At 36.7% G+C, this 72089-nt stretch overlaps 2 protein-coding genes, 1 non-coding gene and 1 pseudogene across 4 annotated transcripts in view; 3 read left to right on the top strand and 1 right to left on the bottom strand.

Moving 5' to 3' along the window:
* LOC107621024 (uricase-2 isozyme 2-like) overlaps positions 1-485 on the top strand; it is a 1334-nt gene extending 849 nt beyond the window's left edge. The window contains exons 2-3 of the mRNA XM_016323076.1: positions 35-127; positions 402-485. Coding sequence (XP_016178562.1) covers positions 35-127; positions 402-485 — 177 coding nt within the window. The remainder of the gene's footprint in view (positions 1-34; positions 128-401) is intronic.
* Positions 486-13531: 13046 nt separating this feature from the next.
* On the top strand, positions 13532-18401 carry LOC107624156 (iron-sulfur assembly protein IscA-like 1, mitochondrial). Of its 2 annotated transcripts, none has more exons than XM_016326624.2 (4): positions 13532-13978; positions 16093-16308; positions 17102-17219; positions 17962-18401. In XM_016326624.2, the coding sequence occupies exons 2-4, from the start codon at positions 16119-16121 to the stop codon at positions 18056-18058; spliced, it is 405 nt and encodes a 134-aa protein (XP_016182110.1). In that variant the 5' UTR covers positions 13532-13978; positions 16093-16118; the 3' UTR covers positions 18059-18401. The 2 variants fall into 2 exon arrangements, with proteins under 2 accessions (XP_016182110.1, XP_016182109.1); XM_016326623.2 differs by having other exon boundaries at positions 13624-13978; positions 17087-17219.
* A 7433-nt stretch (positions 18402-25834) lies between these two features.
* LOC107621025 (receptor-like kinase TMK3) lies at positions 25835-45282 on the bottom strand (annotated as a pseudogene).
* Positions 36776-36883, top strand: LOC148581394 (small nucleolar RNA R71). Its single transcript, XR_015899530.1, has one exon. It is a non-coding gene; the product is annotated as a small nucleolar RNA R71 (small nucleolar RNA).
* Positions 45283-72089: the final 26807 nt, after the last annotated feature.

Here is a 72089-nt window from a genome sequence, read left to right as displayed (position 1 = left end):
CAATTTTGATATTTTTTTATGAAAATATTGCTAGGTAAATGCAAAAGCCAAGGAGTTCTTTGAACTACTTTCTGTTGAGAACTTTGCTATTGAGCTTGCCAAGCACTTTATATCATTCTATAGGCAGGTTGGTGAATGGTAAAATACAGTATAATATCATTATTCAAATAAATCTACATTTGTTTTCTTTTATCCTTTATAATCCTCTTGCACCATGCTCATTCTTTTAAAATTTTCTTACTAACAATTTTTCTTTGACCAAACTATTTATATCACATTAACCACTTCCTAGGTTTTTTAGTAATTTTATTTAATATTTAATTAAACCGGTTGAATCCCGGTTGAACTCCGGTCGAACCAGTGAACCATTGTACCAGTGACCTCATCGGTTTATTGACCAGTCCGATTCTCGCAACCTTGATACCCAGCTGCAAGATCCCAAATTTTCTTTGGCATGTGAGAATGGAACATTGATGAGCGGATAATTTATACCCTTTTAGCATTTTTACATAGTTTTTAGTATGTGTTAATTACTTTTTATTATATTTTTATTAGTTTTTATTCAAAAATCACATTTCTGGACTTTACTATGAGTTTGTGTGTTTTTCTGTGATTTCAAGTATTTTCTGGCTGAAATTGAGGGACCTGAGCAAAAATTTGATTCAGAGGCTGAAAAAGGACTACAGATGCTGTTGGATTCTGACCCTGCTGCACTCGAATTGGATTTTTTCTGGAGCTACAGAAGCCCAATTGGCGTGCTCTCAATTGCATTGGAAAGTAGACATCTTGGGCTTTCCAGCAATATATAATAGTCCATACTTTGCCTGAAATTTGATGGCCCAAAATGGCGTTCAAAGTCAGCCTAAAACATCTTGGCGTAAAACGCCCAAACTGGCACCAGAATTGGAGTTAAACGCCCAAACTGGCACCAAAGCTGGCGTTTAACTCCAGGAACAGCCTATGCACGAAAAAGCTTCAATACTCAGCCCAAGCACACACCAAGTGGGCCCCAGAAGTGGATTTATGCACTATCTGCACTTAGTTACTCATTTTCTGTAAACCTAGGTTACTAGTTTAGTATAAAAACTACTTTTAGAGATTTATTTTGGAACTTTTGAATCTTTTATCAGACTTTACCATCTTTAGATCATTGTTCACGTTTGGAGGCTGGCCTCACGGCCATGCCTAGACCTCTTCCACTTATGTATTTTCAACGGTGGAGTTTCTACACCCCATAGATTAAGGTGTGGAGCTCTGCTGTTCTTCATGAATTAATGCAATTACTACTTTTTTTATTCAATTCACGCCTACTTCTTCTCCAAGATATACTCTCGTACTTAATTTAGTTAAGTCAGAATGAAGGGGTGACCCGTGACAATCACCCAATCTTCGTTACTCGCTTAGCCAAGATCCGCGTGCCTGACAACCACAAGCAGTCTACATGATGTTCAACATAGTCATTAGAAGACAGCTGGAGTATATTCTCTTGAATATCTAATACGCAGACCGAGTCCGTGAGATTAGTATCTTCGTGGTATAGGCTAGAATTATTGGCAGCCATTCTTGGGATCCGGAAAGTCTAAACCTTATCTGTGGTATTCCGAGTAGGATCTGGGAAGGGATGACTGTAAAGAGCTTCAAACCTGCGAATGTTGGGCGCAAGTGACAGTGTGCAAAAGGATCAATGGATCCTATTCCGATGCTAGCGGGAACCGACAGATGATTAGCCATACGGTAGCTGTACCTGGTATTTTTCATCCGAGACGAGAAATCCGACAGTTGATTAGCCGTGTAGAAACCGTAGAGGACCATTTTCACTGAGAGGATCCTATAGCTTGCCATGGAAGGAAGTAACGCATGATTGGAAGAAGGCAATAGGAAAGCAGAGGTTCAGAAGCAACAAAGCATCTCCAAATACTTATCTGAAATTCCCACCAATGAATTACATAAGTACCTTTATCTTATTTTCTATTTTATTTATCTTTTAATTATCAAAACCTCATAATCAATTGAATCCGCCTGACTGAGATTTACAAGATGATCATAGCTTGCTTCAAGCCGACAATCTCCGTGGGATCGACCCTTACTCACGTAAGACGACCTAGTGCACTTGCTGGTTAGTTGTGCGAAGTTGTGAAAAGTGTGAATCACAATTTCCCACACCAAGTTTTTTGCGCCGTTGCCGGGGATCGTTCGAGTTTGGACAACTGACGGTTCATCTTGTTGCTTAGATTAGGCAATTTTATTTTATGTTTAAGCTTTTTAATTTTTATTTATTTTTGAAAAATAAATAAATAATATCAATAATAATGTTTAGTTTTCTAAAAATTCATTAGAATTTTTAACAACGAATTCCAGAGTTTCATAAGATATGTTGAAGCTTGGCTGGCTGTTTAGCCATGTCTAATCTTTTGGACTGAGGCTTCCACTTCTCATTGACATGCTTGTATGTTTTATGCTAAAGCTTGGCTGGCTATTTGGCCATGTCTAATCTTTTGGACTGAAGTTTTCACTCAAAGCTTGGCTGGCCATTTGGCCATGTCTAATTCTTTTGGACCGGGGCTTTAGACTAACATTGCATGATTCCTGGAATTCTTATTAAAAATTTTGTATCCCTTTATTTTCTTTTTCCAAAATAATTTTCGAAAAAATTTCAAAAAAAATTAATAAAATCATAAAAACCAAAAATTTTGTGTTTCTTGTTTGAGTCTTATGTCAAATTTTAAGTTTGGTGTCAATTGCATGTTTTAACTTTTCTTAAAATTTTCAAAAAATATATGCATTATGTTCTTCATGATCTTCAAGTTGTTCTTGATGATTTTCTTTGTTTGATCTTTACATTTTCTTGTTTGGTGTCTTTTCTTGTTTTTCATATGCATTTTCGAATTATTAGTCTCTAAAATTTAAAAGTTTTTAAGTTTGGTGTCTTGCATATTCTTCTTTTCTTAAAAATTTTCAAAAATATGTTCTTGGTGTTCATCTTGACATTCAAAGTGTTCTTGCATGCATTTTTGTTTTGATTCATAATTTTTATGTCATGTGTCATTTAGATGTTTTTCTCTCTCCTCATTAAAAATTCAAAAATAAAAAAAAATCTTTCCCTTATTTTACTCATAATTTTCGAAATTTTGAATTGATTTAGTCAAAAAGTTTTAAAATTTAGTTGTTTCTTGTTAGTCAATTCAAAATTTCAATTTAAAAACTTTATCTTTTCAAATCCTTTTCAAAAATCAAATCTTTTTCAATTTTCTTCTCAATATTTTCGAAAATTTCATAATTGATTTTCAAAATCTTTTTCTTATTTTTATATTTTTGAAATTAATGCTAACAATTAATGTTTAGATTCAAAAAAATTTTCAAGTTGTTACTTGCCTATTAAGAAATGATCAATCTTTAAATTTTAGAATCATATCTTTTAGTTTCTTGTTAGTCAAGTAATCAACTTTAATTTTTAAAATCAAATCTTTTTAATTTTCTTTTCAAATCCTTTTCTAACTTCTTATCTTTTCAAAATTGATTTTCAAATCTTTTTCAATTAACCACTTGATTTGTTTGTTTGATTTTAAAAAGTTTACTATTTCTTATCCTTTTCAAAACTACCTAACTACTTCTCTCTCTCTAATTTTCGAAAACTACTAACAACTTTTTCAAAATTCTTTTTAATTAACTAATTGTTTTAAATTCTAATCTTATTTTATTTTCCTTCTTAAATTTCGAATTCTAACTAATAATTAAAATAAAAACAAAAATATTTTTCTTCTCCCTCTTTTAAAATTCGAATTCTTCCCTCTCTCATCTCCTTCTATTTATTTTATTTATTTACTAACACTTCTCTTCTTCTTATAATTCGAACCCTCTCCTTCTCTCTGTGTTCGAATTCTTCTTATTCTCTCTCTACCTCATTCTTCTATTCTTCTACTCACATAAAGGAATCTCTATACTATGACATAGAGGATTCCTCTTCTTTTCTGTTCTCTTCTTTTTCATATGAGCAGGAGCAAGGATAAGAACATTCTTGTTAAAGCTGATCCGGAACCTGAAAGGACTCTGAAGAGGAAGCAAAGAGAAGCTAAAGCACAACACTCTAGAGAAGACCTAACAGAAATTTTCGAAAAAGAAGAAGACATGGCCGAAAATAACAACAATGGTGGAGATGCAAGGAAGGTACTTGGTGACTTTACTGCACCAACTTCTGACTTCTATGGAAGAAGCATCTCAATTCCTGCAATTGGAGCAAACAACTTTGAGCTTAAGCCTCAATTAGTTTCTCTAATGCAGCAGAATTGCAAGTTTCATGGACTTCCATTGGAAGATCCTCATCAGTTCTTAGCTGAATTCTTGCAAATCTGTGACACTGTTAAGACGAATGGGGTTAATCATGAGGTCTACAGACTTATGCTTTTCCCCTTTGCTATAAGAGACAGAGCTAGGATATGGTTGGACTCACAACCTAAAGAAAGCCTGAACTCTTGGGAAAAGTTGGTCAATGCATTCTTGGCCAAATTCTTTCCACCTCAAAAGTTGAGCAAGCTTAAAGTGGAAGTCCAAACCTTCAGACAGAAGGAAGGTGAATCCCTCTATGAAGCTTGGGAAAGATACAAGCAACTAATCAGAAGGTGTCCTTCTGACATGCTTTCATAATGGAGCATCTTATGTATATTCTATGATGGTCTGTCTGAATTATCCAAGATGTCATTAGACCACTCTGCTGGTGGATCCCTTCATCTGAAGAAGACGCCTGCAGAAGCCCAAGAACTCATTGAGATGGTTGCAAATAACCAGTTCATGTACACTTCTGAAAGAAATCCTGTAAATAATGGGATGACTCAAAAGAAAGGAGTTCTTGAGGTTGATACTCTGAATGCCATATTAGCTCAGAACAAAATATTGATTCAGCAAGTCAATATGATTTCTCAGAGTCTGACTGAAATGCAAGCTGCATCAGACAGTACTAAAGAAACCTCCCCTGAAGGAGAAGCTTATGACCTTGAGAATCCTGGAATGGAAGAGGTAAATTACATGGGAGAATCCTATGGAAACACCTATAATCCTTCATGGAGGAATCATTCAAATTTCTCATGGAAAGATCAATAGAAGACTAATCAAAGCTTCAATAATAATGGTGGAAGAAATAGGTTTGGCAATAGCAAGCCTTTTTCATCATCTTCTGAGCAATAGATAGAGAATTCTAAGCAGAGCCACTCTGACTTAGCAATCATAGTCTCTGATCTAACTAAGACCACTCAAAGTTTCATGACTGAAACAAGGTCCTCCATTAGAAATTTGGAGGCAAAAGTGGGTCAACTAAGTAAAAGAGTTACTGAAATCCCTCCTAGTACTCTCCCAAGCAATACAGAAGAGAATCCAAAAAGAGAGTGCAAGGCCATCAATTTACCCCACACGGCCGAACCTGGAGAGAGTCAAAAGGCAGTGATTTCACTAAGGAAGACCTCAATGGATGTCCACTGGCCACTAAGAAGTTCCCTATTGATAAACCAAAGGAATCTGAGGCTCATACAGAGACCATAGAGATTCCACTGAACTTACTGTTGCCATTCATGAGCTCTGATGAGTATTCTTCCTCTAAAGAGGATGAAGATATTATTGAAGAGCAAGTTGCTCAATATTTGGGAGCAATCATGAAGCTGAATGCCAAGTTGTTTGGTAATGAGACTTGGGAGGATGAACCTCCATTGCTCATCAATAAACTGAATACCTTGGTTCAACAGAAATTACCCCAGAAGAAACCGGATCCCGGAAATTCTTAATACCCTGTACCATAGGCACCATGACCTTTAAGAAGGCTCTGTGTGACCTTGGGTCAAGTATAAACCTCATGCCACTCTCTGTAATGGAGAAACTAGGGATCTTTGAGGTACAAACTGCAAGAATCTCACTAGAAATGGCAGACAATTCAAGGAAATAGGCTTATGGACTTGTAAAGGATGTTTTAGTGAAGGTTGAAGGCCTTTACATCCCTGCTGACTTTATAATCCTAGACACTGGGATGGATGAAGATGAATCCATCATCCTTGGAAGACCCTTCCTAGCCACAATAAGAGCTGTGATTGATGTGGACAGAGGAAAGTTAGTCCTTCAATTGAATGAGGACTACCTTGTGTTTAAGGCTCAACGATCTTCTTCTGTAACCATGGAGAGGAAGCATGAAAAGCTTCTCTCAATACGGAGTCAAACAGAGCCCCCACACTCAACTTCTAAGTTTGGTGTTGGGAGGCCACCATTAAGCTCTGAGTCTCTATGAAGCTCTCCAAGAGCTCACTGTCAAGCTATTGACATTAAAGAAGCGCTTGTTGGGAGGCAACCCAATGTTATTTAATTATATTTATTTTCCATTGTTATTCTATGTTTTCTTTAGGTTGATGATCATGTGAAGTCATAAAAATAACTGCAGAATTAAAGCAAAATGAAAAACAGCACACCCTTGAGGATAGGCTTACTGGCGTTTAAATGACAGTAAGGATAGCAGAATGGGCGTTTAACACCCAGCCTGGCAGCACTCTGGGCGTTAAATGCCAGAATGGGCAGCATTCTGGGTGTTTAATGCCAGAATGGGGTGTCTGGCGTCTGATTGGCGTTAAACGCCAGAAATGGGTAGCAGATTGGCGTTTAACGCCAGGAAAGGTAGCAGAGCTGGCGTTTAACGCCAGAATTGGCACACAGAGGGCGTTTGAATGCCAGAATGGTGCAGGGAGCAGAATTCCTTGACACCTCAGGATCTGTGGACCCCACAGGATCCTCACTATCCCACCTCTTCTTCTCTCCTCTTCACACCTTTTCATAACACTCTTCCCCAAATACCCTTGACCAATCCCATCAATAACTCTTTCCTAAATACCCTTCACCTATCAAATCCTACCTTCTTCCCCATATCCTCTTCACCACTCACATCCATCCATCATAAACCCCACCTACCTCACCATTCAAATTCAAACTATTTCCCTCCCAAACCCACCCCTTCATGACCGAATCCCCTCTCTCTCCTACCCTATAAATACCCCTCCTTACAACCTTCAATTTCACACTTCATACACATTTAACCCCCCTTGGCCGAAACCACTCCTCACCTCCATCTCCTCAATTTCTTCTTCTTATACTTCTTTCTTTCTTCTTTTGCTCAAGAACGAGCAAACCTTTTAAGTTTGGTGTGGAAAAATCTCTGCTTTTTTATTTTTCCATAACCACTAATGGCACCTAAGGCCAGAGAAACCTCTAGAAAGAGGAAAGGAAAGGCAATTGCTTTCACCTCCGAGTCATGGGAGATGGAGAGATTCATCTCAAAGGTCCATCAAGACCACTTCTATGAAGTTGTGGCCAAGAAAAAGGTGATCCCCGAGGTCCCCTTCAAGCTCAAAAAGAGTGAATATCCGGAGATTCGACATGAGATTCAAAGAAGAGGTTGGAAAACTCTCACCAACCCCATTCAACAAGTCGAAATCTTAATGGTTCAAGAGTTCTATGCCAATGCATGGATCACTAAGAACCATGATCAAAGTATGAACCCAAACCCAAAGAATTAGCTCACAATGGTTCAGGGGAATTACTTGGATTTCAGTCCAGAAAATGTGAGGTTGGCATTCAACTTGCTAATGATGCAAGGAGATCCTCACCCTTTCACTAGAAGGGTCAACTTTGATCAAAGGTTAGACCAAGTCATTAGGGACATTTGTGTGGAAGGAGCTCAATGGAAGAGAGATTCAAGAGGCAAGCCGGTTCAACTAAGAAGGCTTGACCTCAAACCCGTGACTAGGGGATGGTTGGAGTTCATCCAACGCTCTATCATTCCTACTAGCAACCGTTCTGAAGTTACAATAGACCGGACTATCATGATCCATATCATCATGAATGGAGAGGAAGTAGAAGTTCATGAGATCATATCTCTAGAACTCTACAAGGTGGCGGACAAGCCCTCTACTTTGGCAAGGTTAGCCTTCCCTCATCTCGTCTGTAACCTATACAATTCAGCTGGAATTGTCATAGAGGAAGACATCCTCATTGAAGGAGACAAGCCCATCACTAAAAAGAAGATGGAGCAAACAAGAGAGCCCACTCATGGACCTCAACAAGATCATAAGGAAGTTCCTCATCTAGAAATCCCTGAGATACCTCAAGGGATGCATTTTCCTTCACAAAATTATTGGGAGCAAATCAACACCTCCTTAGGAGAATTAAGTTCTAACATGGGACAACAAAGGATGGAGCACCAAGAGCATTCCATCATCCTCCATGAAATTAGAGAGGACTAAAGAACCATGAGGGAGGAGCAACAAAGGCAAGGAAGAGACATAGAGAAGCTCAAGCACTCAATAAGATCTTCAAGAGGAAGAACTAGCCGCCATCACTAAGGTGGACCTGTTTTTTAATTTCCTTGTTCTTATTCTTCTGTTTTTCGAAATTTATGATTTATGTTTTGTCTATGTTTTTGTCTTTATTACATGATCATTAGTATCTAGTGTCTATGTCTTAAAGCTATGAATGTCCTATGAATCCTTCACCTTTCTTAAATGAAAAATGTTTTAATTGCAAAAGAACAAGAAGTGCATGATTTCGAATTCTATCTTGAAATTAGTTTAATTATTTTGATGTGGTGGCAATACTTTTTGTTTTCTGAATGAATGCTTGAACAGTGCATATTTTTGAATTTGTTGTTTATGAATGTTAAAATTGTTGGCTCTTGAAAGAATAACGAAAAAAAGAGAAATGTTATTGATAATCTAAAAATCATAAAATTGATTCTTGAAGCAAGAAAAAGCAGTGAAAACAAAGCTTGCGAAAAAAAAAAGAAAAAATGGCAAAAAAAAAAGAAAGAAAAAAAGAAAGAAAAAGAAAAAGCAAGCAGAAAAATCCAATAGCCCTTTAAACCAAAAGGCAAGGGTAAAGAGGATCCAAGGCTTTGAGCATTAATGGATAGAAGGGCCCACATGAATAAAATCCTGGCCTAAGCGGCTAAACCAAGCTGTCCCTAACCATGTGCTTGTGGCGAGAAGGTGTCAAGTGAAAAGCTTGAGACTGAGCAGTTAAAGTCGTGGTCCAAAGTAAAAAAAGTGTGCTTAAGAGCTCTGGACACCTCTAATTGGGGACTTTAGCAAAGCTGAGTCACAATCTGAAAAGGTTCACCCAGTTATATGTCTGTGGCATTTATGTATCCGGTGGTAATACTGGAAAACAAAATGCTTAGGGTCACGGCCAAGACTCATAAAGTAGCTGTGTTCAAGAATCAACATACTAAACTAAGAGAATCAATAACACTATCTGAATTATGAGTTCCTATGGATGCCAATCATTCTGAACTTCAAAGGATAACGTGAGATGCCAAAACTGTTCAGAAGCAAAAAGGCTACTAGCCCACTCATCTAATTGGAACTAAGTTCATTGATAAGTTTGGAATTCATTGTATATTCTCTTCTTTTTATCCAATTTTGTTTTTAGTTGCTTGGGGACAAGCAACAATTTAAGTTTGGTGTTGTGATGAGCGGATAATTTATACCCTTTTTGGCATTATTTTTACATAGTTTTTAGTATGTTTTAATTACTTTTTATTATATTTTTATTAGTTTTTATTCAAAAATCACATTTCTGGACTTTACTATGAGTTTGTGTATTTTTCTGTGATTTCAGGTATTTTCTGGCTGAAATTGAGGGACTTGAGCAAAAATCTGATTCAGAGGCTGAAAAAGGACTGTAGATGCTGTTGTATTCTGAGCCTGCTGCACTCGAAATGGATTTTCTAGAGCTACAGAATCCCAATTGGCGCGCTCTCAATTGCGTTGAAAAGTAGACATCCTGGGATTTCCAGCAATATATAATAGTTCATACTTTACTCGAGATTTGATGGCCCAAACTGGCGTTCAAAATCAGCCTAAAACATCTTGGCGTAAAACGCCCAAACTGGCACCAGAATTGGAGTTAAATGCCCAAACTGGCACAAAAGCTGGCGTTTAACTCCAGGAACAGCCTATGCACGAAAAAGCTTCAATTCTCAGCCCAAGCACACACCAAGTGGGCCCCGGAAGTGGATTTCTGCACTATCTGCACTTAGTTACTCATTTTCTGTAAACCTAGGTTACTAGTTTAGTATAAAAACTACTTTTAGAGATTCATTTTGGAACTTTTGAATCTTTTATCAGACTATACCATCTTTAGATCATTGTTCACGTTTGGAGGCTGGCCTCACGGCCATGTCTAGACCTCTTCCACTTATGTATTTTCAACGGTGGAATTTCTACACCCCATAGATTAAGGTATGGAGCTCTGCTGTTCTTCATGAATTAATGCAATTACTACTGTTTTTTATTCAATTCACGCCTACTTCTTCTCCAAGATATACTTTCGTACTTAATTCAGTTAAGTCAGAATGAAGGGGTGACTCGTGACAATCACCCAATCTTCGTTACTCGCTTAGCCAAGATCTGCGTGTCTGACAACCACAAGCGGTCTACATGATGTTCAACGTAGTCATTGGACGACAGCTGGAGTATATTCTCTTGGATATCTAATACGCAGACCAAGTCCGTGAGATTAATATCTTCGTGGTATAGGTTAGAATTATTGGCAGCCATTCCTGGGATCCGGAAAGTCTAAACCTTGTCTGTGGTATTCTGAGTAGGATCTGGGAAGGGATGACTGTAAAGAGCTTCAAACCTGCGAATGTTGGACGCAAGTGACAGTGTGCAAAAGGATCAATGGATCCTATTCCGATGCTAGCAGGAACCGACAGATGATTAGCCATGCGGTAGCTGTACTTGGTATTTTTCATCCAAGACGAGAAATCCGACAGTTGATTAGCCGTGCAGAAACCGTAGAGGACCATTTTCACTGAGAGGATCCTACAGCTTGCCATGGAAGGAAGTAACGCATGATTGGAAGAAGGCAATAGGAAAGCAAGGGTTCAGAAGCAACAAAGCATCTCCAAACGCTTATCTGAAATTCCCACCAATGAATTACATAAGTACCTTTATCTTATTTTCTATTTTATTTATCTTTTAATTATCAAAACCTCATAATCAATTGAATCCGCCTGACTGAGCTGTTGAATGTTAACAAAGGAGAACAGATTTTCTTCAGAAGCCATGACTTTACTTATATCAATGGATCTTTGAGATGGTGTAGATCCAGATCTTTCTCTTTGAATTCATTGATCGGAGTCTTTGTTTCTATTGAATTGATGAGATTCGTGAAATAATCAAACTCTCATCAAGCTCTTTTGTATGAATCCAAGAGAGAAGACAAGAAGATAAAGGAAGGAAGAATGATTGAGGGAAGAAGAAAAAGAATCGCAGAAAATTGCAGAAAATCGCATTGATTTTTTAAGAAAAAGGATTTGATCTTCGTTCCTCTCTTGAAGCTCGATTCTAACCTAACTTTCTGTCCACGCTCACCGCACCATGTTGAATTTGGTGAGTTTTAGAGAGTTAGAGAATAAGAGCTTCATGAAGAACACTGTTGTGAAGAATCATGACCGAAGAAAAGGGCTTCTAGTCACTATACTTCATTTTCTAGTGAATCATCTTCTATAGATTTCATTTACATATTAAGTATAAATAGTACTTGGTTCCATTAATATGTGTTAGTGATGTTGATGCTAAGTCCATTACAACGGTATTTTTTTTTTGAAGATCCAAGACGAGCAGTGGTTTATTCATATTCCTTTCTTCTTTTTGTTGCATGAGTCGGGTGTGTTTGGCAAACCTATTGAAAAAGAAAAAAGTGTGTTTAACTCTGTTGAACGTTTTATCTTTATGTTTGGCAACTCTGAACACATAAGTGATTCCACATCTGAACGCACATTCACGTGAAGCTAAAATTTATTGTTTCTGCGTTCATATTTATGGTGACTGATTACCGTTAAAAAATTAGGTAAAAAATTTATTTCTTTTCTATCAATCCTACCTTTTATTTTCTTCTATAAAAAGGATACTAGTAACCATTACCTTCAAGGCTTCACAGTACTTCTTTCTAGTTCTTCGTAGTTCTTAGTTCTATTTTTTTTTTCATCAAAATCTGTTTCAATCACTAGTAAGGTGAATATTTTAATTTTTTTTATTATTTTTAGTGTTGTCTTTTATATTTTAATTTTTATGTTTTTTGTTCATTAGATATATGTTGTTGGTTTTATGAAATTTTTATTGTTTCTTATCTGTATGATTTTTTTTATTCTTTGATGTACTCTATTTCCGTTTTGTATAAAAATAAAATTATAAGTCACAATAGAATTATAAATAATAAAATTTATAATATAAAATAATACTAAATAAAAGAATACAGATAGTACTAAAAAAATTATAGAATATTTTTTTTGTTTTATATTATAAAATTTATAGTACTCTTTTTTTTAATATTTATTTTATTTATATGATAAATAATTTTTATATTATTTTTGTTAGTGTTCTGATTTTTTATGTATATTATTATTTTTTGCAATTCTTACTGTTTCTTTGTTCTTAGTAATTTTTTTTATATTTGACGATTTTTTATGTCTAATATTTTTGTTTTGGTTGAAATTTTTATTTTTTATTCAGTTCAATAAAATTTATAATTATAATACTCATATATTATGTTTTATTGTAATTTTTTTATAATATAAATTATAATCTCATTTAAAAAGACAAATTAAATAAAAAATTATTCATAGGTAATAAAATATATTTTTTAATTTTAGTATAAAATATATTTTGTTAACTTTTACATGTTACTTTAATTTAGTAAATAAATATTGATTTTCTTATAAAAATATCTAAATTAAGATGATAGGATAATATATAAAAAAAAGAGGAATGTTAGGAGCCAGCAACTTTTGTGATTTGTAGTCATCAAATAGCCATCAATGATGGTTTTAATGGTGTGAAATTTGTGTGAAATTTCATCTAATGGCTCATTTTTCTTTGCTGGTTACATGCTGGCCATAATTTAACAAAGTTGCTGTCCCCCTAGAGTTTTCATAAAAAAAAATAAAAATGTTATATATACACCAAAACCAGCCACCAATGTATTTGTGTATAAATATATGTGTAATTTAATTTATTTTTAATTTGTATTTATATTCATTCTAGCATGTATTTTATACTGGTGGCCGACTTTATTGGCTGATTTTAGTGTACATCGTAGTATAACTCTAAAAAAATATTTAAATTGATGTCTCTCTTAGTAATTTTTCATCTAAAAATGATTTTGAGTAGTATAATCCAAACAATATTTATTTTACTATAATTTATTTTGATATAAAGATTGTCAAATATAAATCACATTAACATAAACTTATTTTTTATCAAAATCAATTTTACAAAATCAATTTTATACAAAATTCTATTTGTAAATTATAATTCAAACACATACTTTGTTTTTTTATAGTTTATTTAAATTCACGTTAAGCTTTTTAAAATTTTAATATTTATTCAATGAATTCATTTTGAAATTGATATAAAAAAATTTCAAAAGTAATTTAACATTAATTTAAATCATCATATAAAAATTATATCATTATATAAATTGTTATACAAATGTATACTCAAAAATCGTTTATATGTTATACACGGTTCCACCAAGATAGTCTAAAAAAAAAAAAAAAAGACTAAAAGAGAGAAAAAAAAACGGGGTTCCTTCTCTCTCACAAAGAAACCCCTTCACAATAGCTAACGCCCCCTCTCTCTCTCTCTCATCGCCGCCAGCAGCAGCAGCCAGCGCCCGGCTTCGCCGTCGCCGAACTCTTCTCCTCAGCCAGCGTCCAGCCCCGCCGTCGCTATCCTCTTCTCCTGGATCCCTTCTCCTCGCGTCGCCAGGTCTGTTCGGAGCTGGGCGTCGCCACCTCTGTCCTCGTCGTCGGCCACCCTGAACTTGTGTCTCTGTCTTCGTCGTCGAGCCTCCCGCCTCTCTCTCGTGCGCGTCAACCTGTCTTCGAGCCTCTCTCTATCCGAGTTCACTTTCCTTCCTCCCTGGCCGTCACTTCCCTTCCTCCCTCGCCGCCGTAAGCAAAACTGCTTCAATTTATGTTTTCTTGTTTTGTTAATTTGACCGAGTTGCTGAAATCTGATTCTGAGTTGCTGATTTTTCTGCTTTTGTTCATTTTTATTTATTTTGTTAAATTTGGATGGATGATGGTTGATGGTGTTTTGTTAAATTTTTTTAAAATAATTTTGATATTCTGAGTTGCCGATTTTCTGAAATAATTGTGTTCTAATTGGGATTGTTGCTGATGTGATTCTGAATTTAGTTTGGATGCTGAATTTGGATTTTTTGCTTAGTTTTGCTGTTTTTGGATTCTCTGGCTTTGAATGATTTTGGATGCTGAGAAGTTTTTGGATTCTGACTTTTGTTGAATAATTGATTAGTATTGAGGATAAAAATGTAATAGAATAAGATTTTCTTCAAGAAAGAGTGAAAGAAGAGGAGTTAGACTCTTGAATGTTATTCTGTTTCAGGTCAATAGCTTCCATATATATATATATAGTACAAACCTTATGTTTGGAAGTGTGATTTAATTTTTAGTTCAAAATAATATGATCTGTGTATTGATTCTTAATAATTCTGTTTTCAATTCTAAGTCTATGAATTCATTTCTTTGTTTCTTATATCACAATTAATTTTCTCCTTTTCTCATCACCATTCTGTTCTGATTCTTTTGGAGTGTTTATTTTGATTCTCAAGCAATTGAGCTTGATTAGAGCTTAGAAATTAATTAAAAATCTTTTATTATGAATATTTAATAATAAAATATGAACTAGTTACTATGTGAAATAGTAAAATTTTGAATTTTAAATTGTTGTTCTGGGGATGTTCTTGATGATGTTGTGCTGTTTTTGACATTTTAGTAACTTGTTAATTGATAAATTGTACTTTTTGTGGTTTGTTCTTGATCTTATTATTGTTATTTTGATCTTAGTTTATATTGTTGATCTTAATTCATTGTTTTTATCATTGAGTTGCTGTTAACTAAATTTTGTTATTGACTAGATGATAGTATCAATTTGGTTAAATTGGGGATAATTGTGCAGAACAATGAATGGATGGAGGATGCAGATCTTGTTTTAGTTGGTGGTTGTTTTAATTAATAGGTTGCAGTTCTAGTTCTTATTTTGTCGTTGTATTGCTATATTAACTTGTTTTGTTAACTTGTTTTGTTATGTTCTTGATCTTTCTAACTTGTTACTTTGATAAATTGTTGTTCTGGGGCGGTTCTTGATCTTGTAAATTGCGATTGTTAGGTTGTTGTGCTGCTTTTGACATTTTAATAACTTGTTAATTTGATAAATTGTACTTGTTGTGGTTTGTTTTTTATCTTGATCTTATTATTTTGATCTTAGTTTATGTTGTTGATCTTAATTAATTGTTTTTTTCATTGGGTTGCTGTTAACAAAATTTTGTTATTGGCTAGATGATAGTATCGGTCAATTTAATTTGTTGTTCTCGTTATTGCATTTTGTTTGATCTTAGTTTATGTTTTTTTGGATTTTGATTATTGATGACAAACTATGATATTGGCATTTTATGTGTTGGTTGTTTCTTTTATTATTTGACTTTTGAGTTTGTATTTGGATGATATTATAATATTGTGGTTGGTGTAATACTTTTGATTTAGATGACATTCTAAAGTTTAAATTAGATTATAATTATGTTTTGGTGTGTTCATTTATGTTTTATTTATTATTTTATTATAAAACGGTTATTCCGATTGAACCGGTTGAACCTGTAAGCCAATGAGGCAGTGAATTAGTAGCTAGAGTGGTTCAATGACCGGTTCGGTTTTTAGAACCTTGGTAAGAGCCCGACTAACCTTATGAAAACTCAAAAAAAAAAAAATCTAAAATACGAGTTTAATTTGTTTTTGAAAAAAAAAAGATTTTTTTTATTTTATAACAGAAAAAATCCTTTAACAACTTCGTTGTCCTAAAACTAAAATAATAGTGATAAACGCTGCTTCATCCATCTCCATCCATCTCCAGAAACACAACAGAATTGCAATTTGATTCCAATTCATTAACAAATAAAAACGACGGAATCTGCTCCTGCAACGTACTAACCCTAACTCCCATCAAATTCAGAAATCAATCCTCATCTTCTTCTTCTTGCCTTTCTGAGCAGATCTAGTCACTTTCCGCGAACAGGCGATGGCATCGAAGGCGGTGGCCGTGGCAGCTGAGAAGGTTGGTAGGGCTGCGCGCCGTCAGGCCGTTACCTTAACGGACGCCGCCGCCTCCCGTGTACGGCAGCTTCTTGAGCAGCGCCAGAGGTCTTTCCTCAAGCTCGGTGTCAAGGCTCGCGGTTGTAACGGCTTATCCTACACCCTTAACTACGCAGGTTTTCCTCTTTGCCTTTTTTTTATACGATTATTTGTGTTATATACATATGATATAGGCATAGCATGATCATGTAGCTTCGGGTTAGGGTTACGGTTTTCTTATTTATATGGTTTATTTTGCCATGTAAACTTTTGTTTGTGAAAGAGAGGCGTATTTCAATTTATTTTGCATGTATCAATCCAATAATATCCTATTTGTTTATATGCCGGAATTTTCCTATTTCCTTGGGAAGCTTTTTCTTATTTGGTTGCATTAGTATCTTGTTGACGCCCAATGTCATGAAATTGCTCAATTTGTTTTCTTCCGAGCTAACACATTTTGGGGATTGAAATGGATTTATGATGAAAATGAATTAAGCTTGAAGTTCTTTGTTAAGGAATTAGGAACTAGCAGAAACAATGAAACAATTGATGACCATAAAGAGGTTAAGAAACAATAGATATCATTATTCCACTAGGTTGAGTTGCTATATGGATTAATCCACACCGTTGACCTCTATCAAAATATTGCTAACTTGTGTTATCACTTTTCCAATACATCATTGCATCATGTCATGTTAAAGATGCATAAATTACATTGGTATACTATGTTATGTTAAGGAGCTACTGCTTTAAGTAACTTCCATATGACTGCAAAAGCATGCATTTGAGGTACTAATGGTGCAACCATGTGTATTATGATCTTAAATCTGATGTCCCAAATATGAGAAACATTGAAAAATGTTTACTTTGGGGCTAGCTAGAGATGAGTGCATTTTGACTTTTTTACCTTAATAGTTTTTGGTTTGACAGATGAAAAAGGGAAGTTTGATGAGTTGGTTGAGGATAAAGGTGTCAAGATACTGATTGATCCAAAGGCCCTTATGCATGTTATCGGAACAAGGATGGATTTTGTAGATGACAAACTCAGGTAAATGTTTATATCTCTCTCCCCCTTCCCTCCTTTTTGTTTTTGTTTTTTTTTTCTTTTTTTTTTTTTGGCTTATTGTATTGTGGTAAAGAAATACTTTTCGTTTTCGGAGCAATATTATATATCGGGAAAATATGCAATTACAGAAACAAACATCTTAAGACCATTGTATCAAAACTGCACATTGGATTGTGAATTTTTGGCCATATTTAGACTTGATAAGTTATAGTGTTATACCTTGTGTTAGTTCCTTTTTATTGAAGAGTTCATCCTCTCACGTCTCACCAAGTTACTTTGTATACATTTCAATTCATACTGTGGTTGTCTAAACTTGGAAATAGTAGGTTCCTCGATGATATCTGATTTTTGAAGAGCAAAATTAAATTTAATATATTATTGTTGATGATCATGAATGTGACAATTAATTGTTTAGACTATTTGTGTCTGGCAAACTTCATGCTTTCACCTCAGAACAGTATATTTGGTAAATTTTGATCAACTTGTGAGTGACTATTTATTCCCTCTCGCACCAATGAATAAATTTGCTATCTACTTGCTTTTGTTATTTATCTGTATCAGTGGATATATATGTTCTGCTTGACTTTGTTACTTTTTGTGATTCCCCTTTTCCTCAACTTAACTTTGTGATGATAATGATAATTATAGTATTAATAATTGCTGTCTTCTTTCCTTGCTTGTTTATTAACGAATAATTATATTTTTTATTTTTATTTTTTTCCAGATCAGAGTTTATTTTTGTCAATCCAAACTCCAAAGGCCAGTGTGGTTGCGGTGAATCTTTCATGACATCAACAAGTAGTGGAGGAGGCAAGCCATGAAATGGTTGCAATTATTGTTTGATGATTTTAATCGATCAACATACCTGTACAATTAATGGATTTCAAAAATTTTGCGTGGGGAAATGAGGAAATGAAAGCTTTTGGTGCTCGAACTACTGGATAGTGAATTTTGAGATAGTTTCATTACACGGTTAGCTGAAGCTAATGGTAATAACTAATAAGTGCATAGGACAACAACTAATTTGTATTATCGCAACATTTATTCTGATGATTCTGATTTCCAATGTAAATTCTCTTTTGTATTATGAAATTTGTATATTTTGTACAACAATATCATCATCATTTAAATAAAAGTAAAATACACACCATTCTTATATCTTTATATCACTCCGTTTTTTCGCCGTTTGTATAACTACAAACGTAACATTTTCCTGTTTTTTAAAGTCAGACCTACATTACCCTCTCCTACAAAATAAAAATAAGCTACAATCAAACTCTTAACGTATTTTCTTGTAATCAAGATAATACATAAATTTTAGAGTTGAAACATTATTGTTGGGTTCCATAGTGATCTCTTCATCTTCTTTTTTAAAATTATCTGAGATTCTCCGCAGTTTTGTAAGCCCTAGTTTATTGTAGGCGTCTTCTTAGAGTCCTTTCAATTTCAGAATCAAAGTCAAGAATAGGTTCTTTGTCTCTGTTCCTACTCATAAATAAACAGAAAACAAGAAAAAGTGGAGATCTCTACATCAAAGTAAGGAGAATTCTCGGTGAGATAAACTGAGTAGAAAAATAAAATAAAATAAAAAAGGAAAGAATTTTTGAAGAATAAAAGAAAATTTAAACCAAAAATTCGAAAATTAAAAGAAGGAAAAAAAAGAAAATAAAATGAATAAAAGAAAGAAAAAATTACTAGTAAATTTTTGAAAATTAAAGGGGACAATTTAAACAAATTAAAGCAACAAAACGCTTGATCTAGGTAATCAAACAACGGGTAGTTGTCAATCAAGTCAATCCCCGGCAATGGTGCTAAAAATTTGGTGCGGATTTTTGAAAATCACAAACTAACTGACAAGTGCACCAGGTCGAACCAAGTAATACCTTAGGTGAGTGAGGGTCGATCCCACGAGGATTGATAGACCAAGCAACAATAGTTGAGTAATTTATTTAGTCAGACAAGCAAAAAGGAGTGTTTTTGAGTTCAAATTGCATTAAAAACTAATTCAGAAAATTTAAGAAAGAAAACAGTAAACGGATTGTAAGAATTATACGAGAAACAGTTAATGTTTTGGAGATATTTATTTTTCTGAATTAACAATTCTTGCCAACTACTTTAATCATGCAAGATTCAATTCATGACAAACTTTAATTGATTAAACCCTAATTTCTTAGTGATTTAATCTCCTCTAACTTAATCAAGTGTCTATTCCTTGATCACTTAATTTAGGTTAAAGGGTTAAGTCCAATTCTAATTTATTAGCCACACAAACTCTAAATACCCAAAGATAAGATGATTATATATCACGTATCACGTTAAGTTCGAGTAATTAAAAAATTACGAGGAATTACTTTCAAGTTGTTATTCAAGTGAGTTAACTTTTTCAAAATTCAACAAAAATTCAAATAGAAAAGAGTTATCTTTCAATATACTCTAATTACTAGGATGAAAAACGAAAGTAATAATTAAATTTAAATCAATACATTAATTAAAAGTAGAATTACAATAGTATTAATCCATCAAAATAAACAAAGCTCCTAACTTTAAAAAATTGTGTAAAGTGGGAATGAGGAAGAAAGAACAGCGCAGCTTGAAGGGATGAATCTTTTCTCTTTTTATATCCAACCTAATTGATTTGAAAATAAAATAAAATAATAAATCAAAAACCTAAAAGATTGTATTTTGTTTTAATAAAAATGAAAAGAAAATAAATAATAAAAAGAAACTAAAGCCTTCCTTGGACTCCAAAAACGTGCTACTGGCGCTAAACGCCAGGCTGACATTTAACACCGCTAACGTAGAGAATGTTCTGTGAGTTACTGTTTTTCTGGCGCTTTAGCGCCACTACCATGTGGTTTTGGACACTGTTTACGAGGTAGCTGGCGCCAAACGCCGAGTCGTGGCATTTAGCGCCAGCTTGATAGCAAGCTTGCACGAAGTATGAGGTGCCTGGCAACTCGACGTTTAACGCCAGCTTAGCACCCAACTTTCTCATTTTTCTTCTGTACAAACTCTGTCAAACTCACCCGAATCTTTTCTAAAATTAATAAAACCACAATTCGCATCAAAGTAGCCTCAAACACTAAAATCTCATAAAAACTTAATAAATCTATATCTAAAATATTAAGAAAATATAGAAAAGATGCTCACGCATCAGCATCCATGTAGATAGTTGCATACAATAATTGTCATAAACTTTTGGTCTTGTCTTTCTTAATGCTAGCAAGAGAAAATGCTATTGTTTAAGTGTGGAGAAGTTGATAAACCCATATTTTATGATGAATCTTGGATTGAAAGGAGTGAATTTGTTTTTATTAACTTATCCTGCATATATTCATTGAACTTGCATATTTTTGTGAATTTCTCCTAATTGTTCTTAATGCTGAGAAACATTTTTTTATGCTTTAAAATTGCTAAATTTAATTCCCTTCTATTCCATTCGATGCCTTGATGTGTTTGTTGAGTGATTTCAGAATTAGAAGACAAGAATGACTTAGAAGGATGGAGTAAAAACATGCAAAAGTAGAGGAATCATGAAGAATTGAAGATTTGGAGTTTTGGTCATTATGCGTACGCATGGGTCATGCATACCCATGTGTACGTATGACATGCAGCGCATGCCTCATTAATGAAAGTATGTGATTGCGATTTCTGAGTTAATTTTGGGCCAAATTCAGTTTCATTCTGAAGCATTGAGGGTTTAGATTCGGGGGGGGGGGGGGGGGAGGGGGGACACACTCATGCCATTCTATCATTCTACATAGTTTTTCATAATTTTCTAGTGAGAAAAATTCTAAGTTCTCTCTAAGTTTTTCTAGGATTCTTTTCAATTTTGTACTCAATTCTGAATTTCAACCTTGTGTGATTATAGTTTGTTTTAATTTTCTTGTTCTCTCACTTTAATTTTCCTTAAAATTACTCGAGTCACTTTGTTATTTCCTTAGTTTATGAACCTTGTGAATTTTGAATTCTTATTAATGAATTGATGTTTTTATGTTTTATATATATTTGATTGATTGCTATTAGTGCTACCTTATAGTGATTAGATATAGTTTTGGTTAATTTTAATAATTTCATGATGATTTATTTCATTGAATACCAAGTGTTTGATGAAATGTTTTATTTGATTATGGAGTAAAACTTTGATCTCTTGACTTGGGATTGAGTAATTAGGGATCCTTGAGTTATCAATGTCCAAAATTGATTGGTAATTTAAAGTTGTTAGTTGATTTATTTTTCATTAACGCTAATCTTTATCAAATTTAATTAATAAGTTGATTAGGATTTATGGATTGAGATTAATTATGCCTACTTGATTTTCTCTTGATGTTAGAAAATAATGAAGTAGAAATAGCTCTTAACAATTACCATATTTGTGGTTGATAACAAAAATAAAAAGTCTAAATTCTCAACCCTAACCATGACTTTTTTTTTTTTTTATACATTTGAATTACGCTCTTCATTTGTCTATTGTTTCAATCTTTCATAGCTTGATTTAGTTGACTATTAATATAGTTGTTATCTAATCATTACTCTCCATTCATGCTTGCTTAGTTATTTGTTTTTCGTGCTTATTAATTTTAGTTCTTTGCCATTTAATTGTTGTTGGCTCATTTAATTTCTAGTCCCTTTATTTTTATACGTGAAATCCCTCAAGTTCATAACTAACAATGTGAATTTGATTGCTAGTTTAAAGGAGAATGACTCAGGATTAACCCTCCTGGTTATTTGATTTGAGGAAAAACTATCATTTGTATCTATAAAATTTGCGAACGCTGATAAAAGTACCCATCAAATAAGAAAATTAACGTTGTATCCATGAAAGATGGGTTCCGTGTGATAATAGTACCCAAACCGTGAGTTTTCGTTGATTTTTTAATAAAATTCTCAAATTACCCCTTTTATCTTCTTTCCCAAATTCCAAATTTCACAACCCTCATCTTTCGTGTTCCTTTGCCACCGCCAGTCACTATTCCCTCAAGACCCAAACACTTGATGTCTTCCTCCAACCTTTATCTTCAACCTCTATCTCTCTTTATTCCAATTCTAATTTGTTCTCCAAATCTAAATCCAAATCAACTTTAAGATCATTACCCTTGTTGTTTCTTTCTTCTTCGGATGCAACAACAACACTAAGAAAGCACACCCTTTTCAAACTCTTCAACCTCTTCAACCTGAATATTGTTGTTCTTCTTATTCCAAAGCAATAAGTAAAAGAATTCAGCAAGGCCAGGGGAATGTAGGGTGAAGAAGGACTCACACTCCCAAGCCCACCTTCAACGACGACATCATCAGCAAGTGCTGCTCCTCAGGTGAGTTCCCAGCAAAGCTTCTCCTCTGCAACAAATGCGACCAAAGCTATCACATCTTCTATCTCTGACCTATCCTTCCTTCCGTTCCCAAAGGCTCTAGGTTCTGCGCCTCTTGTTCCCACAGTAACACCAAGAAACCAAAATGTATGTTTTTTGTTAATTTCAAATTTCTTTTTTTTTTTCTGCACCAAATCTACAAATCCATAATATTTGAACAATAACCTCAGATAATTGATAATTCACAGTTTTTAATCTTTTTAATTTTTTGGTGGCTAGCAACAACAGAGAAACACGAAGGGTGAGGGTGGTGAATGTTTGAAATTTGGGGAAGAAGATAAAAGAAGTAATTTGGGAATTTTATTAAAAAGTCAACAAAAAATTACGATTTGGGTATTATTGTCACACGAAACCCATCTTTCATGGATACAACGTTAGTTTTCTTGTTTGATGGGTACTTTTGTCAGCGTTTGCAAAATTCATGGGTATAAATGGTAATTTTTCCTTTGATTTGAAGTTGACAATCTTTTAAGTTTTGATTGTAAGTTGTTTACCAATTTAGACTATATTTACGACATAATTGAGTTTTTAAAACTTGTGAATTTCTGAACCGTTGACTAGTTTGCATCATTAGGGTATAGTTTTAAATTCAAGGGTATTTTAGTAATTTCAAAATTTTAGTCTCTAACTTAATCTCAAATCAAATAGGATACAAAGACATAATTTTAGTTCTGTATATTTTACACTAAATATAATACTAAAATTTATTTCAGTCTTTGTCTCTCAATTTCAATCTCTCTTTTAAATGCTATTTAGTGATGCAAATTGGCATCCTTTTAAAGTTGTAACAGATAAAGAAGGAAATGCTAAGATACAACGACTTTAAGAATTGCATGACTATTAAAGGAATATTTTTTTTCTATTTTAATCCCCGTGAATTAGGGGTGTTCATGGATCGGATCGTATCCGCAGATCCGCGGTAAATATCCGCATCCGATCCGAAAATTGCGGATACGATTCGATCCGCAAATTGATCAGATCGGATCTGATCCACACCCTTTGTGGATCGGATCGCGGATATCTGCTCTACATCCGCGTATCCGATCCGCGGATTCGCAGATCCGCACTATAATAATTAAAAAATAAATAAAATATATATGTTTAGTATTATATTTACTTGTTTGTATGTTTTAGTTAGTAATTATTATTCATATATTGTATTATTTTATTTTTGTTATTTAGAGAGAGTTTGATTAAAAATATTTTAGGAATAAATAAGTTTAAAACTATGAAAGAAATATTTTTATTGAATTCTTTTACATAGAAATATGATTAAAAATAGAAGGTTTAATTATGCGGATATATCCGATATCCGATCCGATCCGATCCGCAAATGTACGGATCGGATCGGATCGGATCTGGCACTAAAGAGTGCGGATATCATATCCGATGCGATCCGATGAAAATTGTGTGGATCGGATCAAATTTTCGGCCATATCCGATCCGATCCGATCCGCGGACACCCCTACCGTGAATTATTACTTTGTTCATTAATTTGGGGACATTACCTCATGCCTTGCTGTCTATACTATTGTTACTGTTTGAAGTATACCGTGGGTATTATTGCCTTTAAGATCTATTGGGGACTATTGGTATTAGGATGTTCACGGTGCGGTTTGGATCGGTTTTGAATAAAAAATATTTTTTTAAAAATAATCCGATCCGATTTGATCCAATTTTAAGCGGTTTGGATTGGATTAGATTTGCGGTTTTATAAATTAAAAAAATTAAATACATATAACAAGTCTCAACATCAAATTTTAAATAATTAACAATGACGTAACAAATCTCAACAATATCTTAAAAAGCCAATAATAACATAACAATAGAAATAAAATTATAAGTTAATTAAAATAAATAAATAAAATTTTGAATATAAAATATTTATTAAATAATAATATATGAATAATATAAAAATATATAAAAAATTGAACATATTATAAGTATAATTGTAAATATAATAATAAAATAATAATATTATAGCACATTGTATGGTTTGGATTGAATTGGATCGGTTATGAAAATTAGATCCGAAATTCGATCCGATCCAGTGATTTGCAAAAAATATAATCCAATCAAATTCGAATTAGTACGGTTTTAATCGGTTTTTTGTTTGAATTGGTTCTAATTGGTATGATAAGGTGCCAAGGTGCTATCTCTCTCTGTAGCACTTTATTGGCATATTTTTCATCCTACTCTTTCTTGTATGCAATGCAGCATTAGGAGTGCTAAAATAGGTTAATTTGCTGAGCAAATCCGCAAAACTTGTCAAAAACCCCCTGAACCCACACAAATGAACTTATAGACTTTGGCAGGGAGGGGCGGGATGTCCTAATGAACAATAATGAAAAAAAAAGTTATTTTAGACTTAGCGCCTCACTGCCTCAACCGTGGCACCTTCGCTTCATAGTTTCCATCCTACTCCTGCTGCCTTAGCCTTCATTTGTCCATCCTTTAGGATCTAGAAAGAAGCAATCAAGCGGTGTTCCCTATAGGTTCCAGATTAATCTCAGCTCTATCCACACATTTTTTTCTTTCCTCTTTTCCATATCTAATCTCTCCACTACGCCTCTCCCTTGCTCATCTTGCCTTCTCTTCAGTTCTCTCTCTCTCTCAGCCCCTGTTTAGCTTTCTCTAGGTCTCTTAGTTAACTCTTGTTGGTGCTGCCACCCTTCTCTAGTTTGCCATTGTCCTTTCTCGCTTCATCTTGAGTTTGCTTCCTCTTGTGATTCCCCTCCTTTGCCTCCACTCTGCTATTTTGCTTTTGCTTTTTCCATTGTTGCATTTCTAATTTTCTGTCTTTGTTGTGTTGTCTATTTAAAGGTGCAATGCTTAGGCACTTCTCCTCATTTCTTTTGCTAATTAGAATTTTAATCTTTATTATACGAGAAAAGGACAAATTAGTCACTGACCTTTTAACCCGCGGACATTTTCGTCCCTGACCATTGAAAAATACTTTTAAGTCCCTGACGTCCCTAAAAATTAGACGGATCAGTCCCTCCGTCTATAAGCCACTGTCAGACCCGACGGAAAAGGCTGACCTGGCTCCCCCTCTGCTTACCTGGCTTAACGGCGTTCCCACATGGCACGTTAGTGGGATGGAGCTTTTGAAAAAGGGACACATAAGTCTCTGTCACTCAAAATGACATCGTTTTGTGTGCTGCCCTAATCTTCAAATTCGTTTGGGTTGTTTGATTATGGTGGTGGCTGGTTGTTCGTTTATGATGATCACAGTGTGTTTGAGTTCTTCACTGCTATCTTCGTTCCATCTCTTAGCTCTCCCTTGTAAACGGTTCCAAACCCGCCTCGCCCTAGCTCATTTTCGGCTGCGAAATCCTTCGTCACCTCGCGTAGAACTTGTACTGATATCACAAGGTTTCGAGAATCACTCATGTGAGTGTTTTCTGTTTCACCACTCAGGTTACTCACATAACTTACAAATAGAGAAACAAGCAAAATAGCCACAAATGTAAAGATTTCAACACCAACAAGTAATACTACCAATTTTGATCTTTTCGAGCCATTTGATCTTTGAACCGGAGCAGGGGAAGGCGGCATATCCGAGGGTGTTGGTTTTGGTTTTGGTGGCAGAGAGAGCCGAGGCCGTGGTGATGCCGGATTTCGGGGTGAAAGTTGTGGACTACTAATAGGTGAGGGACTGTTTCCATGTTGATAAGCAAAAATAGGGTTGCCATCAATAACAACCTTCATACCATCATTGAACTTTGGCAATGGAGGCTCAAAATTGTTATAACTCAAATCCAACAATCTCAGTGATTTCAATTCAATAAAATTACTAGGGACTTTGCCACTTATATTATTTTGTGCAAGCATAATCCTAACAAGTGAATTCAATTTAGCAATTGAAGGACTCAATGTACCACTAATAAGATTTTTCCTAGGCAAATTGATAAGAGATACCTCAGAGTTCTGATTGCAGCTCAATCCAATCCAGTTCCCTCCACAAGGATCATTACCAGACCAATGAGAACTCAGAATTGAAGGGTAATTCAGATCATGGAGAAAATCAATGAGTGCATTAACTTGAGTTGCACATTGAATCCCAGGCTTACTCTGACAAAAGAAATTTGAACCATAAGATACTTGTGTAGCAGCCTTAAACTTTGGTATTGGCCCCATTAACATGTTATTGCTTAAATCAACTTGATCAAGGTCCATGTTTGCCATTGATTCCGGAATCAAACCAACAAGTTGGTTTCCATTGAGGTTGATCTCTCATGAGCGGATAATTTATACGCTTTTTGGCATTGTTTTTAGTATATTTTAGTTAGTTTTTATTATATTTTTATTAGTTTTTATTTAAAAATAAAATTTCTAGACTTTACTAGGAGTTTGCGTATTTTTCAGTGATTTCAGGTATTTTCTGGCTGAAATTGAGGGACCTAAGCAAAAATCTGATTCAGAGGCAGAAAAAGGACTGCAGATGCTGTTGGATTCTGACCTTCCTACACTCGAAGTGGATTTTCTGGAGCTACAGAAGCCCAATTGGCACGCTCTCAATTGTGTTGGAAAGTAGACATTCTGGGCTTTCCAACAATATGTAATAGTCCATACTTTTCTTGAGATTTGATGGCCCAAACAGGCATTCCAAGTCAGCTAAAGAATTCTGGCGTCAAAACGCCAGAACTGGCATAAAAGCTGGCATTTAACTCCAAGAAAAGTCTCTACACATGGAAGCTTCAATGCTCAGCCCAAGCACATACCAAGTGGGCCCGGAAGAAGATTTCTGCATTAATTACCTATTTCTGTAACCCTAGGCTACTAGTTTTCTATAAATAGGACCTTTTGCTATTGTATTTTGATCTTTTACTCATACTTTGATAGACCTTTTCACGTTTGGGGGCTGGCCTCACGGCCATCCCTAGACCTTGTTCTTATGTATTTTCAACGGTGGAGTTTCTACACACCATAGATTAAGGTGTGGAGCTCTGCTATTCTTCATGAATTAATGCAATTACTACTGTTTTCTATTCAATTCATGCCTATTTCTTGTTCTAAGATATTCATTCGTACCCAAGAACATGATGAATGTGATGATTATGTGACACTCATCACCATTCTCCCCTATGAACGCGTGCCTGACAACCACCTCCGTTCTACATGCAATCAAGCTTGAATGTTTATCTCTTAGCCTTCTGGTTCATGATGCATGGTTGCCTCGCCTGACAACCGAGTCCTCCATTCCATGAAATTAGAGTCTTCGTGGTATAGGCGAGAATCAATTGGCAGCATTCTTGAGATCCAAAAAGTCTATACATTGTCTGTGGTATTCCAAGTAGGATCTGGGATGGGATGACTGTGACGAGCTTCAAACTCGCGAGTGTGGGGCGTGTGATAGACTTAAAAGGATCAATGGATCCTATTCCGACATGATCGAGAACCAACAGCTGATTAGCCGATGTGGTGATAGCGCATCAGGACCATTTTCATTGAGAGGACGGGAGGTAGCCATTGACAATGGTGAAACCCAACATAAGCTTGCCATGGAAGGGAGTATGAATGATTGGAAGAAGGCAATGGGAAAGCAGAGGTTCAGGAGGAACAAAGCATCTTCATACGCTTATCTGAAATTCTCACCAATGAATTACATAAGTATCTCTATCTCTACCTTTATTTTATATTTTATCCATCTTTTAATTATCAATTCTCCATAACCATTTGAATCTACCTGACTGAGATTTACAAGATGACCATAGCTTGCTTCAAGCCGACAGTCTCCGTGGGATCGACCCTTACTCACGTAAGGTTTATTACTTGGACGACCCAGTGCACTTGTTGGTTAGTTGTGTGGAATTGTGACAAAGTGTGATTCATGTTTGAGAGCTCCAAGTCTTTGGTGCCATTGTTGATGATCACAATTTCGTGCACTAAGTTTTTGGCGCTGTTGTCGGAGATTGTTCGAGTTTGGACAACTGACGGTTCATCTTGTTGCTTAGATTAGGTAATTTTATTTTATGTTTAAGCTTTTTACTTTTTATTTTTGAAAAAATTTTCAAAATTACAAAAAAAATTTTCTATTCTATTCTTCAGAGTTTTTAAGAATGAATTCTAGAGTTTCATGATGATTTGTTGAAGTCTGGCTGGTTGTGAAGCCATGTCTAATCTTTTGGACCGAGGTTTCAACTTATCATCACAAGAGCTTGTTGATTTCTATCAATTTTGCTGTTGTGAGCAATGATCTGCTAAAGCTTGGCTGGCCATTGGCCATGTCCAGTGTTTTGGACCGGAGCTTTCTTTGAAAGCTTGGCTGGCTAGTAAGCCATATCTAATTCCTGGACCGGAGTCTTAGACTAGCATTGCAATGATTCCTGGAATTCTTATTAAAAATTTTGAATCCCTTTATTTTCTTTTCCACTCAATTTTCGAAAAATCACAAAAAAATTTATAAAACCATAAAAATAAAAAATATTCTATGTTTCTAATTTAAGTCTAGTGTCTAATTTTACGTTTGGTGTCAATTGCATGTCTTTATTCTTCTAATTTTCGAAAATTACATGCATTATGTTCGTCATAGATCTTCAAGATGTTCTTGATGATTTCCTTGCTCTGATCTTGAAATTCTCTTGTTCTGTGTGTTTAAGTGTTTCTCACAGGCATTTTTCAAATTGTTATAGTCCTTAGTATACAAACTTTTAAGTTTGATGCCTTGCATGCATTATGTATTTGAACTTAGTTTTCCATGTTTAATTGCATTTTGATTGTTCCTCATCATTAAAAAAATCCAAAATTTTTTCAAAATTATGTCTTTTCAAGTCAATAATACAGAGAATTGAAGATTCAGAACATGCAGCAGAGGAATTACACAGAAAAAGCTGGGCGTTCAAAACACCCAGTGAAGAAGGAAAACTGGCGTTTAAACGCCAGCCAGGGTACTTGGCTGGGCGTTAAACGCCCAAAAGGGTAGCATTTTGGGCGTTAAACGCCAGAATGGATACCATTCTGGGCGTTTAACGCCAGGATGACATAAGACGGAAGATTTTGTTTTTAATTCAAATTTTTTTCAAGTTTTCATAAGTTTTCAAAATCAAATCTTTTTCAAATCATATCTTTTCAATCATATCTTTTCAAAATAAATTTCTTTCCATTTTTTTACTATTTTCGAAAATACTTGCTAACAATTAATGATTTGATTAAAAAATTTCAAGTATGTTGCTTTCTTGTTAAGAAAGGTTTAATATCTGAATCATATCTTTTAAATTTCTTGTTAGCCAAGTCATTAATTTTAAAATCAAATCTTTTTAAATTGTTTTTCAATTATATCCTTTCAATCATATCTTTTTAAAACCATATCTTTTCAATCATATCTTCTTAATCACATCTTTTTCAAAATAATTTTCAATCATATCTTTTTGATTTCTAATTTCAAAAATCTTTTTCAAAAATCACTTAATTTCTTTCCCAACTTTAATTCTCGAAAATCATCAATCAAATTTTCAAAATTTCTTTTAATTATTTCAAAATCTTTTACTTTAATTTCGAAAATTCTTCCCCTCTTCTCACATCCTTCTATTTAAGGACTAACACTCCTCCACTATCAACAATTCGAACTCTATCCCTCTTGATAAGTTCGAATTCTTCTCTTTCTACCTTCTCCTTCTATTCTTCTTTTCCTTTGACACTTCAAGGAATCTCTATACTATAACATAGAGGATTCCATACTTTCTTGTTCTCTTCTATTTCATATGAGCAGGAGCAAGGACAAAAGTATTCTTGTTGAGGCTGATCCTGAACCTGAAAGGACCTTGAAGCGAAAGCTAAGAGAAGCTAAAGTACAACTCTCTATAGAGGACCTAACAGAGCTTTTCAAACAAGAAGAAGCCATGGCAGCCGAAAACAACAACAATGCCAACAATGCAAGGAAGGTGCTTGGGGACTTTACTGCACCTACTCCCGACTTCTATAGGAGAAGCATCTCAATCTGCCATTGGAGCAAAAAACTTTGAGCTTAAGCCTCAATTAGTTTCTCTAATGCAACAGAATTGCAAGTTTCATGGACTTCCATTGGAAGATCCTCATCAGTTCTTAGCTGAATTCTTGCAAATCTGTGACACTGTCAAGACCAATGGGGTTGATCCTGAGGTCTACAGACTTATGCTCTTCTCTTTTGTTGTAAGAGACAGAGCTAGAACATGGTTGGATTCACAACCCAAAGAAAGCTTGAACTCTTGGGAAAATCTAGTCAATGCATTCTTGGCAAAGTTCTTTCCACCTCAAAAATTGAGTAAGCTTAGAGTGGAAGTCCAAACCTTCTGACATGCTTTCAGAATGGAGCATCATAGGTATCTTCTATGATGGTCTGTCTGAACTGTCCAAGATGTCATTGGACAGCTCTGCTGGAGGATCTCTTCATCTGAAGAAGACGCCTGCAGAAGCTCAGGAACTCATTGAGATGGTTGCAAATAACCAATTCATGTACAGTTCTGAAAGGAACCCTGTGAATAATGGGACAAATCAGAAGAAAAGAGTTCTTGAGATTGATACTCTAAATGCCATATTGGCTCAGAACAAAATATTGACTCAGCAAGTTAATATGATTTCTCAGAGTCTGTCTGGAATACAAGCTGCATCAGTCAGTACTAAGGAAGCTTCCTCTGAAGAAGAAGCTTATGACCCTGAGAACCCTGCAATGGAAGAGGTGAATTACATGGGAGAACCCTATAGAAACACCTATAATCCTTCATGGAGAAATCATCCAAATCTCTCATGGAAGGATCAACAGAGACCTCAACAAGGTTTCAACAACAGTAATGGTGGAAGAAACAGGTTTAGCAATAGCAAGCCTTTTCCATCATCTTCCTAGCAACAGACAGAGGATTCTAAGCAGAGCCACTGTGACTTAGCAACTATAGTCTCTGATCTAATTAAAACCACTCAAAGTTTCATGACTAAAACAAGGTCCTCCATTAGAAATTTAGAGGCACAAGTGGGTCAGCTGAGTAAGAAAATTACTGAACTCCCTCCTAGTATTCTCCCAAGCAATATAGAAGAGAATCCAAAGAGAGAGTGCAAGGCCATAAACACGTCTCACATGGCCGAACCTGGAGAGGAGGAAGAGGCAGTGATCTCCACTAAGGAAGATCTCACTGGACGTCCACTGGCCTCCAAGGAGTTCCCTCATGAGGAACCAAGGGAATCTGAGGCTCACACTGAGACCATAGAGATTCCATTGAATTTACTTCTGCCATTCATGAGCTCTGATGAGTATTCTTCCTCTGAAGAGGATGAAGATATTACTGAAGAGCAAGTTGCTACGTACCTTGGGGCAATCATGAAGCTAAACACCAAGTTATTTGGTAATGAGACTTGGGAGAATGAACCTCCATTGCTCACTAAAGAACTGGATGACTTGACTAGGCAGAAATTACCTCTGAAAAGACAAGATCCTGGAAAGTTCTCAATACCTTGTACCATAGGCACCATGACCTTTGAGAAAGCTCTGTGTGACCTAGGTCAAGCATAAACCTCATGCCTCTCTCTGTAATGGAGAAGCTAGGGATCATTAAGGTACAAGCTGCAAGAATCTCACTGGAGATGGCAGACAATTCAAAGAAACAGGCTTATGGACTTGTAGAGGATATCTTGGTAAAGGTTAAAGACCACTACATCCCTGCTGATTTCATAATCCTAGAGATTGGGAAGTGTGTGTATGAATCCATCATCCTTGGCAGACCCTTCCTAGCCACAGCAAAAGCTGTGATTGATGTTGACAGAGGAGAATTGATCATTCAAGTGAATGAAGACTCCCTTGTATTTAAAGCTCAAGGATATCCCTCTGTAACCATGGAGAGGATACATGAAGAGCTTCTCTCAATACAGAGTCAGATAGAGCCCCCACAGTCAAACTCTAAGTTTGGTGTTGGGAGGCCACAACCAAACTTTAAGTTTGGTGTTGAACCCCCACATTCAAACTCTAAGTTTGGTGTTGGGAGGTTCCAACATTGCTCTAAACATCTGTGAGGCTCCATGAGAGCCCATTGTCAAGCTATTGACATTAAAGAAGTGCTTGTTGGGAGGCAACCCAATCTTTAATTATCTATGTTAAATTTCTATTTTCTTTTGTTATTTTATGTTTTCTGTAGGTTGATGATCATGTGAAGTCACAAAAAAACAATTGAAAAAGCAAAAACAAAAGGAAAAATAGTATTAAAAGTGGAACACCCTGGAGGAGAAACTTACTGGCGTTTAAACGCCAGTAAGGGTAGCAGAATGGGCGTTAAACGCCCAGTCTGGCACCATTCTGGGCATTTAACGCCAGAAATGGGCACCAAACTGGCGTTTAACACCAGGAATGGGCAAGAAGCTGGCGTTAAATGCCAGAAATGGGCAGCAGCCTGGCGTTTAACGCCAGGATTGGCAGAAAGGGGCATTTTTGCACGCCACTTGGTGCAGGGATGAGATATCCTTGACACCTCAGGATCTGTGGACCCCACAGAATCCCCACCTACCCCACCTCTCTCTCTCTCTCTCTCTTCTTCACCAATTCACCAATCACCTCAATACCTCTTCCCTAAAAACCCCTCACCTATTAAATCCTACCCTCTTCTCTATAAATCCTTCACCAATCCACATCCATCCATCATAAAACCCCACCTACCTCACCATTCAAATTCAAAACACTTTCCCTCCCAAACCCACCCTATATGGCCGAACCCTAACCCTCTCTCCACCCCTATATAAACCCATCTTCACCCCTTAATTTTTGCACAACATCAACACTACTTCTCCCCCTTGGCCGAAACACCAACCCACCTCCATCTCCTCCATTTCTTCTTCTTCTACTCCTTTCTTTCTTCTTTTACTCGAGGATGAACAAACCTTCTAAGTTTGGTGTGGTAAAGCGTTGCTTTTTGTTTTTCCATAACCATTTATGGCACCTAAGGCCGGAGAAACCTCTAGAAAGAGAAAAGGGAAGGCAAAATTTTCCACCTCCGAGTCATGGGAGATGGAGAGATTCATCTCAAGGGTACATCAAGACCACTTCTATGAAGTCGTGGCCAAGAAGAAGGTGATCCCCGAGGTCCCTTTCAAACTCAAAAAGGGGTGAATATCTGGAGATCTGACATGAGATTTAAAGAAGAGGTTGGGAAGTTCTCACCAACCTCATTCAACAAGTCAGAATCTTAATGGTTCAAGAGTTCTATGCCAATGCATGGATCACCAAGAACCATGATGAAAGTGTGAACCCGGACCCTAAAAATTGACATAGAGGAAGACATCCTCATTGATGAGGACAAGCCTATCACTAAGAAAAGGATGGAGCAAAAAAGAGATCCCACTCATGGACAAGAGCATGAGGAAATTCCTCATCATGAAATCCCTGAGATGCCTCAAGGGATGCATTTTCCTTCACAAAACTATTGGGAGCAAATCAACACCTCCCTAGGAGAATTAAGTTCCAATATGGGACAACTAAGGGTGGAGCACTGGTGCACGAATTGTGAATCACACTTTTCACAACTCGTACCACTAACCAGCAAGTGCACTGGGTCATCCAAGTAATACCTTACGTGAGTAAGGGTCGAATCCCACGAAGATTGTTGGTTTGAAGCAATCTATGGTTATCTTGCAATTCTTAGTCAGGAAGTCAATTTTATTTATCAGTTGAATTGCGAATAAACAAGAGAGTATGGGTTAAAGGTTACTTGTTATGCAGTAATGGAGAATATGTTGGAGTTTTGGAGATGCTTTGTCTTCTGAATCTCTGCTTTCCTCTGTCTTCTGATTCACGCACGCACGTCCTTCTATGGCAAGCTGTGTGTAGGTGGATCACCGTTGTCAATGGCTACCATCCATCCTTCCAGTGAAAAAGGGTCCAGGTGCGCTGTCACCGCACGGCTAATCATCTGCAGGTTCTCAGTTATACCGGAATAGGATTTACTATCCTTTTGCGTCTGTCACTACGCCCAACACTCGCGAGTTTGAAGTTCGTCACAGTCATCCAATCCCAGAATCCTACTCGGAATACCACAAACAAGGTTTAGACTTTCCGGATTCTCATGAATGCCGCCATCAATCTAGCTTATGCCACGGAGATTCTGATTAAGAAATCTAAGAGATATTCATTCAATCTGATGTAGAACGGAGGTGATTGTCAGACACACATTCATGGATTGAGGAAGGTGATGAGTGTCACTGATCATCACCTTCTCCATAGTTAGGCGCGAATGGATATCTTAGATAGGAACACGCATGTTTGAATGGAAAACAGAAATACTTGCATTAATTCATCGAGACACAGCAGAGCTCCTCACCCCCAACAATGGAGTTTAGAGACTCATGCCGTCAAAGAGTACAAAGTTCAGATCTAAAATGTCATGAGATACAAAATAAGTCTCTAAAAGTTGTTTAAATACTAAACTAGTAGCCTATGTTTACAAAAAATGAGTAAACTATGATGGGTTGTGCAGAGATCCACTTCTAGGGCCCACTTGGTGTGTGCTGGGGCTGAGACTTAAACAATTCACGTGCATAAGGCTGTTTTGGGCGTTCAACGCCAGGTTTGGATCCATTTCTGGCGTTGAACTCCAACTTTTAATCCTTTTCTGGCGCTGGACGCCCGAATTGGGCAGAGAACTGGCGTTGAACGCCAGTTTACGTCGTCTATCCTTGAGCAAAGTATGGACTATTATATATTTCTGGAAAGCCCTGGATGTCTACTTTCCAACGCAATTAAAGGGAGTCCTCATTCCATTGAAGGACTATTTCACCTCTGTCAACATCAATCACAGCTCTTGCTGTGGCCAGGAAAGGTCTTCCTAGGATGATGGATTCATCCTCTTCCTTTCCAGTATCCAGGACTATGAAATCAGTAGTGATGTAAAGGCCCTCAACCTTTATTAGCACATCCTTTACTTGTCTGTAAGCCTGTTTTCTTGAGTTGTCTGCCATCTCTAATGAGATTTTAGCAGTTTGCACCCCATAGATTCCCAGTTTCTCTATTACAGAGAGGGGCATAAGGTTTATTCCTGAACCAAGGTCACATAGAGCCTTAAAGATCATGGTGCCTATGGTACAGGGTATTATGAACTTTCCAGGATCCTGTCTCTTCTGAGGCAATGTCAGTTGATCCAGATCACTTAGTTCATTGATGAACAAGGGAGGTTCAACTTCCCAAGTATCAATGCCAAATAATTTGGCATTCAGCTTCATGATTGCACCAAGAAACTTGGCAGTTTGCTTTTCAGTAACATCCTCATTCTCTTCAGAAGAGGAATACTCATCAGAGCTCATGAAGGGCATAAGGAGGTTCAATGAAATCTCTATGGTCTCTAGATGAGCCTCAGAGTCCTTTGGTTCCTCAGAGGGAAGCTCCTTATTGATCACTGGACGTCCCAGGAGGTCTTCCTCCTTGGGATTCACGTCCTCCACTCCCCTTGTAGGTTCGGCCATGGTGCTTATGTCAATGGCCTTGCACTCTCCTTTTGGGTTCTCTTCTGTATTGCTTGGGAGAGTACTGGGAGGGATTTCAGTGATCCTTTTACTCAGCTGGCCCACTTGTGCTTCCAAATTTCTAATGGAAGATCTTGTTTCATTCATGAAACTTACAGTAGCCTTAGACAGATCAGAGACTAAGTTTGCCAAATTAGAAGTATTTTGTTCAGAGTTCTCTGTCTGTTGCTGAGTGGATGATGGAAAAGGTTTATTATTGCTAAACCTGTTTCTTCCACCATTATTAAAGCCTTGTTGAGGCTTTTGATCCTTCCATGAGAAATTTGGATGATTTCTCCATGATGAGTTATAGGTGTTTCCATAAGGTTCACCTAAATAATTTACCTCTGCTATTGCAGGGTTCTCAGGATCATAAGCTTCTTCTGCATAAGAAGCCTCTTGAGTACTGTTGGATGCAGCTTGCATTCCATTCAGACTCTGAGAAATCATATTGACTTGCTGAGTCAATATTTTATTCTGAGCCAATATGGCATTCAGAGTATCAATCTCAAGAACTCCCTTCTTCATAGGCGTCCCATTATTCACAGGATTCCTTTCAGAAGTGTACATGAATTGGTTATTTGCAACCATGTCAATGAGTTCTTGAGCTTCTGCAGGCGTTTTCTTCAGGTGAATGGATCCACCTGCAGAGGTATCCAATGACATCTTAGATAACTCAGACAGACCATCATAGAATATATCCAGGATGATCCATTCTGAAAGCATGTCAGAAGGACACTTTTTGGTCAGTCCTTTGTATCTCTCCCAAGCTTCATAGAGGGATTCACCTTCTTTCTGTCTGAAGGTTTGAACATCCACTCTAAGCTTGCTCAGCTTTTGAGGAGGAAAGAACTTGGCTAGGAAGGCCTTGACCAGCTTATCCCAAGAGTTCAGGCTATCCTTAGGTTGAGAGTCCAACCATACTCTAGCTCTGTCTCTTACAGCAAAAGGGAAAAGCATGAGCCTGTAGACTTCAGGATCTACTCCATTAGTCTTAACAGTATCACATATCTACAAGAATTCAGTTAAGAACTGAAAAGGATCTTCAAATGGAAGTCCATGAAACTTGCAGTTCTGCTGCATCAGAGAAACTAATTGAGGTTTCAGCTCAAAGTTGTTTGCTCCAATGGCAGGAATGGAGATGCTTCTTCCATGTAAATTGGAATTAGGTGCAGTAAAGTCACCAAGCATCCTCCTTGCATTATTATTATTTTCGGCTGCCATCTCCTTTTTCTGTTTGAAAATTTCTGAAAGGTTATCTCTGGATTGTTGTAATTTAGCTTCTCTTAATTTTCTCTTCAGAGTTCTTTCAGGTTCTGGATCTGCTTCAACAAGAATATTCTTGTCCTTGCTCCTGCTCATATGACAAAGAAGAGAGCACAGAAAAAATAATAATAATATGGATCCTTTATACCACAGTATAAGGATCCCTGTGTGAGTAGAAGAAGAGGGGGAGACAAAGAATGTAATATAATGGAAGAAACACAACTGTGAGGAGGGTTGAGATGTGAGATGAGATGTTAGTAGATGAATAAATAAATAGAATAAGATGGGAGAGGGAGAATTTTCGAAAAATATTTTTGAAAAAGAGTTAGTGATTTTTGAAAATAGTTTTTGAAAAATGTTAGTAATTTTCGAAAATTAAGATTTAAAAATTAAAATAATTAATAAATTAAAAAGAAATTTTGAAAAAGGGGGAAGATATTTTCGAAAATGAGAGAGAGAGAGTTAGTTAGGTAGTTTTGAAAAAGTTAAGAAACAAACAAAAAGTTAGTTAGTTAGTTGAAACAAATTTGAAAATCAATTTTGAAAAGATAAGAAGTTAGGAAGTTAGAGAAGATATTTTGAAATCAAATTTTTGAAAAAGATAAGAAGATAAGATATTTTTGAAAAGATATGATAGAAATTAGTTTTTGAAAAAGATTTGATTTTTAAAATCACAATTATTGACTTGATTCATAAGAAATCACAAGATATGATTCTAGAACTCAAAGTTTGAATCTTTCTTAACAAGCAAGTAACAAACTTGAAATTTTTGAATCAAAACATTAATTGTTATTGTTATTTTCGAAAATTTGGTATAAAAATAAGAAAAAGATTTTTGAAAAATATTTTTGGAATTTTTGAAAATAACTAAGAATTTTGAAAAAGATTTGATTTTTGAAAAAGATTTTGAAAAAGATAAGATTTTCAAATTGAAAATTTGATTTGACTCATGAGAAACAACTTGATTTTAACAATTTTTGAAAAAGTCAATCCAAATTTTCGAATTTGATGAGAGAAAAAGGGAAAGATATTTTTTTTTGAATTTTTATGATGAGAGAGAAAAATACTAAAAAGATGCAATGCATGAAATTTTTAGATCAAAACATGTGATGCATGCAAGAATGCTATGAATGTCAAGATGAACACCAAGAACACTATGAAGATCATGATGAACATCAAGAACACATTTTTGAAAAATTTTTAATGCAAAGAAAACATGCAAGACACCAAACTTAGAATTCTTTAATGCTTAGACACTAAGAATTCAAGAATGCATATGAAAAACAATAAAATACACAAAACAAAAAATCATCAAGATCAAACAAGAAGACTTACCAAGAACAACTTGAAGATCATGAAGAACACCATGAATGCATGAAATTTTCGAAAAATGCAAGATGCACATGCAAATGACACCAAACTTATGACATGACTCATGACTCAAACAAGAAACACAAAAAAATGTTTTTGATTTTTATGATTTTCTAATTTTTTTGGATTTTTTCAAAAATAATATGAAAAAGAAAAAAGAAGGATTCAAAAATTTTTAACATGAATTCCAGGAATCTTGCATTCTTAGTCTAAAGCTTCAGTCCAGGAATTAGACATGGCTCACTAGCCAGCAAAGCTTTCAATGAAAGCTCTGGTCCAAAACACTAGACATGGCCAATGGCCAGCCAAGCTTCAGCAGGTGAATCAGGAACAACAGCAGGTGGATTAGCAACAACTAGCTTGCTCTTGATAACAAATTGCTGCCTCAGTCCAAATAAATTTAGACATGGCTTTACAGCCAGCCAGGCTTCACATGCTTCATGAAACACTAGAATTCATTCTTAAAAATTTTGAAATATTTTTGAAAAATTTTTGAAAAGAAAACAAAAAGAAAATTACCTAATCTGAGCAACAAGATGAACCGTCAGTTGTTCAAACTCGAACAATCCCCGGCAACGGCGCCAAAAACTTGGTACGTGGAATCGTGATTACACTTTAATTATGTAAAATTCATTGCTCTTTCTTTCCCTGGAAATGGCGCCAAAAACATGATGCCGAGACCATGGTTCACAACTCCGTGTAACTAACCAGCAAGTGCACTAGGTCGTCCAAGTAATACCTTACGTGAGTAAGGGTCGAATCCCACGGAGATTGTTGGTATGAAGCAAGCTATGGTCACCTTGCAAATCTCAGTTAGGCAGATATAAATTGATAATGGTGTTTTCGAATAATAACTAATAGAGTAGGGATAGAAATACTTATGTAATTCATTGGTGAGAATTTTAGATAAGCGAATGGAGATGCTTTCGTTCCTCTGAACCTCTGCTTTCCTGCTATCTTCATCCAATCAGTCTTACTCCTTTCCATGGTTGGCTTTATGTGATACATCACCATTGTCAACGGCTACTTTCGGTCATCTCTCGGGAAAATGATCCAATGCCCTGTCACGGCACGGCTAATCGTCTGGAGGCATCACCTTTGTCAATGGCTTCATCTTATCCTCTCAGTGAAAATGATCAACGCGCCCTGTCACGGCACGGCTATTCATCTGTTGGTTCTCGATGATGCTGGAATAGGATTTACTATCCTTTTGCGTCTGTCACTAACGCCCCGCAATCGCGAGTTTGGAGCTCGTCACAGTCATTCATTCATTGAATCCTACTCAGAATACCACAGACAAGGTTTAGACTTTCCGGATTCTCTTGAATGCCGCCATCATTCTAGCTTACGCCACGAACATTCTGATTAAGAGATCTAAGAGATACTCATTCAGTCGAAGGTAGAACGGAAGTGGTTGTCAGGCACGCGTTCATAGGGAATGATGATGATTGTCACGTTCATCACATTCAGGTTGAAGTGCGAATGAATATCTTAGAAGCGAAATAAGATGAATTGAATAGAAAACAGTAGTACTTTGCATTAATCTTTGAGGAACAGCAGAGCTCCACACCTTAATCTATGGAGTGTAGAAACTCTACCGTTAAAAATACATAAGTGAAAGTCCAGGCATGGCCGAGAGGCCAGCCCTCAAACGTGATCTAAGATAGCATACAACTGATCAAAGATACCTAATACAATAGTAAGAGATCCTATTTATAATAAACTAGCTACTAGGGTTTACATGAGTAAGTAATTGATGCATAAATCCACTTCCTGGGCCCACTTGGTGTGTGTTTGGGCTGAGCTTGAGTGTTGCACGTGCAGAGGCCATTTGTGGAGTTGAACGCCAGGTTTTGATCCATTTCTGGCGTTCAACTCTGGTTTTGGATCCTTTTCTGGCGCTGGACGCCAGATTTGGGTAGAAAGCTGGTGTTGAACGCCAGTTTACGTTGTCTATTCTTGGCCAAAGTATGGACTATTATATATTGTTGGAAAGCCCTAGATGTCTACTTTCCAACGCAATTGAAAGCGCGCCATTTCGAGTTCTGTAGCTCCAGAAAATTCATTTTGAGTGCAGGGAGGTCAGAATCCAACAGCATTAGCAGTCCTTCTTCAACCTCTGAATCTGATTTTTGCTCAAGTCCCTCAATTTCAGCCAGAAAATACCTGAAATCACAGAAAAACACACAAACTCATAGTAAAGTCTAGAAATGTGAATTTAACATAAAAACTAATGAAAACATCCCTAAAAGTAACTAGATCCTACTAAAAACATACTAAAAATAATGTCAAAAAGCGTATAAATTATCCGCTCATCAGGGGCCCACTTGCTGTGTGCTGGGGCTGAGACTTAAATAATTCACGTGCATAAGGCTGTTTTGGGTGTTCAACGCCAGGTTTGGATCCATTTCTGGCGTTGAACTCCAACTTTTAATCCTTTTCTGGCGCTGGACGCCGGAATTGGGCAGAGAACTGGCGTTGAACGCCAGTTTACGTCATCTATTCTTGAGCAAAGTATGGACTATTATATATTACTGGAAAGCCCTGGATATCTACTTTCCAACGCAATTAGAAGCGCGCCATTTTGAGTTCTGTAGCTCCAGAAAATCCACTTTGAGTGCAGAGAGGTCAGAATCTAACAGCATCAGCAGTCCTTTTTCAGCCTGAATCAGATTTTTGCTCAGCTCCCTCAATTTCAGCCAGAAAAATACCTGAAATTACAGAAAAACATACAACTCATAGTAAAGTCTAGAAATATGAATTTTTCCTAAAAACTAATGGAAATAAACTAAAAACTAACTAGAATATACTAAAAACTATATGAAATTAACCCCCAAAAGCGTATAAAATATCCGCTCATCAAGCACCAAGAGCATTCCATCCTCCTTCATGAAATTAGAAAGAATCATGAGAGAGGAGCAACAAAGGCAAGGAAGAGACATTGAGGAGCTCAAGCACTCCGTAAGATCTTCAAGAGGAAGAACAAGCCGCCATCACTAAGGTGGACCCGTTCTTTAATTTCCTTGTTCTTTATTTTCTGTTTTTCGAATTTTTATGCTTTATGTTTATCTATGTTTGTTTCTTTATTACATGATCATTAGTGTCTAAGTGTCTATGCCTTAAAGCCATGAATATGAATCTATCACCCTTCTTAAATGAAAAATGTTTTTAATTGAAAAAGAAAAAGAAGTACATGAATTTTAAAACAGTTTAATTATTTTGATGTGGTGGCAATAATTCTTGTTTTCTGAATGAATGCTTGAACAGTGCATATTTTTGAATTTGATTGTTTATGAATGTTAAAACTGTTGGTTCTTGAAAGAATGATGGAAAAAGGAGAAATGTTATTTGATGATCTGAAAAATCATAAAATTGATTCTTGAAGCAAGAAAAAGCAGTGAAAAGCTTGCAAAAAAAAATATATGCGAAAAAAAAAGAGAAAAAAAAGAAAAAAAAAAAAGAGAAAGAAAAAGCAAGTAGAAAAAGCCAATAGTCCTTAAAACCAAAAGGCAAGGGTAAAGTAAAAAGGATCCAAGGCTTTGAGCATCAGTGGATAGGAGGGCCCACAGGAATAAAATCCTGGCCTAAGCGGCTAAACCAAGCTGTCCCTAACCATGTGCTTGTGGCGTGAAGGTGTCAAGTGAAAACTTGAGACTGAGCGGTTAAAGTCGTGGTCCAAAGCAAAAAGAGTGTGCTTAAGAACCCTGGACACCTCTAATTGGGGACTCTAGCAAAGCTGAGTCACAATCTGAAAAGGTTCACCCAGTTATGTGTATGTGGCATTTATGTATCCGGTGGTAATATTGGAAAACAAAGTGCTTAGGGCCACGGCCAAGACTCATAAAGTAGCTATGTTCAAGAATCAACATACTTAACTAGGAGAATCAATAACACTATCTGAATTCTGAGTTCCTATAGATGCCAATCATTCTGAACTTCAAGGGATAAAGTGAGATGCCAAAACTGTTTAGAAGCAAAAAGCTAAAAGCCCCACTCATCTAATTAATACTGATCTTCATAGATGTTTTTGGAATTCATTGTACATTCTATTCTTTTCATCATATTTGAATTTTAGTTGCTTGGGGACAAGCAACAATTTAAGTTTGGTGTTGTGATGAGCGGATAATTTATACGCTTTTTGGCATTGTTTTTACTATATTTTAGTTTGTTTTTATTATATTTTTATTAGTTTTTATTTAAAAATCACATTTCTCAACTTTACTAGGAGTTTGCGTGTTTTTCTATGATTGCAAGTATTTTCTGGCTGAAATTGAGGGACCTGAGCAAAAATCTGATTCAGAGGCTAAAAAAGGACTGCAGATGCTATTGGATTCTGACCTCCCTGCACTCGAAGTGAATTTTCTGGAGTTAGAGAAGCCCAATTGGCGCGTTCTCAATTGCGTTGGAAAGTAGACATCCTGGGCTTTCCAGCAATATATAGTCCACACTTTGTCTGAGATTTGATGGCCCAAACAGGCGTTCCAAGTCAGCTTAAGAATTCTGGCGTCAAAACGCCAGAACTGGCATAAAAGCTGGAGTTAAACGCCCAAACTGGCACAAAAGCTGGCGTTTAACTCCAAAAAAAGTCTCTACACATGGAAGCTTCAATGCTCAGCCCAAGCACACACCAAGTGGGCCTGGAAGAAGATTTCTGCATTAATTACCTATTTCTGTAACTCTAGGCTACTAGTTTTCTATAAATAGGACCTTTTGCTATTGTATTTTGATCTTTTACTCATACTTTGATAGACCTTTTCACGTTTGGGGGCTGGCCTCACGGCCATCCCTAGACCTTGTTCTTATGTATTTTCAACGGTGGAGTTTCTACACACCATAGATTAAGGTGTGGAGCTCTGCTATTCTTCATGAATTAATGCAATTACTACTGTTTTCTATTCAATTCACGCCTACTTCTTGTTCTAAGATATTCATTCGTACCCAAGAACATGATGAATGTGATGATTATGTGACACTCATCACGATTCTCCCCTATGAACGCGTGCCTGACAACCACCTCCGTTCTACATGCAATCAAGCTTGAATGTTTATCTCTTAGCCTTCTGGTTCATGACGCATGGTTGCCTTGCCTGACAACCGAGTCCTCCATTCCATGAAATCAGAGTCTTTGTGGTATAGGCGAGAATCAATTGGCAGCATTCTTGAGATCCGGAAAGTCTAAACCTTGTCTGTGGTATTCCGAGTAGGATCTGGGATGGGATGACTGTGACGAGATTCAAACTCGCCAGTGTGGTGCGTGTGACAGACGCGAAAGGATCAATGGATCCTATTCCGACATGATCGAGAACCAACAGCTGATTAGCCGATGTGGTGACAGCGCATCAGGACCATTTTCACTGAGAGGATGGGAGGTAGCCATTGACAACGGTGAAACCCAACATAAGCTTGCCATGGAAGGGAGTATGAATGATTGGAAGAAGGCAATGGAAAAGCAGAGGTTCAGGAGGAACAAAGCATCTTCATACGCTTATCTGAAATTCTCACCAATGAATTACATAAGTATCTCTATCTCTACCTTTATTTTATATTTTATCCATCTTTTAATTATCAATTATCCATAACCATTTGAATCTACCTGACTGAGATTTACAAGATGACCATAGCTTGCTTCAAGCCGACAGTCTCCGTGGGATCGACCCTTACTCACGTAAGGTTTATTACTTGGACGACCCAGTGCACTTGCTGGTTAGTTCTGCGGAATTGTGACAAAGTGTGATTCACGTTTGAGAGCTCCAAGTATTTGGCGCCATTGTTGATGATCACAATTTCGTGCACCAATCTCCTTCAAAGAAGTTAAATTCCCAATGTTGTTTGGAATTTCCCCATTGAACTTGTTTCCATTAAGCCAAAGCTGTGTAAGAAAAGTCATTGAGGCAATAACATCAATAGAACCACTCAAGCCACCACCTTCTTGATTGTTAAGCCAGAAAACCTGAATTGAAGATTCGCCAAAACTGTTTGGGATTCCACCAGAGATTCTATTGTATGAGAGTCTCAGATTCAAAAGTGAAGGCAATGTGCCTAGAAATTCAAGCAATGGTCCAACCAAATTACAGTGCACAAAAAGAGAGATTGGTTAATTGCAATGATTCTTTCAAGTCCAAAGGAAAAGACCACCCTGTGGTTGCATTCAAAGAAGGATTCATTTCCAAAAACAAGATCCTTATGTTTGTGAGTCCTTTGAAGAAGTCAAAAGGGATTGTGTCAAATTCATTGTAATCCAAGAAAGCATATTCCAATTTGGACAATCCATTAAAACTTGGTAAAACCCCACTGAGGTTGTTCCTTTGGAGACCCAAATTCTAGAGTTCTGTGAGCTGGTTCAAATTCTGAGGGAGTGAACCTTTGAGACCAATATTCTTTGACTAAATCTGTGTCACCCTGTCACTATTGCAATACACATAAGGCCATGGAGGATTGCCACATGGGTCACCTACTCCATTCTCTGGCCATTTGAGAAGCTCGGAATTTTGCAATCCTTTTCTAAAATCATTCATAATTTTGAGATCATTTGGGTCTGTAGCACTATAACACACTGTGATAATCATAAACGAACAATCAGCCACCACCATAAACGAACAACCCAAACGAATTTGAAGATTATGGCAGCACACAAAACGACGTCGTTTTGAGTGACAGAGACTTATGTGTCTATTTTTGAAAAGCTCTATCCCACTAACGTGCCATGTGGGACGCCGTGATGCCAGGTAAGCAAAGGGAGAGCCATGTCAACCTTTTCCATTGGGTCTGATGGTGGCTTATGGATGGAGGGACTGATTCGTCTAATTTTTAAGGATGTTAAGGACTTAAAAGTATTTTCCAATGGTTAGGGACTAAAATGTCTGCGGAGTAAAAGGTCAGGGACTAATTTATCTTTTTCTCTTATTATATTATACCCTTGCTTCTCCGATCAATTATATTATCTTCTTCCCTTAGCTTTTCATTGATGTTTGAATATGTTATTTCTGACTTATTCATTACAACAAATTCGAGCTGAGGTAATAAAGGAAACACTTTTTTTTATTATAGGCAACATTTTTAAAGGGTATTAAAAGCAACATTTTTCGACAAAATGCAACGCCTTTTAAGAAATTCGCTATACGGCCGTTACTTTTGGTCTAAGGCAACACATTTCTGTATCAAAGGAAACTTTTTTTATGGCAACCTTCAGGAAACATTGCCTTTTCTACAAAAAAAGCAACTCCACGTAAGGATTGCCTTAGAGGACCCAAACACAACGCTTTAACAAAGATTTTATGGCAATACATTTTACAAGTTGTATTTTTTAATACATAAAGCAACACTTGCCTAGATTTTTTTTAAGTTGCCTTTTTATATACTTAAAGCAACACTTGTATAAATTTTTTCTGATTGGTTTTTCATATATCTAATGCAACACTTGTCTAGGTTTTTTTAAGTTGTCTTTTCATAGACTTAAAGCAACATTTATCTAAGTTTATTCGTAGTTGTCTTTTTCTAATACCTAAAGAAACACCTTATTGAGTTCTTATTAGGCTCTCTTTTTTTATATCTAAAGCAACATATTTTTTACCTTTGTTATATTTATATGACATTTACAGGAAAATGCTATTTATATACTACTTTTTAGCCACCAATTCAATCACTCTCACTAAAATATAATAGAAAATACGGTTAGGTATAAGGATAATTCAAAACTAATACACGTGCTGGGGTTTTTTTCATCGCGCCAAAAATCTCCTCTTTCAATCGTGATTTCTTCTCTTCTCGACAGAGAGGGTTCCATTGCATGCACCTCACTTCTCTTCTCTTCGATTGCGTCAACCTCACTCCTTACTCTCTTCGATCGTGCCAACCTCACTCCTCACTTTTTTCTCTTCTCCACGCTTCCCTTTGCTTTTCTTTGATCCCGCAGTTCACAAAAGCTCTTCTCAGTGATGTTTTTGGTTCTTGTTATCTTAGGGTTTTGATTATAACTTTTGATTCAATGGAATCCACAAACTCGAATGATGAGATTTGCGTTTAATTTACTTCATATGTTAATTTTTTATTCTTGATTTGATTTTAATTTTTTTATTATCCATGTTTTATTCCTGATTATTTGATTTTAATTTTGTTGATATCTAGTTATGCAAATGCTTTTGATTTGGCTTATGCTTCTAATTTATGGCTTCATTATGTCATTTAGGTCTTTTTACATCATGTGCGTTGTGTTATTACATCCTGAAAAATTTATGTTATAAATTTGTGTAATGAGAAAAATGTTTAGCTCCTTGATTGGAGTCAAATTAGTAGTTTGCATGTTTAAAATTTTTCCATTTGCTTAGATCAGATGATGATGCTGATTCTATGAATTTTGGGGGTTTAGTGCTATGTTTGACTATTGAGTTTGATTATCATGTTTACCGAGTTTGATTATATTCAGGTTTAGTACTATATTTGACTACTGAATTTGATTATACATGTTTACTGAGTTTTATTATACTCAGGTTCAGTGCTTGACTATTGAGTTTAATTTTAATTTTACATATGCATATGGCTCTAATTTGATTTTAATTTTTTATTATCCATTTTTAAAAAAAGAAGAAAGAAAGATATTCAGTCTCTTATGCAGATATACACATGTAAACGCATTTTGTGCTTTTAACATTGTTAATAACTTCTTAATAAAATTCCTTTTCAATTTTAATTAGTATTTTTTCCCAAAATTAATTAATTAATTAAATTCACTTAGTTAAAACGCTTTTAGTCTATGGCATAATTGCAACAAATTAAGCACCTTATAGCATGAGTCAGATCTTGATTATTCCTGGTGAGATACATTGGCCATGGCGCACATTCGCAAATAATTGATTGTTTTATTATGTGAAAAATTTTAGGTTTGATTATATTTATAAGATAATTTGAAGTTGCTTATGTTGGTTGTTGGAGGACAATTTCTGTTGACGATAGCTTTTCCATTCTATTCATCTCTAGCTACTAATTTGTCTTGTTCATTTATAGAAAATGAGAGCGTTTTTATACCTGATTTGATTTTAAATTTTTTATTATCTTTGTTTTAGGTTGTTTCAAGCATAGGAATAGAATTTTTCTATGTGAAAGATTATGAAACTTTTTATACCAATTATGCAAATAGGGTAGATTTTTCATGGCATATAAAAACTTCTAAGTGGGATCAAAATAGACAGATTACATACTAAATCTTAGTATGTTCTAGAGCTGGTTATCGAAGATAAAAAATTGATATACTAAAGAAGACAAATCTAACTTCCGAACAAAATTGTAAAGTTAGGATTATTGTTAAAATAAAGGGATAAGAAGCTGGAATATGTATTAACCTTTGTGAATATCCAGCACAACCATGCTATTAGTTCTAGCATGGCAAACACTCTGAGAAAGAACAGGGAACTAAGCTTGCATGTTAAATGGATAGCTGAGATCAATGATCAAGCTGGTGTTACAATGAGAAACACCTATCAGAGTTTAGCAACTACTTTCCCAAGTTAGTTCGTATACAAATGTTGGGATGGGAACTTTTGAAAAAATAATTTGAGATGAAAGAAGGAAGGGCAGAGAAAAATTTGGGACACATCGAGGGGGAAAGAATTGATTGTAAAAATTTTCTACTGAATTTTTACTATTGAATTTGACTATTGGTGCGCGAAACTGGCTCCGCAATATTCGCACAGATAGACCGACAAGTGCACCGGATCGTCCAAGTAATACCTTAGATGAGTGAGGGTCAATCCCACGAGGATTGTTGGTTTGAGCAAGCAATGGTTACCTTGTAGATCTTAGTCAGGCGGATAGCAAATATGATAGTTGTTGTGAAAAATGCATAAACAGATAAATAAATAAAATGTTACTAGATAGGTGTGAAATCAGTGATGATAGAACGGTTGAGGTTTCGGAGATGCTTCTTCCTTCTGGATCAACTTTTCTCACCATCTACTCCAACCTCTGGTTGATTCATTCCATGGCAGGCTGTAAATGATTAACGCCGGCTCAGTGGTCATAAATCTCCTCTGCTTCAGATCAAACGCTGGGTCAGTGGTCCTCCAATTTGAACGAGGGTGAAGTTCTAGCAGTCCATTCCCTTAGTGATCCTACTCAAAATGCCACAAACAAGGTCGGATCTTCTGGATCAGAGAATGATGCTCTTTTGATTCTAGCCTATACCATAAAGGCCCTAATCGCCCCGTACCTCGGCTGCACTGATGTCTCTAAGTACCCAACGAAGTCGTGGATTAGCCGTCTAAGAGATGTATAATCAAGCTTGTGGTTCAATACTATCCCGTCAAGGACTCACAAGAACCCATGTGAATAGGGATGATGGTCAAGTTACACTCCCAATCCATTAGGATGAAAAACGAAGATACATCTTAGAATAGAATCAAGTATAGATTGAAATAGAATAGTGATATTATTAGTCCATAAGAATCAGTAGAGCTCCTAACCTTAACCTATGAGGTTAGTGACTCATTGCTTATAGAAAAGTAATGTAAAACGTGTAGAGTGGGCAAGAGCTTGAGGTAGAAGATCCTAAACATGGGTGATCTTCTCCTATATATACAAATCTGCTAACTAAAAATTATAGAAATAAGATAAACTAGTCTTGTAGTGCGAAAATCCACTTTTCGGGCCCACTTGGTGAGTGTTTGGGCCGAGTTTGAGTAAAGCCACGAGTTGGTACCCCCTCTAAGGCGTTGGATGCCAGCTGCTCCCTTTTGGGCGTTGGACGTCAGGAATAGGGTTGGTGGCTGGCGTTGAACGCCAGTTTTGGGCCTTCATTTCCAAAGAAAAGTATAAACTATTATATATTTCTGGAAAGCCCTGGATGTTATCTTTCCATAGCCATTGAGAGCGTGCTATTTGGACTTCTCTAGCTCCAGAAATTCTCCTTCAAGTGCATGGAGGTCAGAATCTGACAGCATCTGTAGTCCTTTCTCTATCTCTGAATCAGACTTTGCCAAAACTCCTCTATTTCAGCCAGAAAATACCTGAAACCATCATAAAATACAACAACTCAAAGTAAAATCCAAAAATATAAATTTTGCACTAAAACCTATGAAAATATAATAAAACTTAAATAAAACATAATAAAAACTATATGAAAATGATGCCAAAAGGCGTATAAAATATCCGCTCATCAGAACACCAAACTTAAACTGTTTCTTGTCCCCAAGCAACCAAAAAAAAGTAGGATTAAAAAGAAGAGAATGATACAATAAATCTCAGAGTTTTCAATGAAGCTCTGTTTTAATTAGATGAGCAGGACTAGTAGCTTCTTGCTTTTGAATAGTTCTGGCATCTCTCTTTCCTTTGAAGCTCATAATAATTGGCATCTTTGGGAACTCAGAATCCAGATGATACTATTGATTCTCCTAGTTTAGTTCTTTTTTATTCTTGAACACATCTTCTTTTGAGTCTTGGCCGTGACCCTAAGTGCTTTATTTTCCAGTATTACCACTGGATACATAAACGCCACAGACACTTAACTGGGTGAACCCCTTAGGATTGTGATTCAGCTTTGCTAGAATCCCCAACCAGTGGTGTCCAGAGTTCTTAAGCACACTCTTTACTTTGGATCACGAATTTAACTGCTCAGTCTCAAACTTTTCACTTGACACCTTCACACCACAAGCATATAGTTAGGGAAGCAGCTCATTTGAACTATTTAGGCCAAGATTTTATTTCTTTTAGGCCCTCCTAAGCATTGATGCTCAAAGCCTTAGATCCTTGTACTTGCCTTTTGGTTTAAAGAGCTATTAGCTTTTTCTTTTTCTGCTTGCTTTTTTTTCTTTTTGCTACTTTTTCTTGCTTCAAGAATCAATTTTTGGATTTTTCAGATCACCAATAATACTTCACTTTTATCATCCTTTTTTTGATGGAAAGCCCAAGATGTCTACTTTCCAACGCAATTGAGAGCACGCCAATTGGGCTTCTGTAGCTCCAGAAAATCCACTTTGAGTGCAGGGAGGTCAGAATCCAACAGCATCTGCAGTCCTTTTTCAGCATCTGAATAAGATTTTTGCTCAGGTCCCTCAATTTCAGCAAAAAAAATACCTGAAATTATAGAAAAACACACAAACTCATAGTAAAGTCCAGAAGAGTGATTTTTATTTAAAAACTAATAAAAACATAATAAAAACTAACTAAAATATACTAAAAACATACTAAAAACAATGCCAAAAAGCGTATAAATTATCCGCTCATCACAACACCAAACTTAAATTGTTGCTTGTCCCCAAGCAACTGAAAATCAAATAGGATAAAAAAAAGAGAATATACAATGAATTCCAAAAACATCTATGAAGATCAGTATTAATTAGATGAGCGGGGCTTTTAGCTTTTTGCTTCTGAACAGTTTTGGCATCTCACTTTATTCCTTGAAGTTCAGAATGATTGGCATCTATAGGAACTCAGAATCCAGATAGTGTTACTGAATCTCCTAGTTAAGTATGTTGATTCTTGAACACAGCTACTTTATGAGTCTTGGCCGTGGCCCTAAGCACTTTGTTTTCCAGTATTACCACCGGATACATAAATGCCACAGACACATAACTGGGTGAACCTTTTCAGATTGTGACTCAGCTTTGCTAGAGTCCCCAATTAGAGGTGTCCAGGGTTCTTAAGCACACTCTTCTTTTTGCTTAGGACCTCGACTTTAACCGCTCAGTCTCAAGTTTTCACTTGACACCTTCACGCCACAAGCACATGGTTAGGGACAGCTTGGTTTAGCCGCTTAGGCCAGGATTTTATTCCTGTGGGCCCTCCTATCCATTGATGCTCAAAGCCTTGGATCCTTTTTATCACCCTTGCCTTTTGGTTTAAAGGGGTATTGGCTTTTTCTGCTTGCTTTTCTTTTTCTTTCTTTTTTTCTTTTCTCTTTTTTTTCACCTCTTTTTTTTTGCAAGCTTTTCACTGCTTTTTCTTGCTTTAAGAATCAATTTTATGATTTTTCAGATTATCAGATAACATTTCTCCTTTTCCTTTCATTCTTTCAAGAGCCAACAATTTTAACATTCATAAACAATCAAATTAAAAAATATGCACTGTTCAAGCATTCATTCAGAAAAACAATAGTATTGCCACTACATCAAGATAATTAAACTGTTTTAAAATTTGAAATTCATGCACTTCTTTTTCTTTTTCAATTAAAAACATTTTTCATTTTAAGAAAGGTGATGGATTCATTTTCATAGCTTTAAGGCATAGACACTTAGACACTAATGATCATGTAATAAAGACACAAATATAAATAAACATAAGCATAAAAATTCGAAAAACAGGAAAATAAAGAACAAGGAAGTTAAAGAACGGGTCCACCTTAGTGATGGCGGCTTGTTCTTCCTCTTGAAGATCTTATGGAGTGCCTGAGCTCCTCAATGTCTCTTCCTTGCCTTTGTTGCTCCTCTCTCATGGTTCTTTGATCTTCTCTAATTTCATGGAGGAGGATGGAATGCTCTTGGTGCTCCACCCTTAGTTGTCCCATGTTGGAACTTATTTCTCCTAGGGAGGTGTTGATTTTCTCCCAATAGTTTTGTGGAGGAAGATGCATCCCTTGAGGCATCTCAGGGATTTCATGATGAGGAATTTCCTCATGCTCTTGATGAGGTTCTCTTGTTTTCTCCATCCTTTTCTTAGTGATGGGTTTGTCCTCATCAATGAGAATGTCTCCCTCTATGTCAATTCCAACCGAATTGCAAAAGTGACAAATGAGATGAGGGAAGGCTAACCTTGCCAAAGGAGACGACTTGTCCGCCACCTTGTAGAGTTCTTGGGATATAACCTCATGAACTTCTACTTCTTCTCCAATCATGATGCTATGTATCATGATAGCCCGGTCTATAGTAGCTTCAGACCGGTTGCTAGTGGGAATGATTGAGCGTTGGATGAACTCCAACCATCCCCTAGCCACGGGCTTGAGGTCATGCCTTCTTAGTTGAACCGGCTTCCCTCTTGAATCTCTCTTCCATTGAGCGCCATCTTCACATATGTCCATGAGGACTTGGTCCAACCTTTGATCAAAGTTGACCCTTCTTGTGTATGGGTGTGCATCTCCTTGCATCATAGGCAAGTTGAATGCCAACCTTACATTTTCCGGACTAAAATCTAAGTAATTTCCCCGAACCATTGTAAGCCAATTCTTGGGGTCCGGGTTCACACTTTGATCATGGTTCTTGGTGATCCATGCATTGGCATAGAACTCTTGAACCATTAAGATTCTGACTTGTTGAATGGAGTTGGTGAGAACTTCCCAACCTCTTCTTCGGATCTCATGTCGGATCTCCGGATATTCGCCCTTTTTGAGCTTAAAAGGGACCTCGGGGATCACCTTCTTCTTGGCCACAACTTCATAGAAGTGGTCTTGATGCACCCTTGAGAGGAATCTCTCCATCTTCCATGACTCGGAGGTGGAAGCTTTTGCCTTCCCTTTCCTCTTTCTAGAGGTTTCTCCGGCCTTTGGTGCCATAAATGGTTATGGAAAAATAAAAAAAAGCTTTAGCTTTTACCACACCAAACTTAGAAGGTTGCTCGTCCTCGAGCAAAAGAAGAAAGAAGAGAGTAGAAGAAGAAGAAATAGAGGAGATGGAGTGGGATTTATGTTTCGGCCAAGGGGGATAGGTAGTGTGTATGTTGTGTGAAAATGAAGGAGTGAAGATGGGTTTATATAGGAGTGAGAGGGGTGTGTATGGTTCGGCCATTATGGGTGGGTTTGGGAGGGAAAGTGGTTTGAATTTAGATGGTGAGGTAGGTGGGGTTTTATGAAGGATGAATGTGAGTGGTGAAGAGAATGGTGGGATTTGATAGGTGAGGGGTTTTTGGGGAAGAGATATTGAGGTGATTGGTGAATGAGTGAAGAAGAGAGAGAGTGGTGGGGTAGGTGGGGATCCTGCAGGGTCCACAGATCCTGAGGTGTCAAGGATATCTCATCCCTGCACCAAGTGGCGTGCAAAACGCCTCTTTCTGCCAATCCTGGCGTTGAACGCCAGGCTGCTGCCTATTTCTGGCGTTTAACGCCAGCTTCTTGCCCATTCCTGGCGTTAAACGCCAGTCTGGTGCCCTTTTCTGGCGTTAAACGCCCAGAATGGTGCCAGACTGGGCGTTTAACGCCCATTCTGCTACCTTTACTGGCGTTTAAACGTCAGTAACTGTCTCCTCCAGGGTGTTCTATTTTTCATTCTATTTTTCACTTTGTTTTTGCTTTTTCAATTGTTTTTGTGACTTCACTTGATCATCAACCTACAGAAAACATAAAATAACAATAGAAAATAGAAAATTATCATAGAATAGTAACGATTGGGTTGCCTCCCAACAATCGCTTCTTTAATGTCAACAGCTTGACAGTGGACTCTCATGGAGCCTCACAGATGTTCAGAGCAATGTTGGAACCTCCCAACACCAAACTTAGAGTTTGAATGTGGGGGTTCAACACCAAACTTAGAGTTTGGTTGTGGCCTCCCAACACTAAACTTAGAGTTTGACTGTGGGGGCTCTGTTTGACTCTGTATTGAGAGAAGCTCTTCATGCTTCCTCTCCATGGTTACAGAGGGATATCCTTGAGCTTTAAACACAAGGGAGTCTTCATTCACTTGAATGATCAATTCTCCTCTGTCAACATCAATCACAGCTTTTGCTGTTGCTAGGAAGGGTCTGCCAAGGATGATGGATTCATCCATACACTTTCCAGTTTCTAGGATTATGAAATCAGCAGGGATGTAATGGTCTTCAACCTTGACCAAGACATCCTCTACAAGTCCATAAGCCTGTTTCTTTGAATTGTCTGCCATCTCTAGTGAGATTCTTGCAGCTTGTACCTCAATGATCCCTAGCTTCTCCATTACAGAGAGAGGCATAAGGTTTATCCTTGACCCTAGGTCACACAGAGCCTTCTCAAAGGTCATGATGCCTATGGTACAAGGGATTGAGAACTTTCCAGGGTCCTGTCTCTTTTGAGGTAATCTTTGCCTAGTCAAGTCATCCAGTTATTTGATGAGCAATGGAGGTTCATTCTCCCAAGTCTCATTACCAAATAACTTGGCATTTAGCTTCATGATTGCTCCAAGGTACTTAGCAACTTGCTCTTCAGTGACATGTTCATCCTCTTCAGAGGAAGAATACTGAAGAGGAAGAATACTCATCAGAGCTTATGAAAGGCAGAAGTAAATTCAATGGAATCTCTATGGTCTCAGAATGAGCCTCAGATTCCCATGGTTCCTCATTAGGGAACTCCATGGAGGTCAGTGGGCGTCCATTGAGGTCTTCCTCAGTGGAAATCACTGCCTCTTCCTCCTCTCCATGTTCGGCCATGTGAGATGTGGTTATGGCCTTGCACTCTCTTTTTGGATTCTCTTCTGTATTGCTAGGGAGAGTGCTAGGAGGGAGTTCAGTAATTTTCTTACTCAGCTGACCCAATTGTGCCTCCAAATTTCTAATGGAGGACCTTGTTTCAGTAATGAAACTTTGAGTGGTTTTGATTAGATCAGAGACAATGGTTGTTAAGTCAGAGGGGTTTTGCTTAGAATTCTCTGTCTGTTGCTGAGAAGATGATGGAAAAGGCTTGCTATTGCTAAACCTGTTTCTTCCACCATTATTGTTATTGAAACCTTGTTGAGGTCTCTGTTGATCCTTCCATGAGAGATTTGGATGATTTCTCCATGAAGGATTATAGGTGTTTCCATAGGGTTCTCCCATGTAGTTCACCTCTTCCATTGCTAGATTACCTCCACTTTACAAGCTCTCATCTCCCGACTGGAACCACCTCCTACTCCCAACAGTCAGCCTTCAAGCTCCAGTGCACTACCTTCTCAACCTTTACCCAAACCCAAGGGTGGAATTAATGCCATCACTTTGAGGTCTGGAACCACATTGCCATAGAAGAGTCAGAAGGATCCGAGTTCAAAGGAAGAAATTCAAGCTGAAGATATTGTTGAGGTAGAGGATGTTGAAGAGGAAGAGGAAGTACAGGACATGGTTGAAGAAGAAGTAGCTCAACCAGAGAATAGCGCACCAATAGGGGGTGAAGCTACAAGGGACGCCATCCCTATCCCCTTTCTACACCTTGCTAGGAAATCCAGAAAGCAGATGGAGCTCGATCCAAAGATGGTGGAGATCTTCAAAAAGGTTGAGGTAACCATTCCCCTTTTGATGCCATTTGCCAGGTACCTAAATAGTTTCTAAAAGATTTATGCATGCATAAAGATAAATTACAGGATTTAGAAACTATTCCTCTAGGTAGCTCCATTTCTGCTTTAGTGGGTGACATACCTGAAAAATGTAGTGACCCAGGTCCATGCATGGTTACTATTACTATAGATGGTGTAAAATTTTCTGACTGCATGTGTGATTTAGGTGCATGTGTTAGTATAATGCCATTATCTGTATATGATACTCTGAGGCTCCCTCCCTTAAAAAGGTCGACAACACGTTTTGTTTTGATAGATAAAAGCATTATCTCTGTGGTTGGAATTGCTGAGGACGTGCTGGTGAGCATTAAGGGGCTCACATTTTCTATTGACTTCTATATTTTGGAGATGCCCCCTAATGACTCAGGAAGACCATCATCCATCCTACTTGGAAGGCCATTCCTGAAGACTTCAAAGTTCAAATTAGATGCCTTCTTAGGAACTTACTCTTTTGAGATAGATGGCAGAGCAGTGAGCTTCAACCTGGATGAAGCTATGAAGCACCCTCCGGAAGATCATTCCATTTTCCAGTGCGACATCATTGATGAGACTGTAGCTGCAGTTCACCAATAAGAAGTAGAAGAGATACACATGGAGCAAGACACAAGTGTGGGGAAACCCTCTAAACACAATGCAGACACTTTGCCAACATGATTGATGAGCGGATAATTTATATACTTTTTGGCATTGTTTTTAGGTAGTTTTTAGTATGTTTTAGTTACTTTTTATTATATTTTTATTAGTTTCTATGCAAAAATCACATTTCTGGACTTTCCTATGAGTTTGTGTGTTTTTCTATAATTTCAGGTATTTTCTGGCTGAAATTGAGGGACCTGAGCAAAAATCTGATTCAGAGGCTGAGAAAGGACTGCAGATGTTGTTGGATTCTGACCTCCCTGCACTCAAACGTGTATTTCTGGATCTACAGAAGTCCAATTAGCGCGTTCTCAATTGTGCTGGAAAGCTAACATCTTGGGCTTTCCAGAAATGTATAATAGTTTATACTTTGCTCGAGATTTGATGGCCCAAACTGGCGTTAAACGCCAGCCAGAGACCCTTTTTTGGCGTAAAACACCGGAACTGGCACCAAAACTGGAGTTGAACGCCCAAACTGGAACCTAAGCTGGCGTTTAACTCCAAGAATGGCCTATGGACGTGAAAGCTTCAAAGCTTAGCCCAAATATTCACCAAGTAGGCCCCAGAAGTGGATTTCTGCACTATCTGCACTTAGTTACTCATTTTCTGTAAACCTAAGTTACTAGTTTAGTATAAAAAAATACTTTCAGAGATTCATTTTGGGACGGATGACATTTTACATCTCATATTGTATCTTCTATGGCATGAGTCTCTAAACCCCATAGGTGGGGGTGAGGAGCTCTGCTGTGTCTCAATGGATTAATGCAATTACTATTGTTTTCTATTCGATCACGCTTGATTCTGTTCTAAGATACTCACTCGTACTTCAATATAAAGAATATGATGATCCGTGACACTCATCATCATTCTCAAATTTATTAACGCGTGCTTGACAACCACTCCCGTTCTATCTGAGCTCAACGTAGTCATTGGGTGACATTTTGAGTGCGTATCTCTTGGGTTTCTAATCCACGAGTTTGACTTGCATCTCCTGACAACAGAGCATTCAAACCCATGAGATCAGAACCTTCGTGGTAGATACTAGAACCAATTGGCAGCATTCCTGAGATTCGGAAAGTCTAAACCTTGTCTGTAGTATTTCGAGTAGGATCTAGGACGGGATGACTGTGACGAGCTTCAAACTCACGAATGTTGGGCGCAGCGACAGTGTGCAAAAAGATAGAGAGATCCTATTCCAACACAGGTGAGAACCGACAGATGATTATCCGTGCGGTAGCTGTGCCCGGTATTTTTCATTCGAGACGAGAGATCCGACAGTTGATTAGCCGTACAGAAACCGTACCTGGACCATTTTTACTGAGAGGACGGATGGTAGCCATTGACAACGGTGATCCACCAACATACAGCTTGCCATGGAAGGAAGCCATGTGTGTTTGGAGAAGAAGACAGTAGGAAAGCAGAGATTCAGACGACAGAGCATCTCCGGAACCTTAACCTGTTCCTCATTACTGAATCACAAGTATCATTCATTTCATGTTATTAACTTTTCATAAACAAAATCATTCATATCATTTGAATCTCCTGACTAAGATTTACAGGATAACCATAGTTTGCTTCAAGTCGGCAATCTCTGCGTGGGATCGACCCTTACTCACGTAAGGTATTACTTGGACGACCCAGTGCACTTGTTGGGTAGTTGTACCGGAGTTGTGAAAAGTGTGATCACAATTCCGTGCACCAAGTTTTTGGTGCCGTTTCCGGGGATTGTTTGAGTTTGGACAACTGACGGTTCATCTTGTTGTTTAGATTAGGAAAAATTTATCTTTGTTTGGTTTAGAGTCACTAAATTTGAGTCTTTTTATTTTCTTTTTCAAAAATCTTTCAAAAATCTTATTTTTCTTTATTAATCTTTAATTTTTCTTTGAGTTTTTTTATTATTGTTTTTGTTAAAATTTTAAAATCCTTGTTTTCTTTTTCTAGATTTTTTTCAAAAATTTTTAATAAATAGATAAAAACCAATAAACTAATAATTGAGTCTTCTGTTTGAGTTTAGTTTCATGTTTTAAGTTTGGTGTCAATTGCATGCTTTTATTTTCCTTCAATTTTTCGAATTACATGTTTTTATTTTTCTTCATACTTTTAATTACATGTTCTTAGTTCTTTCTTGATCTTCAAATTGTTCTTGATAATTTTCTTTATTTGATCTTTAAATTTTCTTATTTGGTGTCTTTTGTTGTTTATCTTATACATTTTCGAATTATTAGTGTTCAAAATATAAAAATTTTTAAGTTTGGTATTTTTTGTGTCCTTATTTCCTTAAAAATTTTCAAAATTTGTTCTTGGTGTTCATCTTGATCTTCAAAGTGTTCTTGGTGTTCATCTTGACATTCAAAGTTTTCTTATTTGTTTTCTTTGTTTTGATCTAAAAATTCTAAGTTTGGTGTCATTTTATTATTTTTCTCTTTCCTCATTAAATTCAAAAAAATATCTTTTCCTTTATTTACTCATCATTTTCGAATAGTCAAAATTTTTAAAATTTGGTAGTTTCTTGTTAGTCAAGTCAAAATTTCAATTTTAAAAATTTATCTTTTTAAATCTTTTTTAAAACAAATTCTTTTTCAATTTTCTTTTTATATTTTTCGAAAATCTTTTATAATTTTTTTTTCAAAATCTTTTTCTTTTTTTATAATTTTCAAATTGCTTGTTCTATTTTATTATTTTGATTGAAAAATTTTAAGTTGGGTATTTTCTTGTTAAGAAAGTTTCAATCTTTAAAATTTTAAAATCATATCTTTTTCAAATCTTTTCTTTTATTTATTTTCTTAGAAGTATTAATTTTCAAGTATCTTTAATTTTAAGATATATCTTTTACAAAACTTCCTAACCACTTTCTCTCTCCTCATTTTTTTTCGAAAATCCACACCAAAAATTTTCAAATCTTTTTAATTAATTAATTAATTTTGTTTTCTAATTTCTTTTATTTCTTTTTCTTTTCTTAATTTCCGAAACTTGCATCAAAATTTTTTTATTTACTTTATTTTAATTTATTTAATTTCAAAATAAAAAAGAGAAAATTTTTTTATTTACAATCCACATCATCTCCCCTTCTCCATCATGGACCTAAGTAGAAATGAACAGTCCAGAAGGACTCTAGGGTCATATGCTAACCCCACTACTGCTTCATATGGGAGTAGTATCTGTATACCCCCATCAGAGCCAGCAATTTTGAGTTAAATCCTCAGCTCAATATCATGGTGCAGCAAAATTGGCAATATTCCAGTCTTCCACAGGAAGAACCTACTGAGTTTCTGGCACAGTTCTTACAAATTGCTGACACAGTACATGATAAGGAAGTGGATCAAAATGTCTACAGATTATTGTTGTTTCCATTTGCTGTAAAAGACCAAGCTAAGAGGTGGTTAAACAACCAACCCAAAGCCAGCATAAGAACATGGAAACAGTTGTCAGACAAATTTCTGATCAATATTTCCCTCCAAAAAGGATGACACAGCTAAGACTGGACATTCAAGGCTTTAAACAAGAGGATAATGAATCTCTTTATAATGCCTGGGGGAGGTACAGAGAGATGCTAAGGAAATGCCCCTCTGAAATATTTTTGGAATGAGTGCAGTTAGACATCTTTTACAATGGGTTTATAGAAAAGGCCCAGATATCTCTAGACCACTCTGCTGATGGATATATACATATGAGAAAGATAATTGAAGAGGCTCAAGAGCTCATTGATATAGTTTCCAGTAATCAGCACCTGTACTCAAGTGGTGAGACCTCCATGAAAGAAGAAGCTGAGGCAGCATCCACTGAACTTAGTCCTCCAAAACAAATTTCTGAACTCAATCAGCAACTATTTTCTGTAACAAAACAGTTAGCAGATGATGAGCGGATAATTTATAGTTTTTAGTATGTTTTAGTTACTTTTTATTATATTTTTATTAGTCTTTAAGCAAAAATCACATTTTTGGACTTTACCATGAGTTTGTGTATTTTTCTGTAATTTCAGGTATTTTCTGGCTGAAATTGAGGGACATGAGCAAAAGTCTGATTCAGAGGCTGAGAAAGGACTGCAGATGTTGTTGGATTCTGACCCTCCTGCACGCGAAGTGGATTTTCTGGAGCTACAGAAGACCAATTGGCGCGCTCTCAATTGCGTTAGAAAGTAGACATACTTTTCCCGAGATTTGATGGCCCAAATTGGCGATTAAACGCCAGCTAGAGACCCTTTTCTGGCGTAAAACACCGGAACTGGCACCAGAAATAGAGTTAAACGCCCAAACTGGCATCCAAGATGGCGTTTAACTCTAGAAAAGGCCTATGCACCTGTAAAGCTCAATGCTCAGCCCAAGCACACCCCAAGTGGGCCCCAGAAGTGGATTTTTGTACTATCTACACTCAGTTACTTATTTTCTGTAATCCTTAGTAACTAGTTTAGTATAAATAACACTTTTTACTATTGTATTTGAGGAGCTTATGCCATTTTTCACATTTGGAGGCTGGCCACACGGCCATGCCTAGACCTTTTCTCTTATGAATTTTTTACGGTGGAGTTTCTACACCTCATAGATTAAGGTGCGGAGCTTTGCTGTTCTTCATGAATTAATGCAAGTACTATTGTTTCTCTTTCAATTCACGTTTACTTCTTCTCCAAGATATACTCTCGTACTTAATTCAGTTAAGTCATAATGAAGGGGTGACCCATGATAATCACCCGCTATCTTCGTTACTCGCTTAGCCAAGATCCGCGTGCCTGACAACCACAAGCGGTCTACATGATGTTCAACGTAGTCATTGGACGACAGCCGGAGTATAGTCTCTTGGGTCTCTAATCCACGGACCGAGTCCGTGAGATTAGAACCTTCGTGGTATAGGCTAGAACCAATTAGCAGCATTCCTGAGATCCAGAAAGTCTAAACCTTGTCTGAGGTATTCCGAGTAGGATCTGGGAAGGGATGACAGTGACGAGCTTCAAACTCGCGAATGTTGGGCACAGTGACAGTGTGCAAAAGGATAGAGATATCCTATTCTGATACAAGTGAGAACTGATAGATGATTAGCCGTGCAGTAGTTGTACCTGGTATTTTTCATCCGAGACGAGAAATTCGACAGTTGATTAGCCGTGCAAAAACCGTACTTGGACCATTTTCACTGAGAGGATCATACAGCTTGTCATGGAAGGGAGCACGCATGATTGGATGAAGACAATAGGAACGCAGAGGTTCAGAAGCAACAAAGCATCTCCAAACACTTATCTGAAATTCTCACCAATGAATTACATAAGTATCTTATTTTATTTTATGTTTTATTTATCTTTTAATTATCAAAACCTCATAACCATTTGAATCCGCCTGACTACGATTTACAAGATGACCATAGCTTGCTTCAAGCCGACAATCTCCGTGGGATCGACCCTTACTCACGTAAGGTTTTATTACTTGGATGACTGGTGCACGAATTGTAAATCACACTTTTCACAACTCGTACCACTAACCAGCAAGTGCACTGGGTCGTCCAAGTAATACCTTAAGTGAGTAAGGATCGATCCCACGGAGATTGTTGGCTTGAAGCAAGCTATGGTTATTTTGTAATTCTTAGTCAGGAAATTAGTAATAAAAGTGATTGGGTTTATGAAGAGTAAATAGCATAAATTAAATAATACTTGTTATGTAGTAATGGAGAACAGATTGAGGATTTGGAGATGCTCTGTCTTCTGAATCTCTGCTTTCCTACTGTCTTCTCCTTCACGCATGCAAGGCTCCTTCCATGGCAAGCTGTATGTTGGTGGATCACCGTTGTCAATGGCTACCATCCGACCTCTCAGTGAAAATGGTCCAAATGCGCTGTCACCGCAAAGCTAATCATCTGTCGGTTCTCACTCGTGTTGGAATAGGATCCATTGATCCTTTTGCGTCTGTCACTACGCCCAGCACTCGTGAGTTTGAAGCTCGTCACAATCATCCCATCCCAGATCCTACTCAAAATACCACAGACAAGGTTTAGACTTTCCGGATCTTAGGAATGGCCGCCAATAGTCCTAGCCTATACCACGAAGACTCTGATCATGAACCAAGAGGCTAAGAGATATACACTCAATCTAAGGTAGAACGGAAGTGGTTGTCAGGCACGCGTTCATAGGTTGAGAATGGTGATGAGTGTCACGGATCATCACATTCATCAGGGTGAAGTCCGAGTGAATATCTAAGAATAGAAACAAGCGTGATTGAATAGAAAACTGTAGTAATTTCATTAATTCATCAAAACACAGCAGAGCTCCCCACCCCCAACCATGGGGTTTAGAGACTCATGCCGTCAAAAATACAATGTAAAGTGTAAAAATGTCATGAGGTCCATAGTAAGTCTCTAAAAGTTGTTTTTATACTAAACTAGTAGCTAGGGTTACAGAAAATAAGTAACTAAGTGCAGATAGTGCAGAAATCCACTTTCGGGGCCCACTTGGTGTGTGCTTGGGCTGAGCATTGAGCTTTACACGTGTAGAGGCTTCTCTTGGAGTTAAACGCCAGGTTGTAGCCTGTTTCTGGCATTTAACTCTGGTTTGCAACCTGTTTCTGGCGTTTAACGCCAGAATAGGGTAAAGACTTGGCGTTAAACGCCAATTTGCGTCATCAAAACTTGGGCAAAGTATGGACTATTATATATTGCTGGAAAGCCCTGGATGTTGAAGAACTGAAGATTGATGGTTTAGAAGTTATAATAAACTCTCGTTGTAAGTATAGTTACTAAACCAAGCAATCAACCTTTCTTACAAAAGTTTTGGTTGTCACAAGTAACAAACCCCTTTGAAATTGATAACCGAGTATTCAAACCTCGGGTCGTCTTCTCAAGGAATTGCAAGGAGGTATGTTCTTATTATTGGTTATGAGTTTGTAAATTGGGGTTTAGGAAGTAAGGTGGGAATATGTTATATGACAAATAAAATAAAATAATAATAATAAAATAGACTCTTGGCAAGGTATGAGAAATTGGAAGTCCAGATTTAGTTATCCTTATCAACAATAATGAAAGTCGAATCTTAATTCCACTTAGTTAACCTTTGCTATAACAAGGGAATGTCAAGTGACTAATTAGTTAGATCTTTGAATCCTAGTTAATTCCGAAGAAAAGATTGGGATTATTAAAGATCAATTTAATTGGCAAGATAACAATTAACAATTATGCTGTTGAATTGGATAACTTCTGAGTTACTGATTTCTTAACCAAAACCAAAAGGAAAAGAGTAAATCTACTGGAATAAAAATATCTTCAGATGGGAAGCAGTAATCATGTAAATAAAAGAAAGCAGTCATGAATTAAAATACCTCAAATAACATTAATTAAGAAAATTATATGTAACATGGAAGAGTTCATAAATTATATAAAAATAAAGAACCTGGGATTGAGAGTCACTCCTAAAACTAAGAGAAGTTCTAAATCCTAAGAGAGAGAGGAGAGAACCTCTCTCAAAACTAATCTAAATCATGAGAAGTGAATTATGAGAGCCTCCCCATGAATGGATGCATTTCCCCACTTTATAGCCTCTAATCTGTGTTTTTTGGGCCGCAAACTGGGTCAAAAACAGTCCAGAATTTGGTGGTTTCGAATTTTGCCACGCTGGTTTTTCGTCACTGCGACGCGGCCGCATGGATCTCGCGGTTGCGTCACCTAGCGTCAAGGGAACCATAGTATATTATATATCAAATCGAAGCCCCGGACGTTAGCTTTCCAATGCAATTGGAACCGTGTCGTTTGGATCTCTGTAGCTAAAGTTATAGCCGTTTGAGTGCAGAGAGGTCAGACTGGACAGCTTAGCAATTTCTCCAACTTCTTGCATTCCTTCCACTTTTGCATGCTTTCTTCCCATCCTCCAAGCCATTCCTGCCTTATAATATCTGAAAACAGTTAACACACATATCAAGGCATCTAATGGTAATAAGAGAGGATTAATAATAAGCAAATATAAGATCAAAGAAGTATGTTTTCAATCAAAGCACATAATTAGGAAGGCAAATGTAAAACCATGCAATTAATATGAATAAGTGGGTAAAGAGTTGATGAAATACACTCAATTGAGCACAAGATAAATCATAAAATAGTGGTTTATCAACCTCCCCACACTTAAACACTAGCATGTCCTCATGCTAAGCTCAAGAGAAGCTATAAAGGTGAAGAGGAATGATAGAATGTATGAAATGCAATCCTATCTATATGAATGCAACTAAATGTGAAATGATTCTACCTACTTGGTTTAAAAGTAAATAAATTCTCCAAGAATAAATATGAACTAGATTTCACTAATTCAAATAATAAAAATGAAGTACAAATAGAGTTGCAAGAAGAAAATAGCTCATGAAAGCAGGGAACAAGGAATTGAGCATCGAACTCTCACTGGTAGTGTATACACTCTAATCACTCAGGTGTTTAAGGTTCGATCTCTAAATTCTCTACTAACCTTGCTTTCTAAGGCTTGCTCTTCATCTAATCAATCAACATAAATTTAATGCACAAATACACAAATCAAGAGGTCTTTTAAGGGTTGTAATGGGGTTAGGGTCAAGGTAGGATTGTATTTGGTCAAGTGGACTAAAATCTGAATCCTTAATTAACTTAAACTTTTCCCACCTAACTTAAACAATCCATGTAATCATAATACAACATCTAACCATTCATTAACCATGTTTCCCATATATTCATGCATTCTAATTTCAAGTACAACTCATATGCATTGCTTTCACTACTTACTTTGGGGCATTTGGTCCCCTTTTATTAATTGCTCTTTTTCTTTTCTTTTTCTCTCTCTTTTTCTTCTTTTTTTTTCTTTATATATATATATATATTTTTTTTTCTTTTGTTTTTCTCAATGCATATGATTAATTTATTGAATGCATGAACATGTCCTATTTCTTTCACATTTTCATAAAGATATATAACACCCAATTCTTAAACCAAACATTTTCAAACCCACTTTTTCCCACACTTAATTCATGAGCACTCTCACTAGTCTAAGCTAACCAAGGATTCAAATTAAGGACAATATTGTTTTCTGCTTAGAGTTGATGATGTGCTAAAGTAAAGAATAAAGGGGTAAAATAGGCTCAAATTAGTTTGCAAAGGATAATGACAGGTAAGGCCATATGGGTATGTAAGCTCAGTGAAACAAAGGTCTCAATCATATAAGTGCATGTATACATGAAACAATGTAAATATAGAATTAAGCAAGATAGAGATCACAATTTTAGAGAGAAAAATACACACTAAAACAGAATTTTGGTTGATAAAATGCAACCAATTCAAATAGGCTAAAAAATCTCACAGGTTTTGTGTGTTCGAGTTCTAAACCATGTTCCAGTATAATATCTCTTCAAACAAGTGTAACATTAAATTTTATTCAAATTAGTGAAATTCTCTAAAAATTTTCTTGAAAAAGAAAATATTACTTCAACCAAGTGGTAAAATATGCAAAAAAAAAAATTAAACAAATATGCAATCAAACATGCAAATGCAACAATGAATAAGGAAAATAAATCATTGGTGTTGAGATAGAGGAGTAACTAACCCATGGAGATTGGTATCGACCTCCCCACACTTAAAGATTGCACCGTCCTCGGTGCATGCTAAGATGTACAAGTTGACGGGCTGTTCCAACTGATGCTTTTCTTCAAGGATTGTGCAGATGGACTTTGTTTGTCTCCCCTTTTAAGCGTCTTCCGGTTCTCTTTCTGGTGGCCATCCTGAAAGAAAAAGGGAAGAAAAGTAACCCAATAATAGAGATAAGAAAATAAATGAAGTATGGTTGGGTTAATGCCAAATGATAAGGGTCTCATTTACATGGAAGCTTCAACATGTGCGTGAGAAAATAATAGAAACCATGGCATACCAGTGGTGCAGAATTTGCAACAAAGGAGGGGAGAGTGTGGGTAATGCAAGATAAGATAAGTTCATATCAATGCAAGAGAAGTACAAGTATCTTAAAAGATTAGCATTGATTTAAATAATGTTACCCAATCAAAATAAAACAAGTCATAAGCACCAAGATAATACCAAAAAAGATATAATAGTTGAATGAGAGCATTTGAACACCAATGGTAAAGTAATAAATTTAGAAAAAAAAATAAAAAATATGCAATGAATGAAAGTATGCAAATAAATTAAATAAATTGGAATGAGAGTGAAAAGGGATGAGAAAAAGAAAAAGAAAGTGAGAAAGGAGAGAGAAGGAAGAAATTAGGATTGGAAAAGAAAGGATAAGAAAATTGGCACTAATCTGGATAGGTTGCGCGACGCTGGCGACGCGGTCGCGTGGTGCGCAAATAAGGTTAGGTGACGCGAACGCGTGGGGCATGCGATCGCGTGACTTGGTTTGTGCTAGTGGCACGAGTGCAGCCTCGCGGTCGCACAACTCTCTGTTCAAAACTCAGTATTGCCAAAATCCAGGGTAGCGCGGTCGCGTGGTCGACGCGATCGCGCGGGTGGCCTTATTTCTAATATGACGCGGACGCGTGGGTGACGCGTTCGCGTGGCAGGGCTTGTGCTGCTAGCACGGGTCCAGCCCAATTTCAGCATAACTCTCTGCCATACACCCTTTTTACACCGATTTCAGGTCACGCGGCCGCGTGGGTGACGCGGTCGCGTGGGAGGCCATTATTCCCATATGACGCGGTCGCGTGGGTGACATGGTCGCGTGGGGTAATTTGTGCCATTGGCACGCCTCCAGCGCTGCTCCTGCGAAACTCTCTGTTCATATTAATATTGTCTCCCATCTCCTTACGACGCGAACGAGTCGCTGATGCGGTCGCGTCGCGTGCTCGCTTTTTTTTTTTTAAATCTGAAAAATGTAGAATGCAGTGTTAATATGAATGTGATGCAAAACTTCAGGTTCAATATAATAAAATAAAATAAAACTCAAAAACAAATAAAACTAAATAAAAATGAAAAAGCAATGATTATACCATGGTGGGTTGTCTCCTGATGGATTTTTTTGTGGAAGAAACGAATTTCTCCAAAACACCCAAAACTACCCGGCAAGTACACCGGGTCGCATCAAGTAATAATAACTCACGGGAGTGAGGTCGATCCCACAGGGATTGAAGGATTGAGCAATTTTAGATCAGTGGTTGATTTAGTCAAGCGAATCAAGTTTTGGTTGAGTGAATTGTGATTTGCAGAATTTAATTTGCAGAGAAAGTAAAGGGAGTGGGTGAATTGCATGAAAGTAAAGAGAACTGAAATTTAAAGTGCTGAATCTTAAAGAACAAGAAATTAAATGGCAGAAACTTAGAACGCAAGAAATGTAAATTGCAGAATCTTAAATTGCAAGAAATGTAAATGGCTTGAATTGTAAAGGGAATTGGGAATTGGATTTGCAGAAATTAAACAAGGAAAAGTAAAATTCAACAAGCAGAGGAGTAGAAGATAACTTGGATTGAACCGGATCTAAAAACAGAATTGTAAATGAGCATGAAAAGCATTAAACAGAGGATGTAAAATGAGAATTTAGATCTCAGGACTCAAGAGACTAGATAACCAAGTCTAGATCTCAATGCCTTCCTAGATCCAACAAGAGTAATTGCAAAGGAAATGTAAATTGCAGAGAAAGTAGATGAGAGAGCAAGTAACAGAAACTGAAATTCAATTAAGCAGTGAATTAAACAAGATCCCAAGGTGAGATTGAAACAGAAGTTCTTCAATTCTCCACCCAAGATCCGAAGCAAGAAAATTAAAGAGTGCTGGGCAAGAACAAGGAAGAAGAGATATCAATTCTCCTCCCCAATTCTCTTGAATTAAAACAACAATGCTAGAATGTAAAAGTGAGCTCTCTACCAAACTACCCAATCAAAACCGAAAGAAAAGTTCTATGAAAACTAAAAAGGAAGCTCCCCGAAAAACTTAAATCCTATGCTATTTATACACTTTCTTCAAATGGTCTTCAAGCCTTCAATTGGGCCTTTGCTCTTGATGGAATTGGGTTGATAGAGGCCTTGGTTGATTGCTCTTGGAGTTTGGAGAAGAACCGAATTGAACCGGGTTTGGAATCATGAAAGCTTGAGCAAAAGTTTGAGTAAAAGTTTGAGGCTAACTTTTACTCCAACTTTTCACATCAGCCACCCTTTTTTGCTGATACCAACGTTGGGGCAAAAGTTTGGGGTCAAACTTTTGCTCCAACGTTGGCCTCCCCTTGCACACTCATGGCGCCAACGTTAGCCAAAAAGTTAGAGGCTAACGTTGGCGCAAACTTTTGCTCTCCAAGGTGTGTTGTTCATGCTCCAACGTTTGCCAAAAAGTTAGGGGCTAACGTTGGTGCAAACTTTTGCTCTCCAAGGTATTGATTTGTGATGCTAAAAGTTTGCCAAAAAGTTTGAGGCTAACTTTTGCTCCAGATTTTTGCTCCCTGGTTCATTTTCACTTATTCCAAAAGTTTGAGCTAAAGTTTGAGGCAAACTTTTGCTCAAACTTTTTTGTCCTCTCTTCCTCCTAGCTATTCCTTCTTGCTTCAACCTTTCTCCAAGCTTTCTTCACCTATCATTAATCAACCAAACACATCAAAGCTATGCTCAAAATCATGAGATATTCATTCTTTCATAATATGTGACAATTATAGCATAAAACCTCATGAAATTGCATTAATTCATCTATGGTTGATTAAATCAAAGGAAACATGAAAATCTACCCAATTGGCTTGCTTATGGCTCAAGAAAGTGCATAATTCAATTGAAAACAAAAGAAAAAGGCTAGTGAAACTAGGCTAAGATGACTTGTCATCACAACACCAAACTTAAAGCTTGCTTGTCCCCAAGCAAGGAAACTAATTATGCTCAGAGGTTCTTTCAATTAAGATGAATTGAAGAATAATTTGTAAGGTCCTGTGAGTGAAGTGATTAAGTGACAGTGGGGTGAACTCTAAATCATATGCTCATGCAAGGGCTTCAGTGCTCACTAGTCCTCACATATTGGGAGTCTTAGGTCTTAGGATTTTCATCCAAACGGTATCATGGAGATCTCTTTATATGTAGTCACCTTGAAGCAGCTTATAGTTTCTTTGCTTTGGCCTTGACTCTAAGTGTCATGTCTCAAAGCGGCTCTTTAGATAAGCTTTCAATCAATACTCCTAAACCAGTTGGTTTTAAGGTATTAGGTGTTGAAGCACCCCTAAGGATTTACTTGCTCAAGCCTCTTTCTTTGACACAACTCAACCACAAGAATTTACTAGGCTAACAACTCTTTGAGTCATTGTTTCTTCTTTCTTTTTCTGCCTAGTAATTGATGCTCAGAGCCTTGGGCCATGTTCTTTTTGCTTTTGTATTTTCTTTATTTTCTTTTGTTTTGTTTGCTGCTTCTTGGATCAATAGATTTTTGAGAATCTCCACAATACTTCTTTGAACTTCATGTCCTGCCTATGAGCTCCCATGGAAGTTTTCACAAGCATGCAACCTCAATACATAATCATACAACTAGAACCACCACTTCTCCTAATCTTTTGCTTGCCTCAAAATTGTTTAATTCCTCAATTCTTCTTTTCAAAAAACTTTCTTGTGATGCATTTTTTTGAAATCTTGAGTGCATGCAAACTTTAAAAGTGTAGTGTTGAGAACAATCAAACATCTTAATTATTGAATAGCAGAAAAAAAACTACACTATGCAGACAAGCAGGGGTATTATGTAACTTTCAATTTAGCAGCATTCTGATACAAAATAATCACTGAACAATACAACCTTTTGGAGTTTACTTGCTTTCCTCCTTCTCATCATCATCATTGCTGGTCTTCATATTCCTCTTTTATCTCCTTGATTGATGATGCTTAATTTTTCCAAAAGCTTGTATGATGCTCTGCAGTGATATTGAAAGTTGCTTGTTCCCCAAGCACTTAGAAACAATGGTTAGCATGCAGGAGTTATTTTTGGGCCTTTGAACTTACTTTGGTGTGGGAACACCAAACTTAGTACCTTGCCAATGGTTCTTATTCATCAAACTAACCAGATGTGAAACTCTTTTTCTTTTCTAAAAGTAGTAAAACTGAAAACTAGGAAACAGCAAAATAGTTAACTAGTTTATCTAAATGCTTGAAGCTAGCATGATGCAGAAGGTGAGAATATGTTTTATGATGAAATTTTGGTGAAACACCAAACTTAGAATCCTTCATTCTCCCTTAGATTGTTTTGGTGTGCAACACCAAACTTAGCTTCTTGCAATATAGATAAAACTAATTAACCTTTTTATTAAAATAGCTATGAAAAGAAAACTACCTCAGGTTGGGTTGCCTCCCAACAAGCGCTCTTTTATTGTCACTAGCTTGACATCTTGCTCTTTGATTATGGAGGCTGGAAATCATAATGCCTCAGTTTTTCTCCTCTTGCTGTAGGATTCCTTTCCTCCATGTCCTGCACAATCACAAACGATCCAAGTGATGATTGAATATTTTCAAGCTCAGAATGTGATTCAGAAGGTTAGCTGGCACAAAGTATCAAACAGTTGATGGACTTGGGAGATTAGTGGCAGAAATTGCTTCTCTTGTGTAAGCAAGAGCATTGCATAGAGCCAGAAATTTCCAGGAAAATTTCACTTTGTTGCTAAAGCGAAGTTTCAGTTATCTCAGGCAAAAATTCAAACAGTTAGTGGGTTAATCAAAAATTAGAGAAACAGAAAAGAAAAATGCTAGATCTAGATCACCACCTCACTTAATCATTGTCAATCTAATCAATCCCCGGCAACGGCGCCAAAAACTTGATGGATTTTTTTGTGGAAGAAACGAATTTCTCCAAAACACCCAAAACTAACTGGCAAGTGCACCGGGTCGCATCAAGTAATAATAACTCACGGGAGTGAGGTCGATCCCACAGGGATTGAAGGATTGAGCAATTTTAGATCAGTGGTTGATTTAGTCAAGCGAATCAAGTTTTGGTTGAGTGAATTGTGATTTGCAGAATTTAATTTGCAGAGAAAGTAAAGGGAGTGGGTGAATTGCATGAAAGTAAAGAGAACTGAAATTTAAAGTGCTGAATCTTAAAGAACAAGAAATTAAATGGCAGAAACTTAGAACGCAAGAAATGTAAATTGCAGAATCTTAAATTGCAAGAAATGTAAATGGCTTGAATTGTAAAGGGAATTGGGAATTGGATTTGCAGAAATTAAACAAGGAAAAGTAAAATTCAACAAGAAGAGGAGTAGAAGATAACTTGGATTGAACCGGATCTAAAAACAGAATTGTAAATGAGCATGAAAAGCATTAAATAGAGGATGTAAAATGAGAATTTAGATCTCAGGACTCAAGAGACTAGATAACCAAGTCTAGATCTCAATGCCTTCCTAGATCCAACAAGAGTAATTGCAAAGGAAATGTAAATTGCAGAGAAAGTAGATGAGAGAGCAAGTAACAGAAACTGAAATTCAATTAAGCAGTGAATTAAACAAGATCCCAAGGTGAGATTGAAACAGAAGTTCTTCAATTCTCCACCCAAGATCCGAAGCAAGAAAATTAAAGAGTGCTGGGCAAGAACAAGGAAGAAGAGAGATCAATTCTCCTCCCCAATTCTCTTGAATTAAAACAACAATGCTAGAATGTAAAAGTGAGCTCTCTACCAAACTACCCAATCAAAACCGAAAGAAAAGTTCT

The sequence above is a fragment of the Arachis ipaensis genome, chromosome B10 (genome assembly GCF_059453495.1).
Source record: "Arachis ipaensis isolate K30076 ecotype BB chromosome B10, ASM5945349v1, whole genome shotgun sequence".
Classification (NCBI taxonomy): domain Eukaryota; kingdom Viridiplantae; phylum Streptophyta; class Magnoliopsida; order Fabales; family Fabaceae; genus Arachis; species Arachis ipaensis.
This window is presented reverse-complemented; position numbering and strand designations above follow the sequence as displayed.

Excerpts from the sequence above, each read along its gene's own strand:
- LOC107624156 (XM_016326623.2), top strand. The coding sequence starts at position 16,119 with ATGGCATCGAAGGCGGTGGCCGTGGCAGCTGAGAAGGTTGGTAGGGCT. Across the intron at positions 16,309-17,086 it reads CTACACCCTTAACTACGCAG|TTTTTGGTTTGACAGATGAA; the intron begins GTTTTCCTCTTT and ends TTACCTTAATAG. Across the intron at positions 17,220-17,961 it reads TTTGTAGATGACAAACTCAG|ATCAGAGTTTATTTTTGTCA; the intron begins GTAAATGTTTAT and ends ATTTTTTTCCAG.